Below are 72089 nucleotides of genomic sequence, written 5' to 3' on the forward strand. Positions count from 1 at the left end.
AAGAAATTATGGCGGATCGTCATTACAGCCTACGTTAATGTCCTCCATACTACAGTATCCCTGTTATCCCACGAAATTCCAGAGGATATGGAGTGGGTGGCTAATTTATGTTGCATTGGCTTATTTTTCTTTAAAGACGATAGATTAACTAGTGATTCATTTCTATTAGATCCGGTTGCCAACACTGAAGCAATTATTGTACAGTTGATTATGGTGAATTGCAAGAGAAAATATGTGAAAAATGCTCAATAGACTCTCCTCACTACCATCTCCTTAAGGGCTCATGGACAGCAATCATCTACAGAAATGTTTTTCATACCAACACGAGAAGCCAATTTCCTGTGTCACTTTCAATTGTATTGTCACAGAAGCCAGACATCATTGAGTAGAGACCATTAAGTAAATCTGTTCTTCCTGCTTTACATTGAAGCTGACAAAATGCACCTAATCTCTGGCTTAAGCTATTGAGCTTTGCAGGTGGTTAGGAATTGATCCACCCATTCATGTTATAGCAATTGACTATGAGCATCCGCCAGCTTGTTCATTGGAAAGGAATGTATCAGGTGTGGGCCGACACTGGTAAGGTTTACTTACTGAAAAACAAGTTTACATTGAAGGGAAATCTCTTCGCGATTTGGCATTTATTTATAGGATTTGATTTTTGAAGTGTCAATTGCATTCAGCTTCTCACAAGATAGTAAACTCAGTCAGCAATAAAATGGGATTTCTGCTTCTGCTCAAAATTTCATGTTTAAGGAACTAAACCGTTGAGGAAGAAACCAAAGTTTGTCCAAAATATTTGATTTACAAACAGAGATGTTGTCATTTTTCCTATTCAATTGCAATGGCTATTTACCGTATTTTTCAGACTATAAGATGCACCGGACTGTAAGACGCACCCAGGTTTTAGAGGTGGAAAATAGGGAAAAAATATTTGAAGCAAAAAATGTGATAGAATATTTACTAATATAAATAACATACTATTATATGTGGTGTTATTATATATAATAGTATGTTATTATGTTGGAAGCTACAGGTAGAAGATGGTCCTGTGGGACCAGTGAGGTGTCTGTGAAGTACTATATGAAGATGCTGGAGGGTGAGTATAAGAATGGGGGCACAGGGCTTATATTTAAAGCACCATTCCAACACTGAAAAATAACACTGGGGTGCTGCTTTAAGATCCCACGGGAGAACTATAACTCCCAGCATGTCCTGTGGATCCTATGGCATGCTGCAAGTTATAGTTCACCACAGGAGTGGCAGAGTTCTTTTTTATGTGTTGCAGTTACTAAACTTTTAATTATTACTTGTACAGGCTGTGCTCAAATCAGTGCAGGTCCTGCAGCCTGCCAGCCACGCTAGAAAACCAAACGTATCTCTCTCTACAGCTTACAGGACCTGTGGTGAAGTAATGAAGGTCTGGAGCATCACATGACCACACAGAGCCCTCCCTTTTCTTACCTCACCACAGGTCTGGAAGAGGAAGCTGCATTGCGTCTAGTGTGGTGTCTGCAGGACCTGTGATGACATAATGAAGAGGGAGGGCTCTGTGCTGTCATGTAATGCTCCAGCCCTCCCTCTTCATTACATCACCACAGGTCTCATAATGATGGGAGCACTCAGCATCAGCACAGCCCGCGATGTGCTGTCGGGTATGCGACTTCGGCGATCTCTCCTGTGGCACCCTACTCCTGCCACCACATCTTACATCCTTAAAAGGTTACTGAATTTGTGATCTTACTGAATACCACTGATGTTTTTTCAGTGATCTCGCATCATCTCACACTGTAACTGATGAAGGTCTGAAGCAAGACCGAAACGTTTTATTACTACAGTGAATCACATTAAATATGCTGTTTGATCACTTAAGTTGAGTGTTGGGTCTATTTAATATATACCTATGGTGTGGGATCCTACCTAAGCACCCTTACATAGTTGTGCATATGGTACCCTTTATTATGTCATCAACATGAAGCAGGGAAGGAAGACAGTACTGAAAGAACAGTGATGATCATCTGACCAGACCGCATTGTTTTGGGGTATAATAAAAGTTTTTTTTTAATCATGCAAAGGAGACTGGGGACTAGAGGTAAATAGAATGCTGTAAAAGAGGTATTAAAGATGGTGGCTGTACTTTATACTGGGAAAACCTATTTACAGGTTTCTTTTAAATTCTGAAAGGCAATTATTATTTTTGCTGTGACTTTAACAAAATAGTTGTTGAGGACAAAAGTTTTGAGACTCACACAAATTTTGTTTTGCACAAACTTTTCTGCTTCAGTGGTTTTTAGATCTTTCAGTCAGATCCGGGGGGGGGGGGGGGGGGACATATCATTGGTGCATCCTGGGCAGTCACATAGGAGCCCAAGGGTTCAGTGGGCCCATATTAACCTCCAAAGCAGGTGGTGGAATTGTCCATTATAATGATCTATTGGACTGCAAATTGCTCTTGCATAAGGACCATCTTCTGTCCGTGTTCTCCACTGGTCAGATGTTTCTAGATGTTACTAAAGTACAATGTTGATTCTTATTTTTCATGACTCATGCCTTTCACTCTGGCATGCTGAATATCAGTTTCTGGGTCAAATCCTGACAACCCTTTCTTGAATAACCAGTGCTTGGAGTTAATCACAATTTCTGTGTTTTTGTTTGTTCACTCTTTTTTTAGGAGAATAATAACTTTAGAGATTCCTGGTCATGGACCCAAAATTTAAATGTTTTGCTCACAAAGCTACTTAGTTATCACTTTTGCTTTGTGATGTGGTTTTCAACATGCTAGAAAAGGCGTTGTTCTTCACCAAATTGCTCTTGGATTGTTGGGCGAAGTTGCTCTTAGAGGATGTTTAGATACCATTGTTCATTCATGGCCGTGTAATTAGCCAAAATTGTGAGTGCATCATAGAGACCATGTCACAAGGCTAGAATGATAACAATGTGGCTCTGTGAGCAAAACATAAAATGTAGGGTCTATGGCCAGGAAACTCCCCAAATCAACAAAAAGTGGACAGACAAAAACACAGAAATTGTATAAAAAAAACCCTCCAAGTTGGTAAGAATGGATTGCCATCAGGATTTGGCCCAGAAGCTGATATCCAGCATGCCAGGGTGAATTGCAAAAGTCTTGAAAAACAAGGGTCAAAAGTGTAAATTTTTAGTCTTTGCATAAGCTTGATGTATTTATCCATAAAAGTGTAAAATCTTATGAAATGCCTATAACTGTACTTCAGTTCCCATAGAAATATCTGAATAAGATCTAAAATCACTGAAGCATCAAATTTTATAAAAATAAGCAAAATTTTTATCAGTCTCAAAACATGTGGACATAATTGTACTGGGAAAGCAGCCAGTCCATTTACATCTCCAACAGTGCCCTTTATGCAGCCTATTAAATTCAATGGTCAAACGGAGCGATTGATAGGTACTACAGGCCTTTAAAAGTAAATTCAAGTCTAGCAATCACTCTAAAGTTGGTTGCCGACTATTAAAACATAGTAATAGAAATAGGAAAAGCTCAGCCAATCTGACAAGTTAAAAGTAGTCAAAACCATGATCAGCATTTCAATGGTGACAAAATGATTAGTGGAAGCTCATTTCATACTTCATTTGCATTTTGTGTGGCATTATGTCAATGTTCTCATAGTTTTCAGTATTTTATTGTTTCAGTTTTATTTATACCTTGCAGCCAAGTACTTTCAGAGGTTACCTGGGTTTGTGATGAAAGTCTGCAGTCACCATGTGTCCCTGCAGAATTTAGAATCCTCACAGCATGCATATCGCTTGCCGTCGGGATTCTCTGATGCCAGCAGCGAGAGCAAACGGTCACTTGACCGCAAGTATGAGATTTGCATACATATGTTTATGTGCCGACTGGATGTGTGCGGCTTCACTTAATTCACTTGTACTGAGCGAGGCTGCACACATCTAGGCAGAATGTGGCCAGAAGTATCTAAATCACATACTGGTGGTCAAGTGACAGCCCTCTTTCACCACCGACATCGGAGAATCCTGACAGGATCCGGTGTGCATTCTTTGAGGACTCAGAAGTCTGTATTCACATAGAATGACTGCAGGCTATCATCACAAGCCTGGATGAACCCTTTGAAGGAAATGTAGGTTTCTCCTGGTTTATGAATGTACATCAGTGGTGGAGAATGTGGCAACTTTGTGTTCCTCATTGACACTTATAGTCAATCATGCTCTAGGGCAATGTTCTCCAACTCCAGTCCTCAAAAGCAACCAACAGGTCATGTTTTCAGGATTTTCCTAGTATTGCCTAGATGACAATTGCATCACATGGACAGGCAAGAATCTCATCACCCGGTGAAATACTAGGGAAATCCTGAAACATAATCTGTTGGGAGTTCTAGGAACCGGAGTTGGAGAACACTGCTCTAGAGTATCCCACAATCATTACTGCTTATTTCTCAACCTACCTTTCACAAAGGATGAAATATAAAAATAATTTTTAGATGCATCTGTTGATTGCAAGCATCTATGAAACTGTAATAACCTATATAAATGTAAATGTTCTTTCCTGAATTGGCATCTCAGTAAGATGTCTCAGTAGTAGAAACAGAAGAGATTACACATTTGACTCTACAGCAGGTGAAGAAGATAAATAGATTTACTTAGGGGATTCTATAAAGTGCATATATATCACTGTGGTACTCAAAAAAATGAGAGATTATTACAAATAGTTTGAAGGTGATTCAAGGCCATACACATAAACATAATCAACGGTTTATTGAAAATAAATCAAAATATCTGCAATATTAAAATATGTTAAGGCAATATTCAGTTTCTTTCTTTACAGTACAATATGTATACATTAATAAATAACAGAAATAAATATATTCCACCTTTTAAACCAATGGTAGACATGCCATAAGATTGATTGGGATTTACTTTAGAATGGTCTTAAAGTAGGGCAACTGATCTTTATAAATTTAGCATCCAGAATTTCACTTTTTTTTTAATTTGGGAAAGACATTGTCAAATTTGAAGAACGTCTGTTCACGTGTACGTTCCCTCTGACCATGCGCAGATCATCAATCGGAGGACAGATTCATGCTATTTTCAGCAATCAATGGAACAGTCCATGTGCAGTGCAGGTGAGATGGATCTGCTGGAGGGTGGATCTCTGCTGTGCTCAATAAAGCAGAGTCCTGATCATAGTACCCCTTTTCCATAATAGCAGGATATCATAAAAGGGCACGTTGGGGTTATCTAGACCAAAAAAGTGTTTTCATGGGCCACATGCCATTTGAAAGTTATTAAAAACACATTGGCAAGAGACAACATAGTGTTACTTTTCCAGTACATTGAAAATTAATGAACCAATAGTTTATAGTCTGAGAATATTAAAGGCAATATCATGAGGTTTTTTTTCATAAAATTATTTTCTTCATTTTTTAAAGTGTCCTTAAAAGGGTTACTATCACCTTGTAATAATATTTGGAATTGAGAGTCCTTGGGGTTGATATAGTTTCCTGCATCAGCCTTGTAAAACACTAATTACATCCAAATATAGAGTTAATCTGCAGGTAAATAGTGCTACAATGCTCTCCAAATGCCATACTGAAATGACAACTGTCAAGATAAAATTAAATTATTTCTTCCTGGGAGCCAACGGCTTTCAGGCATCTGTCAGTTAAAGATGCTTACATCCATCTCTATAGTGAGCGGTGCTGTGAGTGGTGACTGGAGCCATTCTATGCATGTCTCAATGACTGAAAACCGGCGGTTCCGGTAGGAAATAAGTTAATTTTCTTTTGGGAACTAAACTTACAGTAAGATAGCCATGAAGTATTGAAACAATATTTACCTGCAGATTAACCCCATATCTGCAAGTTAATAGCATTTTCTGAGGTGACAGGTTCCCTTTAAGTTTCATATTCAAGAAGAATTCATATAAAGTGGTGCACCATTTGTGCACCACTTTAAGACCCATATTATTTATTAAAAAATTTCTAAGGGCATATTACATTTTTCTATGAACCATTGGCAATTAGGGATAATGACAGCGATCCCTTAAAATATTAACTACTGAATGTCTTAGCAATGATATATACAAAAATCTACTGAAAAATAGCTAATAGTCAAGGATTTAGGAGAAGCCAGCCCTCACCTCTCGAAGATTACTAAACTTGTATTAGTGAACAAATCACAGCAGGATTTTTTTCTAAACTAAAATAAAAATCATGCTTAAAATCATCTGCACAGCGGGAAAAGACGTGTCTTGTTGCGGTATTCCTTGAAGGATCTTTATTACACCTGGATGACTTTTAACAATTTGGGTCTAACTCAGGGGTGTCCATACCCAATGGCCCCTAAACACATGTGGGGCAGTGGTTCAATATTTTCTTGAATTTGTACATCACAATCATTGGTAGAGCGTTAAAGAGTCAGGTGGGGGAGATGTATGAGTTGCAATTAAAGCACAACAGACCCTTATACTGTTCTCACCCGGGAGCCTTTAAATGTCTCTATCTGTATCTTTATGGAAAAAATAGGGATGGCTGGAATTGGGGGAGAATTTTTGATTCTATGTAAAAGAAGACATGAATTACATTTTCATACAGCAAAGATATCATTTAAGGTAAAATTTCTTTTTTATAAAGAGCGTCAGCTAGCCTATTTACACTTTTATTCATGGCGCAAATTGGACGCTTGTCTTTGGGCTATAGTACAAAGCATATACAAGCAGTTAGTTTCAAAGTCCTTTTCACTTCATGCAATCTCCAAAATGTACATCATTTCCTATAGTAGAACTTTGCAGTAGTCTCTCAACCCTTTTTCTTCTCTGCATAGTAGCCGTCCGTACAAGCGGGCTGCCATTATATACGTAACTGAATGCTCTGGAATATAATATGTAATATTAGAAATAACATACTGAGTATTTTCTCTTCTCTACTCCAGTCCAGTCATTCTTTTTAAGACTGCTAAATGGCCTGTTCAACTTAATCTGTAGATACTAGGTCAGCCTTAATCTTAAATTCCTTAAGTAACTCCTCAGACCGAATCTGTATGTGAGTTACAGATAAGACACATACAGGCACCTCATCCTTATAAAACATATAAATAGCATCAACCTTAGCACTGGGTGATTAATATGCATTTTCCAACTCGTGCTGGATTGTTTTGCTCCTCAGCCTTGCAAGTCGAGGCTTTTTGTTCTTTGCAGGCCTCAATATATCTTTTCCAAAATCTTTTAGTTCTGATTGATTGTGGAAGCGGGTATATCTCTTGCATCGGCATGAAGTCACCACTCGAATTTTGTATGTTCGCACTTCATTGTCAGGGCACATGAGTTGAATACGTTGAGAATGACTGTGAGCTGGAACACAGCGGTAATCCATTGAGCTCTGGCGCCACCATTTTCCTCGACCAATAGCATTTGGAAGGAGATGAGATGGCAAACATTGGCCAGAGCAAACCAGCTCTTTCACTGGTTTCAGGCTGCGACATGGACCATCTGTGATATGTTGAGCAGAACGTAGTTCTCTGCAGCTAAATTCTGAGGGATCTGAAGAAAAATTAGAAAGGTAAATATACTTAGTATGGATTGTTTAGTATGAGAATTTACATCAGTGACACATTAATCACCATTATACAAAGTGGTATTATTGGTGTATGGAATATAGCAAATATATTGTAGACTCCATACTATAGTATGATCTCAGACACTTGTAACCCAAAATGTCCTAAAATTGAGTTACTTTAATAAAACACTAATTGAATAAATAAAGCAAATATACACAGGGCAGTAACTTGAAGCTCCTGAGCCACAATGCAAAACAGGTTCTTCCAACTTCCATAAGTCATCTATATTACTTGTATCTTCTTATGGTACAGAAGGGCTTTGGACTTGATTGCAACTCGTATTTCTGCACAAGTGCAAAATACTGATGGAGCAACCACTCACAAACCCATCAATTGTGAGAGAGTTACTCCATCAAGTGAATGGTTGCTCCATCAGTATTTTGCACTTATGCTGCTCCCGCCTTTGTCATGGTGGTCTACTTCGTACTACTAGTGCATTGGTAATCTGACCTGGTGTTGGTAAGGCTGTATCTTTTTGATGTTTTTTGAGTTTTTGTCCTTCTGTGAGCAACTCTAATCTCTGCACCCCTTCTTAGCTTCATCTCCACTTTTACAAAATGTTGTCTATTTCAAAGAGATAGATCCAGAAGCTTCTATTGACTTTGAGCAGAAAGAGAGCAGCTCAGGTGGGCCTCACTTTTTTCTTTCTAATGATTCCCTTTACATAGGAACTCCAAGATTGACAAATTATGGGGTAACAAAAGGGCCAAAGTGCAAGTTACACTTCTCTAGAACAAAGTTGTCCACTTTGATGTTTGCCATGAAGCCTCCTTGTCTTTTTGTATAGAACTACTTTCTACTTCTCGTGCTTAGGGGCGGGACTGTAAGCAGAGTCTTTTCTTCTGGCTCTATCCTGCTCTATGCCAGAGAAACCAAGGAAAGACCTGACCAAAGGCCTGCCCCGAAGCACAAACATGTTCATCATAATAGTGACTGACTGTTTGTGCTTTGGGGTGGCCTGTGGGCAGGTCTTTCTTTTGTTTCTCTGGCTTAGAGAAGAAGGTAAGACTCTGCCTACAGTCCTGCCCAGAAGCTTGAGAATCCCATTAACTGGAAACTTTTAATTAGAATTAGACAAGAACCACAAGATGAATTTCTTCACCCCAGGTATCATTTTAATCAGTTTAACACTGTCAACTTGACAGTGTATGTAGGTTACTTAGCAAAATCCTGCTGACAGGTTAACTTTAAAAATTATAAAAACTAACTTGTGACCTCAATGTTACAAATTGGATAGAATTTAAGAGTTATTATAAAGCCAAAATAATACTAAGGTCATAACCATAGAATAATAATACATTTCTATCCAGACACGGTTGAAAGCCTCAAATCCCTTTCTTCCAACAAGAATATCAATGTGTTACTTTGGTAACTCCTGAAGGCTCAACATTTAGTTTGATCATAACATGGATGAACTATAGCAAAAGACTTCGGGCAAATGTAAAGTTCAATAATGTGTCTAAGAACTATCAAATGCAAAGGTCAGAAGGATCATTCATCTTAGAATAATTCAACATATAAGAAAAGAAAAACAATCAAATGTAAGTCACACAAACAATATCTGGCTTGACTGTAATTTACTTACATCAACATCCAGAGCTGATATGTTCTTAAGTGAAGTCAATGCTTAATTTCCTATTTTGCCAGTGGAGTTTGCATCTGGAAAAAGCTTCTACAGTTCAAGTGTACATGTTCCAAGAGTAAATCTTATTGAAAGATACTTTTACAATAATTTATGAACTTGAGCCAAATTGTAGCTTTTCGCGTTACTTCCAAATTAACATATCACTCCCTTATTTCAAAGTAGCTCAGTAGTGAGCCCTGCAGCTAGGACAACAAAACCATTGATTATAACATAAGAAGATTCTGGTCCACAGAAATTCTCAACTTTTTCATTGAAGCTTTGATTAGTATGAATGAGTGGAACTGAATGTTTCCAACTTCACAAGCAATATATCCCCTACTTCTTCAGAAATTTGAAGTATGCACAAAATGTGCATAGTGCTAACACCGTAGAAGTAAAAAAATGTAGGCATGAAAGTACTTAGCAGGTTAAGGAGTCTGGATGTCTAAATAATCATAACTTTGTAATTCACCCATATACAATTTGCCAGTTTTTTCATTATAAGACACTGAAGATCAAGAACAAATGCTAGTCACCACATAGGAGATATGTTTATCAATGATCTACAAAACAGATAGAGGGTCTAATAGCAAAGTTCAAAATGGGTTCTCTCCAATTTGGTTTTGCCACCAACTGAGAGAAAGGAATAGCATTTGTCTTCCCCATCTGAGACTCTTTGGCAGGTTCAGCCCCACCCCCATTCGTAGTAATGCAGTTGCTTTGAATAGGAGAATATCAGCATTTTTTTTTATTGTTGGAGTGTGCGGTCATTTGTATTCTTTTATACAACCATTAAAGACTATTAGAGAATGAAGGGCACCCACCGCATATGTCACAACTCCCCAGGAACATCTAAGAGGCTACCAGAAATAGGGGCAACTTCTTGGATGGGTTGGTGGAGCTCCCATGCATCGCCAAAGCCACCTGAAACTTCCTGGTAACTAGTGATGAGCGAATATACTCATTACTTGAGATTTCCTGAGCACGCTCGGGTGACCTCCGAGTATTTTTTGGTGCTCGGAGATTTAGTTTTCATCGCCACAGCTGTATGATTTACATCTGTTAGCCAGCATAAGTACATGTGGGGGTTGCCTGGTTGCTAGGGAATCCCCACATGTAATCAAGCTGGCTAAGAGATGTAAATCATTCAACTGAGGTGAGGAAAACTAAATCTCCGAGCACTAAAAAATAGTCAGAAATCTCAAGTAACGAGAATATTCGCTCATCACTACTGGTAACCTGAATTTTTAGAAGATTTCTAGTGCATGACATCAAGATGCTTCTTAATTAAACAAAGCTTTGGTGTGCATCATCCATTAAGAGTTTTGTATTCAGGCTTAGAGGGGCATGGTCTACAAAAAAGGGCATGACTATGGGTGAAAAGTTTCACCAAAGTCCATTGCGAGCTGTTGCCTTTTGGGTATACAGCTGGAAAAATCTGGAAGTATAATCTCAATTCGGTATCAGCATTGGGGGATGTGATGTCCTGGTGCCTAATAGTATCCTTGAAGTAAACTCAGTATGATACAAAATAAACATGAATTGTTTTATATACAAGAGCAATCCAGGGAAAATAATGAAGTTATACGCATACTACAGAGTGCATGACAGTGATTCATAGACCACAAAAGATAGAGTCCTGGTATCATCCTTCACCCCCAGGCCCCATTCGTTTTTCCTGGAGTGTTTCTTCTAACTATAATAATATACGAAAAAGAAGATTTCCTATACTAGTGATGATTCAGCCATTTACATTAACCTAAATAAAATCTGTTATTAAAAGTCACATCATCACTTTTTTCTTTTTCTGTACCATTGCACTCATCCCCAGCACCGCAGAGTAATTTTGTTCTATCTCTGACTGAGGAAAGGAGTTCTTATATATGAGCTCTGCACAGTTTGTCTCAGATTAAATAATAAAGGAAGTGTAGACATTTATTCGTTACCCTAGTTCCACTACAATCTAGTAAAAGATATATCCTCTGTAAAGGCATCCCTTATTTAGCCAATGTTAGACTAAAAAAAGCAGAAAAACAAATGCTGATACTGTACAGATCTGTAATACATTTCCAATAACATTTTAGTGCCTGGAGAAAATAGAATTTTATTCAATTTTTCGAGTCTGTTTTTCTCTGATCAACACATATATGAAAAGAAGCCAATTTTAATAAAGGAAGCTGGAAAAATGTATTTCATTTCTTAAAGTATATATTTTTCACCCTACGGACATCACATCTAATCCAAATGCTTCATCAGATTAATGGGTTTTCAAATTCAACTTATCAAGCTTTCTAGAATTCTGGAGTTACATGGTCTAATGCTTCAAAGCACATTTTAAATGTGCCTTGTGGCCATTAACACAGGCTTTACTTTATAAATGGTTTATTACGTGTCCTGGAGTAAACACTACCAAATGCTCCATCTAGATGTAGAACTGATGTTTACAAGAAATCAACCCTATGGATTCTACAATGGATTCCTGCAGAATGCTTGCTTATTATGATGAACTGCATTTTTATGCATGTATGGTATATGTAGCCATCACATGTAGTATTATGTAAATGTGCACATAAGGTGGAAGGGTTGAACTGAGAGGTCAGACAACTGGGCACTGCATAAGTGCCTAGAGCATTGGAAAAATGTTTAGAATTGAGAGTCCTCAGTGGTTGATACCTTTTAATGGCTAACTGAAAAGATGGTAACAAATTGCAAGCTTTCGAGACTACACAGGTCTCTTCATCAGGAATAGACTAAAAGAAATTCTGGAGAATCACATATTTATGCATAAGACACCAGAGGAAAAAAAAACAGAAAAAACATGGATAAGACAGGTGACATGAAGCAGAATTACTACGAGTGATAAACAGTTATGTCCATAAATATTGGACCAGTTCTTAGATAAGGAATGTTTTATTGTCCTCTGATTGGGGTCTGGTTCTGTTGTGATGACCCCACATGGTCTGAGGGGCAAACTCCTTAGTTCCTTAGTTGATGTAAAAAGACACATGGACATAACTGTTTATCACTCATGGTAATTCTGCTTCATGTCACCTGTCTTATCCATGTTTTTTTTTCTGTTTTTTTTTCTCTGATGTCTTATGCATAAATATGTGATTCTCCAGAATTTCTTTTAGTCCATGCCTGATGAAGAAACCTGTGTAGTCTCGAAAGCTTGCAATTTGTTACCATCTTTTCAGTTAGCCATTAAAAGGTATCAACCACTGAGGACTCTCAATTCTAAATATTTTTCTATCTACTGGCTAACACGGTACCAAGATATTTATCTTTCCTGTATCAAAATAGAGTATTGGAGTGTCCCGCAACCCTCCACCTAGAAACTTCATCACATATAGAACATCAAATCCCCTACTTTCCACACTAATTTAAATAAGAAAATTGTAGTTTCTTACAGCTATCACTAGACGACGCTCTTCGTGGACAGACTTATACATTTAGATAAAGGAAACCTGGGATTTTGTGGTGCAAACATGCTCATGTCAAAACTGAGCATTTCAGAGTGAGGAAGTAAATGACCTTATAAATTACACATCATAAACCCGAATCTCTCTTCCAGAACCAAGGGGCATTGCACAGATCATCTTTCCTTATTTTGCTCACTGTCAGATTTAATATTGATATAGCCCCCACCCCTCCATTTGTTATTACATCTGAATGTAGCAAAAAGTTATTATTAGGGTCAATTTACATAGTCTGACTATACAGGTGCTTCTCACAGAATTAGAATATCATCAAAAAGTTTATTTATTTCAGTTCTTCAATACAAAAAGTGAAGCTCACATATTATATTGAGTCATTACAAACACAGTGATCTATTTCAAGAGTTTATTCCTTGTAATGTTAATGATTATGGCTGAGGCTAGCTTCACACTAGCGTTCGGCAGGGCCTTCAGCCCCGCCTACATCTGCATGCATCCTGCGTACCCTATCTTTAACATTGGGTACGCAGGCCATACGTATGTACGTGGATGCCTCCGCATGCGTAGTTTTGAAGCTGCGCCGACTGCAATAAAATGCAACATGTTGCATTTGACGCAGGTCAGGGCAGCGTCAAGATGACGCTTGCGGAGGCATCCACGTACATCCGTATGGCCTGCGTACCCAATGTTAAAGATAGGGTACGCCGGACGCATGCAGACTTGGATTGACCTGAAGGAAGAGGTGCAGCAGTGGGCGGGCTTCACTTAGAAAGAAGGCTTTCATCTGCAGTCCTGCCGAACACTAGTGTGAAACTAGCATTACAGCCAATGAAAACCCAAAAGTCATTATCTCAGTAAATTAGAATAATTAACAAAAAAAGCCTGCAAAGGCTTCCTAAAAATTTAAAAAAGGTCCCTTAGTCTGTTTCAGTAGGCTCCACAATCATGGACAAGACTGCTGACTTGACAGATGTCCAGAAGGCAGTCATTGACACACTCCACAAGGAGGGTAAGCCACAAAAGATCATTGCTAAAGAATCTGGCTGTTCAGAGTGCTGTATCCAAGCATTTTAATGGAAAGTTGAGAGGAAAGAAAAAGGTGCACAAGCAGCCAGAATAACTGCAGCTTTGAAAGGATTGTTAAGAAAAGGCCATTCAAAAATTTTGGGGAGATTCACAAGGAGTTGAGTGCTGCTGGAGTCATTGCTTCAAGAGCCACCACACACCAACGCATCCAGGACATGGGCTATAAGTGCTGCATTCCTTGTGTTAAGCCACTCATGACGAATAGACAACGCCAGAAGCGTCTTACCTGGGCCAAGGAGAAAAAGAACTGGACTGTTGCTCAGTGGTCCAAGGTGTAGTTTTCAGATGAAAGTAAATTTTGCATTTCATTGAATCACAAGGCCTGGAGGAAGAGTGGAGAGGCACACAATCCAAACTACTTGAGGTTCAGTGTGAAGTTTACACAATCAGTGATATTTTGGAGAGTCATGTCATCTGCTGGTATAGGTCTACTGTGTTTTATCAAGGCCAAAGTCAGCGCAGCCATCTACCAGGAAATTTTAGAGCACTTCATGCTTCCCTCTGCCAACAAGCTTTTTGGGGGCTGCTGTGGAGCACACACTGACAGATATTACTATGGGTAAGTTGAGCGTCCTTTAAATGGGTCTTTTTCATTTTGTACCTTGTTGGATTGGATAGAGGATATGGAGTATTCTATGCCTATTATTTATATGGAGATTTAGGTACATCCACTTATATTCGGTCCTACTAAATGGGCTTTATATTTTGTATAGGTAATAGTGGATACGGACTATACCCTTGCTGGGCCGCTCACTGGCTCATTCTGTTACTGCAGTTGTGGTGCTTCCCCCCACATGAGTTGATGTCTGTGCTTTTCATGTCTGTTTTATACTGGTTATGACTATGTCTTTATTAATAAAATATTGATTTTGTTAAAATTGTTTTGGACATATACTCCTTTGGTTCTGTGTAGGATTTAAGGTTTTCTGGAGTGTCTAAGGAAACTTATATGGGTCTATCAATGTGGCAATTTGTCCTTTGGAGATATCTCTTTATGTACCAGTGGATTGTTTTTCTATAAGCTTTTTAGAGATGGAAATTTCATTCTCCAGCAGGACTTGGCACCTATCCATGCTGCCTAAAGTATCAATACCTGGTTTAAAAACAACAGTATCACTGTGCTTGATTAACCAGCAAACTCGCCTGACCTTAACCCCATAGATTCTCTATGGGGTATTGTCAAGAGGAAGATGAGAGACACCAGAGCCAACAATGCTGATGAGCTGAAGGCTGCTATCAAAGCAACCTGGGCTCCCGTAACACCAAAAAAGTGGCACAGGCTGATCACCTCCATGCCACGCCGCATTGATGCAGTTTTAAGGAGGTGGCGAGGACCCTAAATTGCCTTCTCTCTCCAGAATAATGAGCACATGTGTTACATGCGGCTTCCTAATGTTTTATAAATGTAATGTGCGGTTTTCTTGCATTGTGTCATGTGTGGTATTATTAAGGGATGTTCTCTTAATGTCTTTTTACTGTATATGTAAATGTATTCTTTAGCTTAGGGATAGAGTACTAAGGGTTAAACTGTTGGGAGGAGTTAAAAGGGGGACGGTACAAAGCCTCAAGGACTAAAGGTACCGTCACATTTAGCGACGCTGCAGCGATCTAGACAACGATGCCGATCGCTGCAGCGTCGCTGTTTCGTCGTTGTGTGGTTGCTGGAGAGCTGTCACACAGACAGCTCTCCAGCGACCAACGATGCCGGTCCCCGGGTAACCAGGGTAAACATCAGGTTACTAAGCGCAGGGCCGCGCTTAGTAACCCGATGTTTACCCTGGTTACCAGTGCTAATGTAAAAAAACCCAAACACTACATACTTACATTCCGGTGTCTGTCCCCCGGCACTGTGCTTTCCTGCACTGACTGTGAGCGCCGGCCGGAAAGCAGAGCGGTGACGTCACCGCTGTAATCTGCTTTACGGCTGGCCGGCTCTGACAGTGCAGGAAAGCACAGCGCCGGGGGACAGACACCGGAATGTAAGTATGTAGTGTTTGGGTTTTTTTACATTTACACTGGTAACCAGGGTAAACATCGGGTTACTAAGCGCGGCCCAGCGCTTAGTAACCCGATGTTTACCCTGGTTACCAGTGAAGACATCGCTGAATCGGCGTCACACACACCGATTCAGCGATGTCTGCGGGAGTCCAGCGACGAAATAAAGTTCTGGACTTTCTGCTCCGACCAACGATGACACAGCAGGATCCTGATCGCTGCTGCGTGTCAAACTCAACGATATCGCTATCCAGGACGCTGCAACGTCACAGATCGCTAGCGATATCGTTCAGTGTGAAGGTACCTTTAGGGGAGGCACTTCTGGCTCTTAGAGCAGAGCTCAGGCAGGTTGCCCAGGGCAGGACATGCACCATAGCAATGACAGAGGATTCCCCGGTTGGGGGATAGAAACTTCCCTAGCTTGACGGGCAGCGTGGATTGTGGATTGTGGCTGTGCGGGATCAACCCCAGGAGAAATAAGGGGTTCGGTACCAGGATGGGAGCTAGTGTTGTACAGCCTTCTGAAGTCGCAGGGACAGAGCAGGAAATGTTGTCTTGTTTGCACCGTATTCAGTAAAGTTTTGCCGTTATAATTGAACTTTGGCTTGTGAAAGAGAAGGATACAAACAGGTTATCAATGGAAATGGAAGAATTTTGTAAACCTTTGTAACTCTACAAATCGATCCCAATCCCCTATATTTGCTACAGAATATCTTTTACAGGTTGCCCACAATGTGTAATAATTAGTGATGAGCGAGTGTACTCATTGCTTGGGTTTTTTCGGGTAGTCTCCGAGTATTTTTTTAGTGCTCGGAGATTTTGTTTTCATCGCCTCAGCAGCATGATTTACAGCTATTAGCCAGCTTGATTACATGTGGGGATTACCTAGCAACCAGGCAACCCCCACATGTACTCAGCCTGGCTAATAGCTGTAAATCATTCAGCTGCCGTGATGAAAACTAAATCTCCGAACACTATCAAATACTCGGAGGTCACCCGAACAATGAGTACACTCGCTCATCACTAGTAATAATATATTGTCTAATCTTAAATATCAGACTTGGAATGGTTCCTTCAAAGGGAATGTGTCATTAGAAAATGACCAATTGAATACATTATTAAAAATCTATTTTTATGTTAAATGTATTCAACTATTATGTTATCTTTCATATGATGACTTCTTTTAAAAATAGCAATTGATCAATTTTCACACTGGCCATAGGAGCTAATTTTAGATTCATAGCTCTTGTTTTTTACAGAAGACTTTTCAACAGTCTCAGTATCACGACAGGCAGAAAAACAAGGACAGAGCTTGTATACAAAAGATAGGGTCTGAGTCTATTGCTGCTAATATGCATGTGGAACTCTAAAAAAACAGGACTCATGAGTCTAGAATTAGTCTCAGGCTTCTTTTACACTTGCCGTGTTTTTGCGGGCTGTTTTTTTCGGTCCCAATAGATTTCTATGGGGCCGAAAAAACGGGCCATAAAAAATCGTTGGAGTGCCGTATGCCATTTGGTCGTGAGGGCCGTATTTACAGCCGTGAAAAAATATCGAGCCTGCTCGATATTTTTCACAGCTTACGGACACGGCCCCCATTGAAATTAATGGGGCCGCAAAAAACAACAGAAGCTTGCCCAGTGTGTTGATTTTGTGGTACACTGTGAAGACCGTATTTGTGAAACACCCTATTTGTACTAGGACACACCCATGTACTTCCTGTTTATCACTTCGAAGGCCTGCACAGACACGAGATGGACCTATTCCAAACCAGAAAAATGGCGATCCGCAAAAACGGGCCTCAAAATACACGGCAAATGTAAAAGAATTCTTAGTAGCCAGTGTGAAAATGTCAAGATTGCTATTTTTAATCTTGATATGAATAACCAAAACTTTCCAAAAGAATGTAAAAATACATTTAGCATAAAAAATGTATTTAAACAGTAGGTTATTTTCTCATGACATTTCCTTAAACAATCAACGGTGAATAGAACATATGCAGTATGTAGATTTATGTATCACAAAAATTACTGAATTGAATGACTATTTTATGCTAAACACATTTTTCCCAGGGTAAATCCACTTTTAACAAGTGAACGCATTAGTGCACTCTGGCTCTTGAGAAGCAACGTAGGCTGCAAAGCATGCACGCCAATGTTGTACCCACAACCCCTGCCGCTTTGTCACAATGTTTGCCCTCTTTGAGGTCACCAGTTATGATAACCCCTGGGTTCCTTCTTCTCTTTGGTAGCTGTCAGTAGTTTGTCAATGTAAAATCTTCACAGCATGGCCCCTTTCTCTCATTGTACTTCTACATACCACCAATGGACATGAAAGAGCTGTTCCATTTAATTGGCAGCCTTTAAATGGATTGCCTTGGTTGAAATTAATTAAAAGCAGGATGCAAACTCTACTGCGCTATGTGAAAAATCCATTCAATCATTTCTTGTGTGGGTGTTGAAAGCATTCTTATGCTGAGAATGATATCAGTGCTAGTATAAAAGAACTTGTATTCTGCGCTCAAACACAGTAGAATACAACAAAGAGTTAACTCTGCATATTAGATTATGTGCATCCACATTCTGTCTACAGAGTCGAAAGTCAAATGCCACCATATCGCTCTCCTGACGTGTATACACCAATTTCTCTGACGTTCAGGATGACATTTCATTCATGAATCAACTGCAAATATTTATATTTTCTATTAGATTTATCCCAAAAAAGCACTGATGATGGATATAAATTGATAATTATGATATTAAGAAAGCACTATCATCAAATTTGTTATCCTCTTAATATGTTGCAGGCATCATATTATATAGCACTGTGTACTTACAATTGCTCATTTTGTCTTTCTAACCAGCTAATTATTCTCTTTTACATTAGGTCTATGACATCCCATGAATAAAAACTGACTAGCTGAATCCTTCTAAGCTCTATCTAGAAATAGGAGGTCAATTTTCACTGAATGAGTCATGCGTTGCTGCCAAAGTCCCTGGCAGGGATTAGAAGGGAGCGACTGGGTCAGGAGTGGAAAAGTGGGATGACTCATGCAGGAAAAACAGCCTTCCTGTTTCTACATAGAGCAGAGAAAAGGGAAGAATGAACTGGGTAGAAAAGCAAAATGAGCAATTGTAAGTACACAGTACTATATAATGTGATTACATGTGACTTTGCTGAGGATGGAGTCAGTTTGACTTTGAAATGCGATGACAATAAACCACCTTCATTTTATTGATCCTTCTTTAGAATTCAGCAGTGCAGATGTTATCCATTTCCCCTTTCTTCTCTTCTATATCATATGATGACTGAAATATATTAAGAGGATACAAACTTTGATGGGAGTGCTTCTTTAATTAATGGGTAACGTTTCTTCTTATGGAGAGTGACATACCAGCTGGCTTGTCAAGGTAAGGAGGCTTATTCGCCGTGCAATGCCATCCAGAGCCTCTCACTTAGCCAAATCAGTTCTCATGCTTCGCACTGACGAGGGCCAACAGCCCGAAATACCGTGTCTGCGAATTGAGATACTGATTTGGCTTTTATCCTAAGTCATATTGCACGACTCGTTAAAGGGTTGATTGTGACTTGTAGGATCGCTACTTCCAACAGGTGGCACTATAGAGTTAAGTCCTCTTTTTCTCAGAAGAGGCAATTTTCATCTTTAATTAACATAACTTGAAGTTCCAGGGCATCCTGGAATTGGAGGCAACCTTAAGTGGAGCCTTGATTTTGACATGATAGTCACAGTATTGGTTTGCTCTTAGAATAGCTAATTAATTTTCATCAAGCACAAGGGGCCTCATGGTACCACATAATCTTGCAGAGGTCTTTACCATTTTTCATAGGAGAAAAGGTCAGCATGACCTAAGGTAATTTTCCTTACTCCATCTTCAGGTACAATTGTTGCCCTGCTTATGGAGAATAACCCTCATTCAGTTTACAACTCAAGATGAATGTACTATGTGACATTACAATGATAAACTTTGCAAAATAACTACTGTAGTTGATGTAAAAGTGTGTACAAGCCTGTAGGTCATAGCCATTTAATTACACAGTAGTTGAAAATGAGGTGTATACAAGGGAGCACTGCCGCTTTGACAATGATAAGGATTATAGCGTGGTTCTTGAGAAAGTGCTTACAAAGTTTCCTACACAATAAGGTTCACATATCCTACTTTTGAGTTACCGACCTTCTGATTCAGAGGTCAACCATAGTAAAGAAGTCTTCTGTTGGTCATGGCTTGAAAAAACTCTGTGAATTGAAAATTTGTTGTAAATTTTTGAAACTCCAATGCTATGGACTTCTTCTAACCATAGAAAAGGAGCAAAATACCCATACTATGCTCACAAGAGTTTTGCCATTCCATACGCCTTATTGCTACCACATGATCAAAATGCTTTTAGGATCAAAACTATAAAAGGGGTTTATAATCTGGGTCCTTTGTTGATCTCTTTCTTTTACTTCTGAGAATAAGCGACTACTTCCTATCATATAATGGGGAAAAAAAAGCATTTACCGTATTTTTTGGACTATAAGATGCACCGGACTATAAGGCGCACCCAGGTTTTAGAGGTGGAAAATAGGGAAAAAAATATTTGAAGCAAAAAAATGTGGTAAAATATTTAATAACATACTATTATATGTGGTGTTATTATATATATAATAGTATGTTATTATGTTGGAAGCTGCGGGACCAGTGTGGTGTCTGTGAAGTACTATATGAAGATGCTGGAGGGTGAGTATAAGAATGGGGGCACAGGGCTTATATTGAAAGCACCACTCCAGCACTGCAAAATAACACTGGAGTGCTGCTTTAAAATCCCATGGGAGAACTATAACTCCCAGCATGTCTTGCAGATCCTACGACATGCTGGGAGTTATAGTTCACTAAAGGAGTGGCAGATTGCTTTATTGTGTTTTGGAAAGACGAACCTCTTAATTGTGGCAGCCAGCCACACTGTGGTGAGGTAAAAGCATCCCATGGCTGCAAACACAGAGCCCTCCCTCTTGTTGCCTTTCCACACAGGTAATGGAAGCCAGCAGATTCTAGTGTTGGAGTCTGAAGGACCTGTGATGATGTCAAGAAGAGGGAGGGCTCTGTGCTGCCATGTGATGCTCCAGCCCGCCCACTTCTGACATCATCACAGGTCCTCCTTGTGCACACTGCACAGCACTCAGCTCCAGCCCAGGAAGGTACCAGTGATCTCCTCTCCCCCGGACCCTGCTGCTGCCTCCTCCTCCCCCGGACACACGGATCTCCCCAGCTGCTGCAGGAATCAGCGCTGAGGAAACCATGTGTGTCCCTGCTTAAGTTGGAGTATTCATTTGCTGCTCCAGGCTCACCGCTCAGCTGATAGGTGGGCGGGGAGTAGCTAATGAATATTCACTGCACTTAATCATCAGGACCACATGGTTTCCCCAGCACTGATTCCCAGCAGTGGGGACATTTTTCTGCCTCCTGAAGTGGGATAACAGTGCGATCCCACTCACTGCTGCCCCCCTCCCCACATGCTACATCCCTACCATAAGACGCACCCACACTTTCCTCCCAAATTTGGAGGAAAAAAAGTGCATCTTATGGTCAGAAAAACACGGTAGTCAGCCACCAATTGTGCAAGTTCTCCCACTTAAAAAGATGAGAGAGGCCAGTAATTGACATCATAGGTAGACCACTACTATGAGAGTCAAAATGAGAAAACAAATCCAGAAAATCACCTTGTCTGATTCAGCATGATTTATTTTGCACATTATGTTGGAAAATAAGTATTTGGTCACCTAAAAACATGCAAGATTTCTGGCTCTCACAGACTTGTAACTCCACTCATTACCTGTAGCAATGGCACCTGTTTGCTGTTTGATCTTGTTATTAGTATAAAAGACACCTGTCCACAACCTCAAACAGTCACACTCCAAACTCCACTATTGTGAAGACCAAAGAGCTGCCGAAGAACACCAGAAACAAAATTGTAGCCCTGCACCAACTGGGAAGACTGATTCTGCAATATGCAAGCAGCTTGGTGTGATGAAATCAACTGTGGGAGCAATAATAAGAAAATGGAAGACATACAAGACCGCTGATAATCTCCCTCGATCTGGGGCTCCACACAAGATCTCACCCCTTGGGGTCAAAATGATCACAAGAACGGTGAGCAAAAATCCCAGAACCACACAGGGGGACCTAGTGAATGACCTGCATAGAGCTGAGACCACCATAGCAAAGGCTACCATCAGTAACACACTTCACCACCAGGGACTCAGATGCTGAAGTGCCAGACGTGTCCCCCTGCTTAAGCCAGTACATATACGGGTCCGTCTGAAGTTTGTTAGAGAGCATTTGAATTATCCAGAAGAGTATTGGGAGAATATCATATGGTTTGATGAAACCAAAGTAGAACTGTTTGGTAGAAACAAAACTCGTCGTGTTTGGAGGAGACAGAATGCTGAGTGGCATCCAAAGAATACCATACCTACTGTGAAGCATAGGGGTGGCAATATCATGCTTTGGGGCTGCTTCTCTGCAAAGGGACCACTGGAGACTGATCCGTGTACATGAAAGAATGAATGGGGCCATGTATCGTGAGATTATGAGTGCAAACCTCCTTCCATCAGCAAGGGCATTGAAGATGAAATGTGGATGGGTCTTTCAGCATGATAATGATCCCAAGCACACAGCAAGGGCAACGAAGGAGTGGCTTCATAAGAAGCATATGAAGGTCCTGGAGTGGCCTAGCCAGTCTCCAGATCTCATCCCCATAGAAAACCTTTGAAGGGAGTTGAAAGTCCGTGTTGCCCAGCAGCAGGCCCAAAACATCATTGCTCTAGAGGAGATCTGCATGGAGGAATGGGCCAACATACCACCAACAGTGTGTGCCAACCTTGTGAAGACTTACAGAAAACGTTTGACCTCTGTCATTGCCAACAAAGGATATATAACAAAATATTGAGATGAACTTTTGTTAATGACCAAATACTTAATTTCCAAAATAATTTGCAAAATAAATCTTGCCAAATCAGACAAGGTGATTTTCTGGATTTGGTTTCTCATTTTGACTCTCATAGTTGTGGTCAACCTATGATGTCAATTACAGGCCTCTCTCATCTTTTGAAGTGGGAGAACTTGCACAATTGGTGGCTGACTAAGTACTTTTTTTTCCCACTGTACATAGATTGTACGGAGAGCCTACACTCTAATGATGTCAGTTGAAGTCAGACCTGAGTTTTCTCTTATGTAATGTGCTAGGTTGCCTTTTTACAATGTAATACCTACACAATGTAATTTTTATGTGCCAATAAAACTAGCCACTGCTGGTCCTTGTCACTACTGGAGGAGAGTGGAGAGTAGACCCTAGAGATAAGTGTTAATGTTTAGGTACACAATAGACTCAAGTGATGAATGAGCTTCCATTATCTATATTATTACACAAAACTCTCACATCCTCAGACAATCCAAATAACCTATAGTCATTACTCTAACATGGTATTTATGAGGCATTTAAAGGGACATTAACCCCTTTGCTGCCAGGTGTGACATACATTAGGTATGATAACCTATGATCACAGACAAACAGTGGCATTCCGGGACATGACAAACATTTGCTTATTTACCATAGAATAATTGAAGGGATTAGATCATTTACATTTGTCACCTGGTGAAACACCTTTATTACCCAGCAAAGAGGTAGTCGTCTTACCAGCCATTGTGTAAACTTCTAAAAGATTATCTATCAGTCATATCTAGGTCAGAAGATGCTCTATGATAATTAGGCTTGGGATTTTCATGCCATCTCCTCTGTGAGAACATATAACCCAGGGGACACCTGCTACCTTCATACAGCAAGAGACATCCATCCTACAAGGTATAGTGATTATGTTTGAGACAATGAAGCCTACAAATAAAGTGAGGACTATAATTAATGATCAACCATTATGGAGGTCCTGATAAGGAGAAGTTTGATTGTCCTGGTCAGGCTGTCACTTTGGTTCCCCACACTCATACTCTGGCCCTAACAAATCTAATATTTATCACTGATGCAATAGATCTTGGATGGAGCACATTTTCTCTTAGCAAAAGTAGATGTATAGCAATATGGAAACTCAACATTGAAAAGTAAATAATGGAAGCAAATAAATATAAACCAAATAAATTTGCCCCTTTAAGACTATTATTAAAAATTCAAAAATTGTGTTTTTAAAGCAATATGTACAGAGGCAGATTCTCTGGACGATCTGTGTCCGGCCCATAGATCTTAAAATTAAGAAAATTGTGGATTTTTCTGAAATAAGACATTGGATCGCAGATATCAAGTATCGTTTTATTCAACTTTCTCTGATCTACTTGCCCGTATAGACTAGTGCTATGGATGCACTACTTAACAATCATAAAGATCGCAATCCTTCAGGCAGCTTGTCCTTGTTAACCAGTCTATGTCAGATTACTTGGATCTTTAGCAGAACTACCTCTGAATTAAATGCAGAGAGATTCCAAAAAAGCTTGGGAGAACATAATATGATGCTCTCTCAACCTTTTACTGCCACATGTAAACTGTGGTCACATTATATAATGACATGCTGTGGTGATTAGTTGACAGCTTGGAATGAGGCATTTTAGTGTCATTCCGTCAGATTCCACCTGCCAATGTTTATGAAGATTAATAGATCTCCTATATTAAGCTGGTCATGCAATAACCTCCAATGTACATTCATGCGATGATCAGGGCCATGCAGACCCTTCTATATGAAAACTGACAGAGAAAGCAAAGCACCTTACACTTTCAGGTAAGATGTTGAGTGGAAGATCCCTAATTTCTCACAGCCAAAATATGGCCACATTATTGAGTCAGAGCTTTGCCAACAAATTCTTCATCTTTAAAGGTACTACTGAACCAACATGATGATCCAAGACTGATGCAGTACAACCTCATGGAGAATACAGGTGTGTTGGTTATATAGGTTTTACCTGCAATGTTCATGGCCCGAGAGAACCAATGTTTTTCATAGAACCCTAAATCTGGTTCTATAGGACCTCATAAGTAACACAGCTAGAATACTGTTTGCCCCATAAACAATATATGTCACTGATTTAAAGAGCATGTGATAAATGTAGGACTGCTAGGGGTCTGACCATTGAAAACCAACCATTCCTCAGAAATAGGGGGTCCCAAGCTTTGTAGAGCAGTATGCATGTCTGACCTCTGACTCTATATTTTTATGGAGCTGACAGAGACATTGATCCCAATATATTGTGGTGTTGACATGCATAAAAATTCTATTTAATTTGGCACTTATGGAGTACATCTGTGGATATTCTGTAAAAATTATTAGCTCACACAATATTACATCATATAATATTCATTTTCCACATTGCACAATAATATTTTCAACAGATTCCTGGCCTTAATAAGGAAAATGGAAATGATAATTCTAGAATGACCATAATGAACGCTTGTTAAAGGGGAATTCTATCTCAGTGTTTCTCCTTGATAAATCATGTCCTACCTCCCATCTGAATTAGATCAGTGTGCGCCAAGTCTGTGATGACCCACTGCTCTGCATAGTAAAAGCAATGAACAACTGCTACATGAGTGCCCCCTACAGACAAGGTTTATAACTTGGGGTACAAGAGCCAAAGTTTTATAACCAGACTTGTAATATTACTTATTGTGACTACAAGTTATTCCGGCCCAAAGTTGTTACTAATTAATTTACTAGTAAATGACAACCTCTGGTACAACTCACAAACTCAGTTTTGCTATAATGAACAGTCTCAGCTCTGCTACATGTGTGCAGGAAGCAATATGTGAAAAGTTTGTAACTTGTGTAGTTACCTGTTGGGTCTGTGGATTGGTGCAGGTATCGCCCCCCGTGTTTAGCTTGGTTCAGAGTGTAATTGTCGCTGGTGATGGTGGCTTCTACGACTACCTCCGTATTTTCGATGTTGCCCGGAATGATCTCAGTGGCGTCGTTTTTGAGTGATGGCCATCCCAGCACAGGATCTAGGAAAGTGTGGATCAGCAGAAGGGCGCAGTGGACAGCCAAGGCAAAGTACATGGTGCTGCCTCTGATGCTTCTTCCAGCTCAGTCACAGCTTAAGATGTTACTCAGACACTCATTATTCTCCTTTTTTAAATCTTTTTCCTCAGCCGGCTCAGCCAATGACGAGAGGGATAGGAAGGACTTAATCCTGGCTTCATTCATGCTAAAGAAGTGTTTGACAAGGGAGGTGTGGTCTGCTTATCCGGCCACACTAACTACTTCATCCCTTTCTGTCCCCCCTCCCTTCTCACAGTTTAGGTAGCCAAAGTATCTGCTTTCATAGCAGCCTAGAACGTTGTCACATTCACAAATCCACTTGTGTGTAATCGATTGCATTGCAGAATGATCAAAAAGGTAATGGAGGGGAAAAGAGATTTGATATTCTGCCCCAAACTATTGATCAATCATAGAAGGCAAACTAATCGGAGAGATTGCAGCACAGGTGAACATTCGGCCAATTTATCCGCGCCATGTCGCAAACTTGGCCAGCTATAATATTTATTTCAGCTGTGCATTGTTATTCGGTTACTGTGGGCCACAATTAACACATGCCTTGGTACAAATCGAGATTGGACTAAATGAATTGGATAAAAGTCATTTTTAGCCAACCTTTAGCTGCAGTTACTTTAAGCTATTTTTTAACTATTAACTAAACAAAAAATGTTCTCCATCCAAGCCATGGCCATTGAGACTATACAAAATCAGTATAGAAGAAACCAATGAAAGAAAAACATGTATAAAATGATGATAAATATTGTGCACATGAAAAAGCAAACAAATTTGGCAAAAAATGTAGCACAATGAAAATAATCAATGTAGTACTATATGTGGTCAGTGCACAACAATATTATGATGCTACTATGTTCCAGTATTGTTTGGACATTGCATATTAATATTTAACACTTTTTGGTAATATTCTTTGCCTTGCTTCATTTTAGTTACCATTACTTCTCACCTTTCAAAAAATGTGTTCCTAAAAACTAAATATGATTCAATGTTTTAGGCAAAGATACAAGATAGATAGATAGATAGATAGATAGATAGATAGATAGATAGATAGATAGATAGATAATAGGTAGATAGATAAAAATATATGTGATAGATAGATAAAAATATAGGTAATAGACAGATAGATAGAAATATAGGTAATAGAGAGATAGATAAAAATATAGGTGATCAATAGATAGATAAATATATATGAGATAGATAGATAGATAGATAGATAGATAGATAGATAGATAGATAGATAGATACATGGATAATGGATAGATAGATAGATAGATAGATAGATAGATAGATAGATAGAAGATAGATAGATAGATAGATAGATAGATATGGGATAGATAGATAGATAGATAGATAGATAGATAGATAGATAGATAGATAGAATAGATAGATGATAGATAGATTTAAAGATAGATAGATAAAATATAGGTAATAGAGAGATAGATAGATAGATAGATAGATAGATAGATATGGGATAGATAGATAGATAGATAGATAGATGATAGATAGAGAGATTTAAAGATAGATAGATAGATAAAATATAGGTACCGTAATAGAGAGATAGATAGATAGATCTATAGATAGATAATAGATAGATAGATAGATAGATAGATAGATAGATACAAATATAGGTAATAGAGAGATAGATAGATAGATAATAGATAGATAGATAAGATCTGCAATAAGAGGACGTGATGATGATGAGACGGGTCTGCTTCTCCCTTTGAATCTATGGAGATGACAGAAAAGGTCATGTACAGTGCTCCACTGTTTTTGATGCCCCATAGACATTAAATGGGTCTACAGAGCACATGTGTTACCATTTCTCCATTGATGCTTTGACACTGCAGTCGCATGGTGATACTTCCACCCCATAGGGGAGCTCCGGTCATTCAGATATTTATCTCCTATCACGTTGATAGGTGATAAATCTCTTTTATGGGACAAGCACTTCAACTAGTGAATTACAAACTCAACCCTTCTGACAAACTTGCCTCTGCCACTCCTGTATCGGCTCACTGACAAATTGCTGCCTTTTCTTGGATGGAAAGTATGAAGGTGAACTCCCCTGAACACAGGATATAAACGTGTTTGCAGTTGCAGCCAAGAAGGGTAATCACTATATTTTACTTAGGAAGCAGTAGAGAGTCTACAAATAGTGATGAGAAATGGACATTTTTACCATATCCCACTTATATTTAGTGAAATGAAGGTAAATGTGTTTTTGATGAGAGAGCCTTTTCATGTCAGCATGTCGTTCTGTGGGCCACCTAGGAGCAAACTCTGCAGAATGAAAGGTTGTCAGAGTTGAACCGCTGAGCATTCAGCTTAAAATATATTATATCCTTGGTGCAAAAATAAACTTGTGTTGTGTCTATGTCTATAACATGCATGCAGTCATGCTCAAAGAATGACAATAAATGCTAGAGATAAATGCGCTTCCTCAATAGATGGGAAGTGTTGGCACAGGCATGCAGCACAAAGAGTCATGCTGGACGCGAAGGACACTTATGCACCCAACAATGTATAATAATTTAGGCCCTGTTATGCCAATTTACTATGGAGATTTATCAAAAGTGGCACAAAATATGTTGTACAGAGCAGCCAATCAGATGCTTACTTTATATTCAAACGGTCTATCAAAACCAAGAGCTGGAAACTGATTGGCTGATATTGGCAATTATTCCTCTTTTCCTTCACATCAATATTAGCGAATTTTCCTTATTTACGTACAGCATATGTACATATGGGGGTAGATTTAGTAATTTGTGTATGCCGGTTTCCCACCCTGGATTATGATATTCAGGCCAGGGCATATTTAGACTTGTGTTTAGCAGTGCATCAGCAGAACAAAAGGTATAAGTGGAAGGCATCAAAAGTAAAGTCACAAAGTGTTCTTTTTTGCATTACAAATCCATGAAAAGCACATACAATAGATGCGATTCACATGATAGACTGATGTACGTGTTTCTGGTGAAAAAATAATACCCTTAATCATAGTCTCACTAAGTCAGACATCAATGGTCAGCAATGGCACTAGCATCCATTCACTTCAGACCAGTACCCACTACTGAATTCTGGGTGTGGGGAGCCCTCTTTACACATGCTGCTTTACATGAACAGAACGGGCTCCCGGCTGATACATCTGTCATACGCTGCACTGCACTGTGGTTGTCCCATTCCATTCTAACATAGCCATCCAAACTGTCCCTCAAGGGCTGCTTAGTACATGTAGTTGCATCTTTTATAGATTTCCTAGAAGTATCAGGTCGATTTAAATATTGCCTTGGAAATTAGTAGAAATATCTGCCATATGCATTTACTGCAAGGGCAATCCTTCTTTCCCACCAAATCATCTGTTGAGGGATAGGCAGAAGGAGGCAGAAAGACCCCATTCTCTTATGATAGTGGGCTTGTCCTGCCTATATCACTCCACTGCAACCTTAACAACTAAGATGCACACAGAAAAAGTGAAGGCCTAAGATTACCCAAATAAACTGAGAAAGCCTCCTGAAACCCTCCATAAAGCAGGTGTGTGCTTGATCTTGAGATCTAACCTTGGAAATAAGTCACACATTAAGGGGGCAGGAAACCAGGGCAAAGTATGGGCACGGCTGATTCTCCCGCATGACTGCTCCAATGTGGGCGGCCATCTTTCAATTACTGGCCCACCAAAGTGATCAAATGAAGGGTCAAATATCTGATAAATAATCCACTTATGATAAACGATATACATTATATTTATTTTTATTTCAAATTGTCACTGCGGCAACAAATGACTTAATTTGTCTCAATTCACTGCCTATAAATTATTTACTGTACTTTATACACATTAAACCTTTATTAATTATAACTTATAAATAAAGTATAAAACAGACCACACAAAAAGGATGACCATGGTTCCTCTATATGAATCTTATTGCACTCAATATAATTAATTTTGCCATTGGCGAGGGCACTGCATGTTATTCACAGTTAGATACAGAACTTCTTGTATGAATATTAATCGTGGTTGCAATTCCCATAACAGAGGAAACCATGTGCCATTACAACACTAAAGAGCTCCATTCCTCCCATCCCCACACATGTGTAACTATATGTTTCGCCAGGTACTGGAATTCTCAAGGGGTTCACAGGGCAATGAGGGGATAATGAGCATATTTTATATTTGTGGGCCACAGAAATCCCAAGAGCATCCATTATACTATATATGATATTAATGTGCTGTAAAATGAACCCTTTGTAAAGAAATCCTCAGCAATAAATACAATATAGAATTGCGTATAAAATATTAATATAATCTGTATTCCTCTTATTTGGAAACCCAATGGCTGAATAGATGTGTGTAACCAGGTTTCCTTACATTGACATTGTACTCCTTCGTCTTTCCTCCATGGATCTGAGTCACCAGACTGCAGAAAGAGAACAGACAAGCTTAAGTAATTCAGGCCGCCTATCTAATCCAGGGAGTGCAGACAGTGGCTGGAGGAGAGGGATAAGCAGCAATGACCTGAATAATGACCTGAGAGGTGGCACCAAGGATTCTCATCACCTGATACAGATAAATGGGACCTACTGCCAAAAACGAAAACATTATATTATATACAGTTTTTTATTATATCAGTAGTGGAACATTAATGCTTGGCTTACCCATGTGCATAAATAAAAACACATGGCACAGAAAGGAGACCAAAATATTCAGAATTTTTTTTCTGAGCACTCTGCTTGGTAAATGTAATCAGCATATTACAAGTCCCATTGTGGAACTTACTGACTTTCTCTTTCCTCTTCATCCCCACCATCTATTGATATGAGCCACATTTATGTTCTTTATTTGGAAGTTTTAGAAGCAATGTTCTCACCACATTTAATTCGGGTGACCACTGAAATATTTCTACTTTGCCTCAACATTTCCTTTAGCTTAAAAATCCCTAGTGATGACACTTCCCTTTGAGAGCCTGTGTGTTGTGACTGTGACACAGCCCTGACACATGCAGCTGTGGAGCCGGACAGCTGATCAGCCGGAGAGCTCCATGTGTCCGGGTTCCCTCTGCAGCTTATTCAGCAAGTGCTATAGCTGGCCAAATAGGCAGGAACCTGATCAAATTCGCTCAACTCTACTAAGAATCAAAGAAGAAAAGACAGCGGTGGTCCCCGAGTTCTGCCAAGAATCGCTGACAAGGAATGGCGTTACTACAACCTTCTCTTAATACGACGCATTTTGAAGATGGATAGACTCCTTCTTCAGGTATAATGCATGGATTATACCTGAAGAAGGTGTCAATTCAACTCCGAAACTCATTGTATTAAGAATAGACTATATTAACACAATTCCTTGTCAGGGATTCTTGGCAACACCATGGGACTCTTTTCATCTTTGGTTCTTAGCACCTCGATTTCCAGGATAGAGGATTTTGTATATTATGCAAAGTTAATATTTTCTTAGAGGTGAGGGTAAATGATAGCTGCTTAATCCAGGTTATCTGATGACACTTTAGCAGTCAATATATAACAGGTGCATCCACCTGGGGCCTAATATAAAATGCAAGAACAAGAGAATATCAATCTGTATGGAGATAGTGTAAAAAGTAGCGGAGGCAATCTCATAAATCAGGTAAACACAGCTGATCTGCAATCCGGAATAAGTAAGAGTTTAAGTGTTGGGTAAACACCGAAAGAAAGTTCCTAATCTTGTCCAAATACATCACAATACAAACATTTGCTGGATTTTGCTAAAAAGGTTGGTAAGGAATTCTGTTTTTTAAGAGAATTCTTTTTAGTCATTTAGTATTTGTAGCCAGTTTTTGAGACAAATTCTTCAAATGACACATGCGGGTAAATGCATTTTCCACAAAATCAAATATGCTTTAATTTTTTGTCTTCACAATCGTATAAACTGACATACATTAGTCTTCATCTGTGCAAAAATAAAATTAGAGAGATTCTGTACTCCATACTGAAATTGGGTGAATTATGATGTGACGTTAAGGATAAGGAAAAACATTGTCGAACAAACAAAACCAGACAAAACAAGTTAAAGTTAACTATAAAATGGCAAAATGAAATAATGAATAAGTGGCAAACAGACTAATAATATAAAAAACATTTCTATGTGAGAAAAAAAGTGTAAAGGTAATGATGATTTAAGGCCTGTTAAGCACCTGTCTCATCTGGGCCAGGCTCCTCTCGGTCACCCTATGGCCATCGCCCTTTCCTGTGCTCCATGTCAGGTTTTACACGTTGCTTGGCATGTCTTACTGATGTCTTTTCCCTAGGCCTCTTGAAGCCCAATTTGACACACAACTGTGTCTTAGTAAGGAGACTTATGTGTTTAGTTGCTGTTTAGAGTACTCCACTATCCGTTCATATTATGTATTAATCGTGGCAAAACTCCGAGATTCCTGCACATCCTCAGACTGGACTGCCTCACTCTGGGATTCTGGGAGGCTTCTTATAGCCTCATTGTGGGGTCATTCCTCATCGCTTATACTTTGACCCTTGACTGAGTGTGTGACCCTGTTGTGCCTGTGCTTTGTAACTGTGCTACTTTATTCTTGTCTGGTTCTGATCTGGTTCTGTCCCTGTTAAGAGTTCTGCCTGTCTCTCCTGTACTGCGCTGCTATCTCCATGTATGACTCCTTGCCTACGTTCTGACTATTCTCTGCTCGCCCCTCCTGTACCGTGCCGCTCTCTCCATGTATGACCCCCATTTGTACGACCTGAGTTCCCCTCTCCTCTACTCCAGGGTCCCTGTAGCATCCTACACTCATCTTCAGTAGCAGGATGCTAAGCCCCGCCCCCATGTGGTCACATGATCGCAGATCCTTCTGCTTTCTGCTATCCTCAGCATCCCCTCTCGCCGCGTTGCTCAGGTACCGTCTGCCTGAGCTTTCCCCACGGCATCTGATCCCGGGCTTTCCCACAGTGTGGGTGAGTCACCCTGCTCAGCCGTGGCAGTTCGCCGGTGCTGACAGGATCCTGATACATTTTCATTGATAGAGTAGCTGTTATTTTTCTATAGATTAAATTGGATATCTAGTTTACAAAGCCTTTTTTAAAGGTACCTTATTAGTGATTTCTGATTAGTGATTAATAAGGAGTCTCTAATTCAGGACCTTTAAAGGACAATTGCCCAGGATGATAATCTGCAAAGAGGCTTTCACCAGACCACTTGTTCCTGATCATTGGCTCAGAGAAACTTGCCACCAATCAGATGATGAACTGACTGCTGTAAACATATACAAAGAAACTTCTTTAAGAAGACCACTCAAAATTGCATTGGTAAGTAATGTATGAAGATGCCCACATACATAATATATGGCGGAAAAAAATTCTCATGAACAATCTAGACTAGATGTGGTCATTTCATGAGAGGTTTCACTAGACACTCTATAATTTGGAACAATTTATTCTGTTCAAACCAGTTAATACTCTGACATTTTTGCTAGAAATAATGCGTTGAAGACTACCTTGCAGTGACTAATGTAAAGCTAGTTTATGGTCATCACACATTCCTCCATATCACCGGAGCCCCATTCTATTTAGATATTTTTCATGATTATCAAGCTCTGCTGTTCTCTGAATCTCAGGGTATGTGCACACGTCAGGATTTCTTGCAGAAATTTCCTGAAGAAAACCGGAAATTTTCTGCAAGAAATCCGCATTTTTTTTTTGCGTTTTTTTCCCGTTTTTTTCCCGTTTTTTTTTAGCATTTTGCAAGCAAAATTAGCTTGCAGAATGCTAAAGTTTTCCAAGCGATCTGTAGCTTCGCTTGGAAAACTGACTGACAGGTTGGTCACACTTGTCAAACATACTGTTTGACAAGTGTGACCAACTTTTTACCATAGATGCTGCTTATGCAGCATCAATAGTAAAAAGATATGTTAAAAATAATAAAAAATTTAAAAATGGTTATACTCACCCTCTGCAGACAGCCGATCTCCTCAGCGGCGTCCGTCCGTTCCTATAGATGGTGTGTGCAGGACCTTCCATGACGTCGCGGTCACGTGAGCGTGACGTCAGCGCGGTCATGTGACCGCGACGTCATCGCAGGTCCTTCACACACACCAGCTATAGGAACGGAAGCGGCAGCATGCACAGATGAGAGGCGGGAAGACTCCGGGGGCCATCGAAGGTGAGTATATGACTATTTTTTATTTTCATTCTTTTTTTTTTACTAATTATATGGTGCCCAGTCCGTGGAGGAGAGTCTCCTCTCCTCCACCCTGGGTACCAACCGCACATGATCCGCTTACTTCCCGCATAGTGGGCACAGCCCCGTGCGGGAAGTAAGCAGATCAATGCATTCCTAGGTGTGCGGAATCCCCGCAATTCCGCAAATTTAATGAACATGTTGCTTTTTTTTCCGCAATGCGATTTTTTCGTGGAAAAAAAATGCAACATTTGCACAAGAAATGCGGAATACACTGTAAATAATAGGAGGCATATGTAAGTGTTTTTATCACGTTTTTATAGCGAAAAAACGCGAAAAAAAACGCGAAAAATACTGAACGTGTGCACATGGCCTAAGGGTTTGGGTGTGTAATGATGATTATCAAATGTTATATTTGTTGGATGAGAACCGAAGAGCAAATTGAACATCTATGTCTGTTCTTAACAAAAGTGTGATTTTTTTGGTCTCTCAAAGCTAAGCTCTACTCCTGACAAATCTCTCATAGGATAATTAACTTGAGACTGCTCTTTAACACGATCTTAAGGCTACTTTCACACTAGCGTTTTTTGCAATCCGTCGCAATGCGTCGTTTGGCCGAAAAAACGCATCCTGCAAAAGTGCTTGCAGGATACGTTTTTTCCCCATAGACTAACCGTCTCGCCGTGTTGTGGTGGACCGTCGGCACAAAAAAACGCTACATGTAACGTTTTTTGCCGCCGACGGTCCGCTTTTTCTGACCGCGCATGCGCGGCCGGAACTCCGCCCCCACCTCCCCGCACTTCCCCGCACCTCACAATGGGGCAGCGGATGCGCTGGAAAAATGCATCCGCTGCCCCCGTTGTGCGGCGCAGAGAACGCTAGCATCGGTAACCTCGGCTCGACGCACTGCGACGGGCCGAGCCCGACGCTAGTGTGAAAGTAGCCTTAGATGTACTTAAAGAAAAGTTATGTTCGCAAAATCTATATAGACGGTCCAATAGTCTCTTTATCTCTGTATGTAATATAGGGTCATATACATTCCATGTACCATAATATTGTTTAATATACATATTAGAGATGAGCAGATCTCTTTGCACAGTCTCAGTCAAAGGTCCAAGTCAGTGCTCTCTGGCCATGGACAGAAGCTGCACAAATTTCCTGAACTTAGGGGTAGCTCGGTTTGGTGTTTTATTTGCTGGCCTGGTGTGATGTCATCTGTGTGCTGTGCAGTGCATAGGAGATGACACTAACACGCAGCGCAGCAAATCATAAGATGAACCTTAAATCAAATCTATTGGAATTCTTTGTACACACCTGTGACACCCAGTAACTCATATGGGCCTTTTTTTTTTTTTTTTTTTTAACCTTCCTTACACTATATATGCGGTCTTGATTCAGTACTCATTTGGACTGGGAGGAAGACACGTGGTGTCGAAACATGTCATCCATAAGGGATTGAATGTATGCAATACTGTTATTGAAGAACTCTGGAACTTTTTAATGGATAAATAAAAGGTATATTTTACTTTACCATTGGACTGATCGGTGGAGAAACAAAAAGTTTTTTCTTTACATGTGTGGATTTATCCCAATCCGTTTTCCGTGCGAACTGTAACCACAGGTTGGATGTATTCCTGTTTCTTCAAAGCGGTGAGCTGGCTTTGCCAAAAACTGTTATATATATATATATATATATATATATATATATATATATATATATATATATATATATATGTGTGTGTGTGTGTATGGGCCAATAGAAGGAGACTTGACATCTACTTGTCTATACTGTGCTATGCATTCACCAGTCAGGAGGTGAAGTTGAGGGAGAGTGATTCCGTGCCACTCAATCTTCTATTACACTCACCTTCAACACCAACAACAAAGTCCTGTATAGAAAGGTTCTTGGTAATGTGGACAGTACCAAGCGGAGGGGGAAGAAGGACACCATCTCATCCAAACTCATTCCACTGTACTAACCAGTTAACTGGCTCAACTGCTCCTAATTCACCAACCTGTAGCCTGCTGCTCCTGCTACATTTACCAAGCTGGGAAAGGGGGGCAGTGCTTACCGGATTCTTTGCTGACCGATACCTACTGCATTCAGTACCCACATCGAAAGGCTATACATGAAAACATAGCATGATGTGGGAGATGACAATCCCAAGAGGGTCCATGGTTATCAGCTCTTAGGCCAAGCGGTTACTTAGGGTGAGGGCTGAAGGATATTCATCTCTTGAATCAATGGCTCCTATGCTCAGCAGATCCTGCTTCATTTAGGTCATCCATTGGAGCGATAGGGGTAAAGGGTGAAGATGGCTGCATCATTCATTCGTACTGCACTTAGCAGTGTAGCAGAGAGCAGCTTCTGCTACAGTAAACTGCACTGTGACTGAGTAGGCCAGTGGAGGTTTGTCCTGGGGATTTTGTGTGTTCAAAATAGCTGATGCCTTTACATTACATCTATTATTCCTAATTCCACTAAGTGATTTTCAGAAGCATGGATATATACGTATGTAGATTAAAATCTTTGTCTTGGGACAAGAAATCTGCCATTAAATGGATGCATTTTCTATTACAGTTGCCATCCTAGGATTGGCTATCTACTAGCATATACATATGATTGAGAAGCTCTGGAGAGAGACAGAATTGCACGCAAAATAAGGTAATGCCATCTGGTAAAGGAAAAGTTAAAGCAATGGTCAGCGTTCGGCTGAAGGTCTTATGTGCAGGCAAAATACCTTTAAAAGTGTGGAAAGCAGCTACTGTTGCCCTGTGGCTAGAGGAGGATTCTTCCAGATCTATAATAAAGAAAATGGAAACTGGCAAGTTTAGGTGGGTGGGAATGATAAGCCTTGAATCCAAATCAATTTTTATTCATATCAACGTGTTTTTGCATCGGATCAGTGCCTGTCTCAAGATATAAAAATACTTAGTTCTTATAACTTGAGAAAGGCGCAAGTCGGGAAAGTCGGGAAAGTATTTTGTGTTAATTGGAATCCCAAAGTTCTTCATTCTGCAGCACAGCCCACCTGAACTTAACAGTTTCCATTTTTGAGATATATATGTATATATATACAGTGGGGCAAAAAAGAATTTAGTCATTCAGCAATAGTGCAAGTTTCACCACTTAAAAAGATGAGAGGCGTCTGTAATTTACATCATAGGTAGACCTCAACTATGGGAGACAAACTGAGAAAAAAAAATCCAGAAAATCACATTGTCTGTTTTTTTATCATTTTATTTGCATATTATGGTGGAAAATAAGTATTTGGTCAGAAACAAACAATCAAGATTTCTGGCTCTCACAGACCTGTAACTTCTTCTTTAAGAGTCTCCTCTTTCCTCCACTCATTACCTGTAGTAATGGCACCTGTTTAAACTTGTTATCAGTATAAAAAGACACCTGTGCACACCCTCAAACAGTCTGACTCCAAAGTCCACTATGGTGAAGACCAAAGAGCTGTCAAAGGACACCAGAAACAAAATTGTAGCCCTGCACCAGGCTGGGAAGACTGAATCTGCAATAGCCAACCAGCTTGGAGTGAAGAAATCAACAGTGGGAGCAATAATTAGAAAATGGAAGACATTCAAGACCACTGATAATCTCCCTCGATCTGGGGCTCCACGCAAAATCCCACCCCGTGGGGTCAGAATGATCACAAGAACGGTGAGCAAAAATCCCAGAACCACGCGGGGGGACCTAGTGAATGAACTACAGAGAGCTGGGACCAATGTAACAAGGCCTACCATAAGTAACACACTACGCCACCATGGACTCAGATCCTGCAGTGCCAGACGTGTCCCACTGCTTAAGCCAGTACATGTCCGGGCCCATCTGAAGTTTGCTAGAGAGCATTTGGATGATCCAGAGGAGTTTTGGAAGAATGTCCTATGGTCTGATGAAACCAAACTGGAACTGTTTGGTAGAAACACAACTTGTCGTGTTTGGAGGAAAAAGAGTACTGAGTTGCATCCATCAAACACCATACCTACTGTAAAGCATGGTGGTGGAAACATCATGCTTTGGGGCTGTTTCTCTGCAAAGGGGCCAGGACAACTGATCCGGGTACATGAAAGAATGAATGGGGCCATGTATCGTGAGATTTTGAGTGCAAACCTCCTTCCATCAGCAAGGGCATTGAAGATGAAACGTGGCAGGGTCTTTCAACATGACAATGATCCAAAGCACACCACCAGAGCAACGAAGGAGTGGCTTCGTAAGAAGCATTTCAAGGTCCTGGAGTGGCCTAGCCAGTCTCCAGATCTCAACCCTATAGAAAACCTTTGGAGGGAGTTGAAAGTCCGTGTTGCCAAGCGAAAAGCCAAAAACATCACTGTTCTAGAGGAGATCTGCATGGAGGAATGGGCCAACATACCAACAACAGTGTGTGGCAACCTTGTGAAGACTTACAGAAAACGTTTGACCTCTGTCATTGCCAACAAAGGATATATTACAAAGTATTGAGATGAAATTTTGTTTCTGACCAAATACTTATTTTCCACCATAATATGCAAATAAAATGATAAAAAAACAGACAATGTGATTTTCTGGATTTTTTTTTCTCAGTTTGTCTCCCATAGTTGAGGTCTACCTATGATGTAAATTACAGACGCCTCTCATCTTTTTAAGTGGTGGAAATTGCACTATTGCTGACTGACTAAATACTTTTTTGCCCCACTGTATATATATATATATATATATATATATATATATATATATATATATATATATATACTGTATATATATATATATATATATATATATATATATATATATATATATATATATATATATATATAGCCATATTAGGGAGGAATTATATTCCAGAAGCGATAAATCTAATGCAGGCTTCCATGGCTAGGCTTGGTACTAACCACTCCACTTAGCAGATTCTAGGAACTCCCTGAATTTCTATGGTTTACATCTATACTGTATGTGGTCCATACTGCAGGTGCATCCGAGTTCCATCTGTAAAGTAGTCACTTACCTGTGGAGTGTGCTGAGGTAAAATACTAGACAAGCTCTGTCTGACCCACAAAGTCAGGGACAATGACAGGCTTGGATTTAAAAACTTAATCGGGTTTGAGTTCAGGAGGTCAGTCAGATTAAAAGGGCAGATAGTGGTCAAGCATTCCATTCCTAGATTGAACCAGAGTGGATATGCAAATGATAATCAGTAGAATAGTCAATATGCAATTTGCCTCTTCAGAGAGGAAGAGGACTTGAACTCTATAGTGCCACCAGTTGGAAGCAGCAATCCTACAAGCAGGTATGGACTGGGGCTGAAATTCAGTCCTGGCATTTGAAATCACACAAGCCCATGTTGTCCCCGTCCCCATGAACCTGATGGGATATATTACTAATGTGACCCTGGATGGAGGAAAGGAAGATTTTCTACAAGACCAATATTTCTAGTTATTCCTGTGGCTGCTGGGGTAAATGACGTAGTCAGTGACTTTGTGCTCCGTCACAACTCTTAATAGTATGAGTGTCTTGAGAACACCGATTCTGTTAACATAGCAGACAAGGCAGCCCATGACCAGACAGGCCCTTCTGGCATTTGCCAGATGGCCAGTCCGGCCCTGCCTACCAGTCACTATTGATCCTGTAACGAGTCTTGCAATATGACATACAGTGCCTTGCGAAAGTATTCTGCTCCCTGGAACGTTTCAACCTTTTCCCACGTATCATGCTTCAAACATAAAGATACTAAATGTAAATTTTGGTGAAGAATCAACAACAAGTGGAACACAATTATGAAATTGAACAAAATTTATTGGTTATTTTTTTATTTTTGTGGAAATTCAAAAACTGAAAAGTGGGGCGTGCAATATTATTCTGCCTCTATACTTTCAGTGCAGCAAACTCACTCCAGAAGTTCATTGTGGATCTCTGAATGATCCAATGTTGTCCTAAATGCCTAATTATGATAAATATAATCCACCTATGTGTAATCAAGTCTCCGTATAAATGCACCTGTTCTGTGATAGTCTCAGGGTTCTGTTTGAAGCACAGAGAGCATCATGAAGACCAAGGAACACAACAGGCAGGTCCGTGATACTGTTGTGGAGAAGTTTAAAGCTGCATTTGGATACAAAATGATTTCCAAAACTTTAAACATCCCAAGGAGCACTGTGCAAGTGATCATATTGAAATGAAAGGAGTATCATACCACTGTAAATCTACCAAGACCCGGCCATCCCTCTAAACTTTCATCACTAACTAGAAGACTGATCAGAGATGCAGCCAAGAGGCCCATGATCACTCTGGATGAACTTTAGAGATCTACAGCTGAGGTGGGACAGTCTGTCCATAGAACAACAATCAGTTGTACACTGCACAAATATGGCCTTTATGGAAGAGTGGCAAGAAGAAAGCCATTTCTCAAAGATATCCATAAAAAGTATTGTTTAAAGTTTGCAATAAGCCACCTGGGAGACACACCAAACATGTGGAAGAAGGTGCTCTGGTCAGATGAAACCAAAATTGAACTTTTTGGCAACAATGCCAAACGATATGTTTGGCGTAAAGGCAACACAGCTCATCACCCTAAACACACCATCCCCACTGTCAAACAATGGGGTGGCAGCATCATGGTTTGGACCTGCTTTTCTTCAGCAGGGACAGGGAAGATGGTTAAAATTGATGGGAAGATGGATTGAGCCAAATACAGGACCATTCTTGAAGAAAACCTGTTGGAGTTTGCAAAAGACCTGAGACTGGGATGGAGATTTGTCTTTCAACAAGACAATGATCCCAAACATAAAGCAAAATCTACAATGGAATGGTTCACTAATAAATGTATCCAGGTGTTAGAATGGCCAAGTCAAAGTCCAGACCTCAATCCAATCGAGAATCTGTGGAAAGATCTGAAAACTGCTGTTCACAAGTGATCTCCATCAAACCTCACTGAGCTCGAGCTGTTTGCCAAGTAAGAATGGGCAAGAATTTCAGTCTCCCTATGTATAAAACTGATAGAGACATACCCCAAGCGACTTGCAGCTGTAATCGCAGCAAAAGGTGGTGCAATAAGTATTAAGTTAAAGGGGCCGAATAATATTGCACGCCCCACTTTTCAGTTTTTGAATTTCCACAAAAATTTAAAAAAAAACAATAAACTTCATTCAACTTCACAATTGTGTTCCACTGGTTGTTGATTCTTCACCAGAAATTTACATTAGGTATCTTTATGTTTGAAGTATGATATGTGGGAAAAGGTTGAAAAGTTCCAGGGAGCTGAATACTTTCGCAAGGCACTGTAGGATAAAAGCCAAATCAAAATTCAATTTGGAGACACAGTGTTTCGGAAAATTTGCATATTAAATTTCTCAGAGGAGAATTGCATTGCAAATAAGTCTCCTTCCACTGGTATGCCACGGCCAGTATATCACTCTCCACAAGGAGAAACGTTAACCTCTAGAATGGTCAAGAAATTAGACTGGTCAGAGGGCAGAGAAATTAACACAGAAGTGTATCATGGCAGTATTCAAAGGTGTTCAAAGGCTGTCACAGATAAAAGGATTAAGGGCAGTTAAACATAGAGATGGGAGCGTAAAGCTGGAGTCACACTAAACGACTTACCAACGATCACGACCAGCGATACGACCTGGCCGTGATTGTTGGTAAGTCGTTGTGTGGTTGCTGGGGAGCTGTCACACAGACAGCTCTCTCCAGCGACCAACGATCAGGGGAACGACTTCGGCATCGTTGAAACTGTCTTCAACGATGCTGAAGTCCCCCTGCAGCACCCGGGTAACCAGGGTAAACATCGGGTTACTAAGTGCAGGGCCGCGCTTAATAACCCAATATTTACCCTGGTTACCATTGTAAAAGTAAAAAAAAAAACCATTACATACTCACATTCTGATGTCTGTCACGTCCCCCGCCGGCGTCCACAGGGTTAAAACTGCTTTCGGCAAGAGCGCTGCTAATGCACGCACTGCTGCCGAGAGCTTCCCTGCACTGACTGTGTCAGCGCCGGCAGTAACAGCGGTGACGCTCTGCTTTACGGCCGGCGCTGACACAGTTAGTGCAGGGAAGCTCTCGGCAGCCGTGCGTGCATTAGCAGCGCTCTTGCCGAAAGCAGTTTTAACCCTGTGGACGCCGGCGGGGGACGTGACAGACATCATAATGTTAGTATGTACTGGTTTTTTTTAACTTTTACAATGGTAACCAGGGTAAATATCGGGTTACTAAGTGCGGCCCTGCGCTTAGTAACCTGATATTTACCCTGGTTACAAGTGAACAAATCGCTGGATCGGCGTCACACATGCCGATCCAGCGATGACAGTGGGTGATCAGCGACCAAAAAATGGTCCTGATCATTCCCCAACGACCAACGATCTCCCAGCAGGGGCCTGATCGTTGGTCGCTGTCACACATAACGAGATCGTTAGCGGGATCGTTGCTACGTCACCAAAAGCGTGACGTTACAACGATATCGTTAACGATATTGTTATGTATGACTCAGCCTTTAATTGGCTGACAAACCCAACCATTTATTTGGCTGATGACTAGCTCCTTTGATTGGCTGGTTAGACCACCTAATTGGTCATGATAACTTGCACCAAAACCAAAGTTTTGACTGATGACATCAGAATTACAAAAGAAGTAGGTGAATCTGTATTATGGCATTTTGATTTCTTAATCATTTGTGCTGTATTACAGTAATGTCCATGCAACCTATGGTTAAATCCACGCATGTTCACACATTTTGTGCAAAAACACCTCTGAACCGTGATAAAATAAATATAAGGTTTCAGCTAAATAAGTACAAGCACTTTACTATACTAAAACATAAGAATTAGTTCATAAATGCAAAACGTTATACATTTACAAAATAGACAATTGTAACTAATGAACAGTATATTAATAAAATAAAATTAAAGAATATGTTTTCCTACACACAAAATTAAAACAATATAAACTAAAGGAGCATAAAAGTCAGTAAGTTCAGTATACGGAGCCAAGATGTCTGTCTATAATGCTGGCACAGGACCATATTACTGAAAAGCACAAAAACAAGAACAACAATTATAGTGCCAAGATAATAAACAAAGACACCCCACATTGGTAGAGTGGCATGTGTAGCAAAACACTATTAATAACAATAACCATACGGGCTGTAAGCAGTAGACATTGTACACCGCCCTATAACTTTATTTTAGAATCCAATCATGGAGTTCTGGTTTGGCTGGAAGCCTGGCTAAAAAAAGAGATATTTTCTACATGCTAGGCTGAAACTCATACAAGCTGTAGCCCTTAACATGATTTCTGTAGGCGAAGAAAAAAAAAGAACTATAAATGTTTACAATCCTCTAATAGAAATGACCGAAGTGACACATGTATTAAATTAAATAGTCATTGACCCTGAATAATGTCAGGATACTGAGTAAATACTAATACTGCTACATCTGAATATGCAGGATAATAAGACTATATGAGATTAAATGTAAGTCAGAATGAAATATAAACCCATTGACAGTCACAAAAATACCCTAATGCACAGATTGCCAAGGAAATGGAAGTAATCTGCGCTTACTGGAAAGATGACATCCACAATCAGATATAGTATGATGGTTTATTGTCAACGCGTTTCAGAGTCGCACCAATTCCTTCAGGAGTAAGACTTATACATACATATAGTATTATGTATGAGTGTCCTGAGGAAGGGGTCAGTGTGCCTCTTAAACGCGTTGACAATAAACCATCATACTATATCTGATTGTGGATGTCATCTTTCCAGTAAGCGCAGATCACTTCCATTTCCCTGGAAATCTCAATCCTGACACTTTTTTTATTGGAGCGGCAGCAACTGGTTTTCTCAATGTTTGTAGCTTACACAACCTTGTAAGGTTTACTTTATCTTGTTTCAATTATATTAGGATATGACACTCTTGTACTTTATCTAATGCGCAGGGAATGAACATATGACCATTTCAACCTCTCTGGTAAAGAGTGCCAACCAGACAACATGCCCTAATAAATACTAAAAGAAATCAAACCAGCTCTCAAGATAAAGGTACTCACTGATTCTCAAAGTATCCGCCATATTGGCTAACACTGCAGAAAATGTAAATCCAAGGTACTCATGAATTGTGTCCCCTCCAAGCAACCTTGCTTTCCAGAGCCAGATCCATATTGGAGAGCTCTGAGCAATTAGATGAAAAAAGATGTACCAGTTTACAAAAAAGGCAGCACTCCAAGCATATTGAAACACAAATGGATATTCATTTAGCCCATTGATGGGATATTTATTTAGTACATCAATTGGAAGCAGTGGGATAAGTAAATATCCGCTTTTGTTTTACTGGACTTCCTGCCTTGGAGTGCTGCTTTCTTCTCTTCTTATATTGAAATATATTATAGGCATTTTGGAGAGGCCATAAGGACTTGTGTTGCCTTGACATTTTTTGCTTTTTAAAAAAAAAAAAAAAAAAAGATAAATAGCTACAAACAAAATCTATGAATATATGAAATTTGAACTGCACTACTGCTATATAGAATATACTTGTAAAAATAAAGGTACTAAGGCAGATAGGATCCAGGGCTAATTAAAAACAGCCTCAGGCTGATTGGCTCTCACTAATTGACCAATTTATGCATTAAGTACCTTCATTTTATAACTATATTCCACATAGCACTAATGCAGTCCACATTTCATATATTCATTGTTTGCATACATCTTACCGCTTACAGAGGCTGCTGTATTCTTTTGTTTGTATATTATGCAGTCATAGCAGCTTGCACCTGTTCACACTTGGATTATTCTGTTCAGAGGTGCTGGTCAGTAAGTTGATTGTTTTTTTGTAGATAGAGAGACAAACAGATAAACAGACAGGTTAGAAACACTATGGGATGGAACGTAGAGAAATTGGTGCAGAGGCTCCAGTCACACCTTGGTTCTTGTGTACAGTAGGGCCCAGGTATCCGCTTGCACATAGGAATATGCTAGTGGATGGATGGGTGGATGTGGATGGATGGACGGATGGAAGAACGGATGGAAGAAAGGACAGGCAGGCAGCTTGGTGGTTCAGTGTTTACCAATATTGTGTTGCTCTGGGATCCTAAATTCAAATTTCAACAAGGACAACAACTGCAAAGAGTCTGTATGTTCTCCCCATGTTTGCGTGGGTTTCCTTTCACACTCACAAGGCATACTGAAGGAGAATTTAGATTTAGATAAGCAAATAAAATAAATAAATAAATAAATAGATATGAGAGAGCGATATAAGAATATCACTATAAAGGTTGCTGGGAAACTAGTCCTGATACCTGGAGAAGGACAATGGACCGTTTGCTACTTAGGAAGCTACACGGCCAGCCATGCTGTTGAGTTAGCATTGGGTCCCGGCAGCGCTGTGTTATGCTACAAATGAAGTGCAATAAAACCTTCCACATCCATAAGTTATTTCTAAATTTTTTCTTTATATTGGACACTATATGTTTCTTCGACCTTGTAGTCCTCTCAACACAATATGCGGCAATTGAAAATATATCACTGAAAAATCTAGTCTAAATCTGGGGCAGTCTTTTCAGAAAGGTTGTCTTTCTATGAGGTTTTTCACTGTACCAAATGATGTAACCACACTGTGAAAGTCATAATGGAAGTTTAGGTACATCCCTATGGTGTATGTCATCTGTACTGTGGTGATAGAGAAAATATGAATAGCTGTAAGTCCGTAGTCAATTAATCAAATAAAGCACTTAGTTGGGGTTACAAACTAGGAGAACTGGACACCCTAATTGATGTGATTATTCACTGCAGAGCTATGTATCACATGCCGTCTGTACACAACACCCACCATGTCTACCATAGATATTTAAGGAATGTTCCAATTTGAAATGGTTATAATATTAATAGAAAAGAATACAAAATGTATTTTCACATGTGTCCGGATTTTCCACATCACTAAGATCACAGCATGTTGTTATCTGGGTGCAAGCATTATACAGACATTACAAACCGACTGGTACTAGTAGTAAGTCTTCAGCCAGCCGCCTACCAACTAAATACAGTACCCTGTCTATGGGAAACGCCATTGAAAGGATATATAAATAGTGGATGATTTTTTTAGCCATTTAGAAATAGCTATTCTATTTTTAGGTGAAGAAAAAATAACCCGCAGGACTATAATAAACCACAATCACAACCATGTGAATGCTAGTGATGCCACATAATCATGTTTTAGGTATTAGTTGTGAAAATGTTACTAAAATATCCAATGATATCTTAGTGCAGAACATAAACATATTCTAAATCATCTCCATCAAAATTGCTTGAATTTTTCAGATTTCTGGATAAGTGTGTCGGATATGACATTTTTGGTCGAGTCATGACTCCCCAAAAGCAGTCCAACCTGTTAGGCATGTTTGTCAGTATATCTCAAAATTGATCTAATGTCTGAAACATAAACTTTGGTTTGTGTCTTGCAGTAAAGCATGAATGTTCCTTTTTAAACAGCAATAACCATTAGGTAAACTTGGCTGCACAGAGAATTGTCACGAGAGTAAGTTAAGTCTCATATCAATGCTGCTGGAGCCATTGGGTTAAAAATAACCGAGATTTCTGGTCTCTGTAATCTCACTCATCCTTTTGGAAACATGAAGTGAGTCAGTCAACACATATAAAACTTGTAAATAACAGGTTTAACCTAAAATTTAGGACTATTATATGGCAAATCCATGTTGAGGAGGTTGTTTGGCAGTGCACGGAGGTACTGATGGCATTATTTTTTCCTACATCAATGTATAAAACAAAGAATAAATGTTAAAGCACCACTCCAGTGCTTTTTTTTATTTCAGTGCTGAAGTGGTGCTGTTAATGTAAGTTCCCTGACCCTAGTTTTATACTCACCAGTTGCCGACTTCAGCTTATTCCGGTGCCGCTACAGTCCCATACCGCCATCTTGTAACTGCAGATTCTGACTGATGGGAAGTATGAGGTAACGGTCACAAGATATCAAAGTTAGTCTATGGGTGCAGTCAGACGGCTGTATCACACGGATGATGAATGCATCGCAATGCTCGGACAGGCCAGGGGATCTCTATGTGTGACAGCTTTAAGTATTTCTATGCAGCTATCACAGTTGGGTCAGGAGAGCTGCCGGCTAGTATGTGCACTGCAGTGCGATTGTGGGCCATGTTAGATGGTGATCTGACTGCACCCTATCAGAACCACATTCAGGCTCTCAAAGACTTACATTGAGTTGTGACTTCTGCATCAACGAGCAAACACTGGAGCAATCTGGCTGGAGACAGACTAGAGCAATGCCGAAAAAAGATGAAGATGGCGGCTGTTAAGTATAAGACCAGAGGCAGGGAACCTAGATTGGTGGCACCACTCCATTGATGAAATAAAAAATAAAAAAACGCTAGAATGGTGCTTTAAGTGTGGCATAGGATATCAGAGTGCTAATGATTTTGCTAAAAGTTGAAATCTGCAACAGGCTATGAGTCCAGACACAATCCAGCAATGAGCACAGCAAAGCCCAACTTGATGAACAGGCTGATGCCAGGAATCTTCCAGAAGTGCTAGACTTCGGAAATAAAATAAGAATATTAGTATATAAAAGAAAAGAGTACAGCCAGCAGCTCAGAGTCTAAACTTACATTGGTTCAACTAAATAATGAATATATCCTAATCCAACTGACATCAGTGAGTGAGGATATAAAAGAGAGCTATGTTGCAGTCATATTGCTAGGCGGTTTAGTTGACACATATCCACTGATTAATGCATTAGAGACAAGGCCTGAGAAAGACCCGACACTAGAATTTGTAAAGACTAGACATGAAGATGAATGCCAAAGAAGACTGAAACTTGTACAGGGCTCCAAAGAAAGCGTCAGTGGAATTGCTCAGGAAAGGCACAGATACAAGGTCACGCAAGAAAAAAACTGCAGCATATTTTGGATGCCACAAAAAGGGGCAATTAAGGAAAAACAGAACAATATGGAAAGCAAAACCTCAGAAATAATTTCCAAAAAAGACTAAATAAAAGGTCAACGCTACAGTCTTGGATCCATGTGCAGATAATTGGAAAGGAACTTTTAAATTGACAATTAAATCAGACATTACAAGCTTGGTGCATCGAGTCCGGAGCAAAAAGTCACATGACAAGTGATAGAAGCTTTGACATAAAAACAAGAAATCAATCTATTTTACTGATGAAAGCAATATAAACACTGAAGGTACTAAATATTGAATTCTCATATGCTCCAGTAAATATGGAGATAATTTAGCCATATCAGTAAAAAACAATTTTTGTGTTCAGAGTCTAGAAAAAGAACTGTTACTGTAACAGATAAAGGACTCATAGTACAGAGACAAGTGCGCTATCCTGGATGGAAAATTGGTGACAGACATTGCCAAAGCGGATAAGCATTTAAATCTTCTGAACACAACAACTAAAGGAACAGTAGAAACGTTGCACACAAAGACTGTAACAATGCATAGCATATTTTTCTAAGTCACTGACATCTAGAAAGCATTAAAACCAACGATCAGCGCAAATAGGGTCTTATCCGATGTATATTACAAGTATGTCATCAGATTATACTAACCTGATTTGATCCTTTGAATAAAGCAAGAAATATAACATGGGAGATATCAGCTGCAGCAGATCCACAGGTCAGCAAGTGACCATATCAGAACCAGAGTATAGTGGAATGTGGATATTATCCTCGTAGAATAAACCACCATCGTTTATTTCATCATATTTGGATTAATGCTTTATTCAGCAGCGTGGATAATATCCACATTCCACTATACTCTAGAAAGCATTGAAGGTTATTCCCAAAATCAAAATGTCATAATAATGTACACATATATTTATTCATTTGTGCCAACATAACCCACTTTTAAATCTGCCACAGTTTGCACATATCACCAACTAAAGATGAACCTCTGTGCCCTATTTATTCTTTAGTTGGCATTGGAACCATCCTGTAGTTCCAGGGGCCATATCAGATGCTGCACAGTGCAGTCTCTCTCAGCTGGCATCCTGACAGCATAGCTGTGCTGCGTCTGGACAATAGCTTCTACTGTGAGGGATAATGTCACAGAAAGAGCAGAGCCTCCTTCAGTACAGTGCAGAGCTCATACCAGAAAGCAGCAGTGTGCCTGGGTGCTGGTAACAAAGAAGCTATGTATTTCAGGATGGGCTGTATATAAAGGAGACAGAAAGGAAAGATAGACTGCAGAATGGACAGTATACAGGGAGATAAGAGGAGAGATATACTGCAAGAGAGGGCTCTAAAAAAGGGGCTGAGAGGAAATACTGCAGGATGGGGTTCTGTTTAGAGGGGCTGAGAGAATATATTGCAAGATGGGACTCTATACAGGGGCTGAGATTAGTTGAGCTGTGTTTTGGCCTGCTGATGAGAGTTTAGTGATGTGAAACTGTAAATGCCGCTCTTTAATTAATATTACAGAGTATTATCTTCTGCCATATTAAGTTGCAGCATCAGAAAACTGACCTGTCAGCAGCAGGAAACAAATACAGTTCTGTACTGTTGTTGTAGAGGATATCAGGAAAGTTGAGCTCTGCTACAACCAGCTATTGATGTAAAACTGCACTGCAGCTATATACTTAGATAAGCGTAATGGTAGTTTAGAGGTGGAGCTGGTCAGAAGCACACATGAGGGGGTAGGGTGCTGCAGCACCTGGGAGAAGCAAGAGAATCTGGAAAGTTAAGTTTTAGCAGATAAGAATAGAATTTTCCATTTTGCTATGTGGAGTTGAATGTATCAAATGGCAGACAGAGATTAATAAAAAAAATGGGAAGGTACCGGAAGGAAACTAAGTTTGACTTAGTCTGTATATTAAAAAAAATTATCTGTTTAATGTGTTTTGTGAAAAATAATTTGATTATGTTTAATAATCCTTTAATAAACGACACAAATACAAACAGAACCTGACAAAGGATCTGAAATATGTGATGACATTACAAAATTAATGACAGGTAAAACTGACTGTGATCAGACTTCTTCTGAGCAAATGTCTAAATTCAGTGCAAGCCCAAACACTACAAGTGAGAAGACACATCAAACCAGAGAAAGGTAAAGATGGCAAGGCAGTGTATGCGAACCCATGTCTTGGGAAAACAAATCTCAGCTCTGAGAAAAAGTCAATAATAATATTAATAATAATTTTTATTTATATAGCGCCAACATATTCCGCAGCACTTGACAATTAAGCGGGGACATGTACAGACAATAAATTCAATCCAAGTTAAGACAATTTAAACAGTGACATTAGGAGTGAGGTCCCTGCTCGCAAGCTTACAGTCTACAAGGAAATGGGGGGACATAATAGGTAAAAAGTGCTTGTTATTTCAGGTCTGGCAATTATAATAAATAGGGATTTTCTTATAGCTGCATGATCCGGTCATCAGCCCGTGTGTTTAAGTGCAATAGTCAAGTATCAAGTGCATGGAGGGTGTGGAGACAGATGAATAGTAGGGTGCAGATTCAGAATAATATTTGGAAGGAGGAAACAGGGTGTTAGGAGTCGAGTTCCCGCCGCTGCACAGGGGAAATCTCGAGCCATGTCTGCATCGGCCGCATTGGAGCCTGCTCAGCGGAGACATCGGTCCCAGCGTCTCACTGAATCTGATACTGTGCAAAGGGTTACTGCTGCCTCTCCAGGCTCTGCTATTGTACCCTGCACTGATCTGCGGTGAGCAGGCTTTTCTGGGACTAAGTGCTGCTTTGCACACACTGAGCATGCCCAGGGCAAGATCTCTCAGTGGAGATCTAGGGTCACATGCTCAGGTACTGCAGCAACTTCCATTGGTCCATCTTGGAAGGTCCTGTAGGTGCTAGGACTAAGTCCTGCTTTGCACACACTGAGCATGCCCAGGGCAAGATCTCTCAGTGGAGGTCTAGGGTCACATGCTCAGGTACTGCAGCAATTTCCATTGGTCCTTCTTGGAAGGTCCTGTAGGTGCTGCGACTATAAAGGGTTCTCATGACCGCACAGCCATGCGCTAGTATCAAATATGTACGAGCTCAGCGCCAGTGTGGTCGTGTGTGTGGTCAGGGACCTGGCTGAAATAAGCCCCTAGAATGCTGGCACCTCCGGCGAGGAGCTTTTGTGTGTATACAGTCAGGGACCCGGCTGAAATAAGCCCCTAGAATGCTGGCACCTCCGGCGAGGAGTTTCTCATGAGTGAATTCAGGGCTGGCTAATAGCCATTAGAATTCCGGCTCCACCGGAGAGGAACAGTGGACTGCATGACCACTGTCGGCTCTACTCAGTAGCTGTGTTCCCTGTGAGCTAAACAGGGCACAGCGTTCTCTTTACTACGGGCTCTGTGAAGTAACAGAGTTCGTTTATTCTAATTTACTTCACCACCTTACTTAGCAGCAGGTTCTTTCCTGCACGGTGGATCCCGGGTTGCGAACGCACCTATCTCATTAATAAATATATTCGGTGCATTCCGCCAACCCTAACATTATACTAGCGCCAGGATCTGGCTAATGGCGGATGAACAGCGATTGCAGGGGTACATTCAGCTGCTGGAGGGCCGGTTGGCGTCTCTTGAGCGTGCAACCTCGGCGGTGGAAGTTACCGCAATAGCTGTTCAGGCTGCTAGCGTGGCTGCAGCAGCTTTACCCACTGCCACCTCTGTTCCAACTTTATCTCACCTCCCATTGCCTGAGAAATACTCTGGGGACAGTAAGTCCTGTAGGGGTTTCGTGAGCCAGTGTGGTATACACCTCAAGCTCCTGGCTGCACGTTTTCCCACAGAGCGGGCAAAGGTGGGATTTATAATCTCTCTCCTGTCGGACAGAGCTTTGGAGTGGGCTACGCCGCTGTGGGAGTGCAATGATCATGTGGTGCGGAGTGTTCCTCAGTTTCTGGACACTCTGAAACAGGTCTTTGTGGGACCTCAAGTCACTCATGATACAGCGTTCCAGCTGCTGGCTTTGACTCAGGGTTCAACCATGGTCAGCCATTTTGCCATCCACTTCCGGACATTAGCGTCTGAGTTGGAATGGTCAGATAAAACCCTCATTCCTGTATTTTGGAGGGGGCTGGCTGACCATGTGAAGGACGCTTTGGCCACTAGGGAGATTCCCGCCACACTGGAGGAGCTCATAGCTGTATCAACTCGCATAGACCTTCGCTTTCACGAGCGAAGGTTGGAGCGAGCCCAGTGTAGGCAGAGGTTTCGGCTGGCTCCCACCTTCGCCAGACCTTTGGAATCTCCAGTCCAGGCGTCCGAGTCACATGAGGCCATAGAGGTGACACGAGCGGGATCCAAGTCCCAGTCCGCTCGTGCACATAAGGTCTGTCATGTTTGCCGGCAGTCAGGACATCTTGCCTCCAAGTGTCCTTAGTAGTGTTGAGCATTCCGATACCGCAAGTATCGGGTATCGGCCGATATTTGCTGTATCGGAATTCCGATACCGAGATCCGATACTTTTGTGGTATCGGGTATCGGTATCGAAACAACATTAATGTGTAAAATAAAGAATTAAAATAAAAAATATTGCTATACTCACCTCTCCGACGCAGCCTGCACCTTACCGAGGGAACCGGCAGCGTTGTTTGCTTAAAATTCGCGCTTTAACTTCCTTACTTGAAGTCCCGGCTTGTGATTGGTCGCGCGCCGCCCATGTGACCGCGACGCGACCAATCACAGCAAGCCGTGACGTAATTTTAGGTCCTTCAGGATTTTAAAATTACGTTCCGGCGTTGTGATTGGTTGCGTCGCGGTCACATGGGCGACGCGACCAATCACAAGCCGTGACGTCACGGGAGGCAGGAGACGCGCGCATTTTAAAATGCGCGCGTGTCCTGCCTCCCGTGACGTCACGGCTTGTGATTGGTCGCGTCGCCCATGTGACTGCGACGCGACCAATCACAGCAAGCCGTGACGTAATTTTTGGTCCTTCAGGATTTTAAAATTACGTTCCGGTGTTGTGATTGGTTGCGTCGCGGTCACATGGGCGACGCGACCAATCACAAGCCGTGACGTCACGGGAGGCAGGACACGCGCGCATTTTAAAATAATACTAATCCAGAATAGCACTTGGGTGCACGAGGAGGAAACTATAAACAAATGCTGGCACAGCGTTAAGCAAGCTGGATTGTCAGGTTGAATACGGTCGCACCAAATGGCCTGAACGAGTCGCTTAGTTTTGCTTCATTTCTTTAATAAATCTATTCTGGATTAGTATTATTTTACTATATAGTCTGCATTTCTGATAGCCCATTTTCCTGTATCCCTCCTCTGTCTTATGGACAGAATAGTTGATTATAACTATCCCCCATCCAAGGGGAACTGGTTGCCATTGGCCGGTTCTTGGTTTTATTGTTTGTAGGTATTTGTGTTATGTTTTCACTGTGATGTCCTAATTTTGGTTTTTTCTTCACAGTTGTAATTTTGTCTTGTATTGTATTGCCGAGATGTCCCTTTGTCTTTTGCCATTTGGAGGATCTGACGTGAGGTTTACAAGAAGTGACTGAACATCAGCCCTACTGTCATTATGGAAGATGTGGCATCTATTAATGATATACAAAATATTATTACTATTTCTTTTTCCATGTGACATAATATGGACTTTTCTAATTATTATCTTGGCTGCAGGTTACTTATCTGTTTTTTATATAGTGGGGCGTGTTTGCCCCTTTTGATTTATGTAATGCTGTGGTCAGGCGTCCAGATCCCTTCCCTTTGCCCCTTTTTTCTAGTGGGATATGGTATCTTCATGCTTTCATTTCATTAGTGGCAGTGCGCATGCGCGGACCTGGGCTGCCGACTCCTGCTCCCGGGCGGCGTCCTTATAGCCTCCCACGTGTGACCGGGGGTCTTCCCCGCTCGCGCGTTGTGACGCTGGACGCCGCTTTCTGGTGTAGGACCTGCGGCCCGATCTGCGCATGCGCCAAGCATGCCGCATGCTATTGGCCGATTCCTAGCATGTGACACATCACATGTTCTAGGTCCAGCCCTTTTTAAAGTCCTTCTCGCCAACTTCTATTATCCCCTTGATAAAGCGGTAATATGGACTAAGCAAAACGTACGTCGGGGGTCGTCTTATCTTGGTTCTGGTCTGGTGTGCGGTGTAGCCCATTTCATCTGCGGTAAGCCCCATTACTTATCATCAGTGACGGTTTGTCACTTCATATACATATTATTAGGGTGGTTACCTGCAACGTGGTGTATCTTCAGTCTGTTACTTCAGACTGTTTGGGACTTTTTGTGCTCCCGCACACCGGGTGGATACTGGTTTCCCGTTTTTCCATCCTTTCTTGCACTTTGTATTGTGTATCTTGTTTACATATTACTATTTTATATGTGCCTTACTGTTTATATATTTATACCTTATATTTGTAATAAAATTTATACACCCATTATACTCCTAGTTCTCTTGTTTCCATCCACTCTTATGGTAGAGCTATGCGTGGACTCTGGGGCGGAGGGTAATTTTATGTCATTCGCTTTCGCCCAGCGTCACGCAATACCCCTGGTGATGCTCGCCAAACCTGTAACCGTTCGAGTGGTAAATCGGTCGACACTACCCTCACAGATTACCCACCAAACCATTCCTTTCACTCTATCTGTGTCTCCATCACATCAGGAGATTATCTCTCTATTAGTCATTCCTGAGGGAATTGATGAGGTCCTGTTGGGGATACCATGGCTACGTTACCATTCTCCTCATATAGAGTGGTCATCAGGGAGAATTTTGGGATGGAGTAAATCCTGTGAGGGTAGATGTCAGAGGGAGTGCGTTCAGGTTGCTACAACAGAGGTACCCGCAGATCTTTCCTCTCTCCCCAAACACTATTGGCCCTATGCGGACGTGTTCTCCAAAAGGGCTGCGGAGACCCTTCCGCCTCACCGCCCCTATGACTGTCCTATTGACCTCTTGCCTGGTGCTGAGCCTCCCCGGGGTCGAGTCTATCGGTTATCTCTCCTGGAGATGGAGGCAATGTCTCAGTACATCCAAGAGAATCTGGCAAGAGGATTCATTAGGAAGTCAGTGTCACCTGCAGGGGCTGGGTTCTTCTTCGTGCAGAAGAAGAGTGGAGACTTACATCCATGCATAGACTACAGGGGTCTTAACACCATCACTGTTAAGAACAAGTACCCATTACCCCTGATATCTGAGCATTTCGATAGGCTACTGGGAGCAAGGGTATTTACAAAATTAGGTCTGTGGGGTGCTTACAACCTGATTCACATCCGTGAGGGGGACGAATGGAAGACGACTTTTAACACCAGGGAAGGGCACTATGAATATCTGGTGATGCCCTTTGGGCTCTGTAATGCCCCAGCCGTTTTCCAAGACTTTGTGAACGACATCTTCCGGGATATGCTCACCACCTCGGTCGTAATGTATCTGGATGATATTTTCATCTACTCTCCAGATATTGACTCCCATCGGAGAGATGTTCGCAAAGTCTTTGACCTCTTATGGGCAAACTCCCTCTACGCCAAGTTGGAGAAGTGTGTGTTTGAGCAGGAGTCCTTGCCTTTCCTTGGTTATATCATCTCTGCCCAGGGTTTGGCTATGGATCCTGCCAAGCTACAGGCTGTGATGGACTGGCAGGAACCCCATTCACTTAAAGCGGTGCAGCGCTTTATGGGTTCATTAATTACTATCGTCAGTTCATCCCACACTTCTCAACTTTGGTAGCTCCCTTGGTTGCCCTCACCAAGAAGGGAGCAAATCCCAAGTTGTGGTCAGAGGATGTCTCCAAGGCCTTCCTCTCGGTTAAGTCACACTTCGCTAGCGCTCCCATTCTACATTGCCCAGATGTAGATAAGCCATTTATCATGGAGGTGGATGCCTCATCCGTTGGTGCTGGAGCAGTCCTTTTCCAAAAGGATGCTCAAGGTTGGAAGCATCCTTGCTTCTTCTTCCCCAAGACCTTCACACCGGCGGAGAGGAATTATTCCATCGGGGACAGGGAGTTGCTAGCCATGAAGTTAGCTTTCTCAGAGTGGAGACACCTCTTGGAGGGAGCTCGCTTTCCCTTCCAGGTTTTTACTGACCACAAGAACTTGGTATATCTACAGACGGCCCAGAGGCTGAATTCTCGCCAGGCTAGATGGTCCCTGTTCTTCTCCCGGTTTCATTTTACTCTTCATTTTCTCTCCGGGGAGAAGAACATTTGCGCCGACGCTCTCTCGCGCTCCGTAGTGTCTTCTGAGGAGGAGGAGGAGGAGCCTTGGCTTATTGTCCCTTCTGAGAGCCTGAGAACTGTAGCTCCGGTTTCTCTAGAGTCTGTGCCCCCGGGCAAGACTTTCGTGCCAGCGAATTTGTGACCGGAGGTTCTTGCTTGGGCTCTCTCGTCCAGAGTGGGTGGGCATTTTGGGACCAAAAGGACAACTGAGCTTTTGGCAAGAACGTACTGGTGGCCGCATTTGGCCTGTGATGTCGGGGACTATATTCGGGCGTGCGTTTCCTGTGCCCAGAATCGGTCTCCTCGGCAACGGCCTGCTGGGTTGCTTTACCCCCTACCGGTGGCAGACAGGCCCTGGGAAATGGTCGGGATGGACTTCGTGGTGGGCTTACCCAAGTCTCGTAGCTGCACTGTTATCTGGGTTGTCACCGATCATTTCTCTAAAATGGTGCACTTGGTGCCGCTTCCACGGTTACCTTCTGCACGGGCCTTGGCGGCGTTGTTCATAAAACATATTTTCCGTTTACATGGAATGCCTGATAAAATTGTCAGCGACCGGGGTCCCCAGTTCGCGTCTCGGTTTTGGAGAGAGCTCTGTCGTTTACTCAGCATAGAATTAAATCTCTCCTCTGCATACCATCCCGAGATGAATGGGTTGGTAGAGAGGACCAACCAGACTCTGGTGACATACTTGCGGCATTTTGTCTCTGCTAGGCAGGATGACTGGGCATCTTTGCTACCTTGGGCGGAATTTGCCTTGAACAACGCCGTAGCCGATTCCACTGGGCAGACTCCTTTTCTCCTTAATTACGGCCAGCATTCGCGTGTCCCTGTGCCCATGCCTGTGTCTTCCACCGATTCTAGGGTGGCAGACTGGGCGGTGGAGGCACATGACATTTGGGACCGCACACAGGATGCCATCCAGGCCTCCAAGGAGAGAATGAGGGTTTCTGCTGATACACACCGGCGCCCCGCTCCGACCTTTGATCCTGATGACTTAGTGTGGCTCTCCACCCGTAACATCAGGCTGCAAGTTGAGTCCACTAAGTTTGCGCCTCGCTACATTGGCCCGTTCAAAGTTCTGGAACAGGTCAACCCTGTGGATTACCATTTGGCTATTCCTCCACGCCTGGGTATCACCGACACTTTTCACGTTTCCCTCTTAAAGCCCGTTCATATGTCCCGGTTTTCTGAGTCATCTGCCGGGACATCGGGTTCATCCAGGGATGAGTTTGAGGTGAATGCTATCGTGGGGTGCAAGGTGGTACGTGGCAAGAAATTTTATCTGGTGGACTGGAAGGGTCACGGTCCAGAAGATAAAACCTGGGAACCTGTGGAGCACATTTGGGCTCCTCTGCTCATTGCAGCTTTTGAGCGTAGTGAGGCTCAAGGAGGGGGGTAATGTTAGGAGTCGAGTTCCCGCCGCTGCACAGGGGGAATCTCGAGCCATGTCTGCTGCGGTCTCCCAATCTGCATCTGCCGCAGTGCAGCCTGCTCAGTGGAGACGTCGGTACCAGCGTCTCACTGAATCTAATACTGTGCAAAGGGTTACTGCTGCCTCTCCAGGCTTTACTATTGTACCCTGCACTGTTCTGCGGCGAGCAGGCTTTTCTGGGACTAAGTCCTGCTTTGCACATACTGAGCATGCCCAGTGCAAGATCTCTCAGTGGAGATCTAGGGTCACATGCTCAGGTATCCCAAAAATAAGAAGAAGAATGCGGCACTCACCCCAATGAACTGCTGAATTAATGTCCTTTATTCGTCATAAAATGATGTAGTTACCATTTGGAGAGGCGGCTGGGATCGGGAAAAGGTGCGGGGAGTGAGGAGGAGGACGACGGCCGTTTCGCGCCGATGCGCTTCCACGGGTCCAGGTGCACAAATTAAAAACATCATATCCTTTATAGGAAACTATGTGACGTGACACAAACAGGTGTGAAATTTAAAAACACAAATAGTTATGTGCAAAAACAATATTAATAAGCACAATTAAATAATGGCATTATAAGTCATATATTTCAAGAGACATCGTTCAATAATTTTATAAGAATATAGTCATGTCTAATTTGTCATTGAGACCAATGGGTCCCTGCACATTGGTTTCCATTATCCATCTTGCCTCCCGTTGCAGCAAAATTTTACTGCGGTCACCACCCTGTACTGGGCATTTTACAGCCTCCAAACCTGCAATCCGTAATACATTCGGGTTTGCATTATGGTGGTCTCGTATATGTTTAATAAACCGGGGGCACCCTTTACCAGATAGCACTGAATTATAGTGCTCCTTTAATCTGGTAACCATCGGACGTATGGTTTTGCCGATGTAAAAAAATAGTCATGGGCAGAGAATTAAGTAGACCACATATTGGGTTTTGCATGTAATTAAATGCCGAACAGTATGGCAAACTGAACCTATGTGGATAGGGTTTTCAAAAAATCTCAAATGGCAAAATTTACAATTTCCACATTTGTGGTTGCCCGTTGGTTGAACTCGTGCAAGCCAATTGTTTACCGTTGGTGGGAGTCTATTTTTAACTAGTAAATCACCCAAATTTCTCGTACGTTTATAGCCAAATCTTGGCCGATTTGTTGCCAATGTTGCCAGTTCTCTGTCGTTTTGCAATATGTGCCAGTTTTTATTAATGGCAGCATAAACTTCTTTGTCCATTGGACTGTGTGTGAAAGTAAAAGTGAACCATTTTTGTTCACACTCATTACGGGGGGTCCGCACAGTACGTTTATGAGTTTTTAACAATTCTTTTTGTGTGAGTTGCTCTACTCTACATTCGGCCGCTGCTAAAATTTTTGGTGGATAATTTCTATTTATAAAATCAGTTTTTAATTCTGCAATTTGTTGTTTGAAAATTGCCTCATTATTATTAATTTTTCTGTATCGCACCATTTGGCTGTAAGGTAGGCTATTTTTAGTATGATGTGGGTGGGCGCTATTAAAGTGCAATAAGCAAAAAGACGGATGGGTGACTGATTCCGACTCCAGTGGGGTGGAAGAAGCAGTAAATGACACTACTCCCACAATTACATCTGCAAGGGAAAATATCCCTTTAGAAAAAAGACCCAACGGGGCGGCCGAAAAAGGCATGCAGAAAAAACGCAAGCAAGTCTCGTGGAGAAAGTGACAAATAATGAACTCCAAATAATGAATGTATCCAATAAGGTCTTATCCCCCGAACAAAAGAGGGTTTTGTCCCTGGGTTTAAACTTCTGTGTTCCGGATGAATTCAATCTAACTAACTTTAAGATTGACCTTTTTAAAGCTACAAGAAAACTACATTTGCATAAACATTTTTTATCTACAAAGAATCAGAGGAATAAGCCCTATGTCACTTCGACAGAAAATCCCGTTACCATTGGCAGTCTGGGGTTTATTGCGTTTCCTCCAGTTGATCCTCATGATATTGAGGACGCATGGTTATTAGCCAATCTTTGTGAACCATCGCAGGGAATTAATGTTCCCATAGAAATCGGTAATACCGACATGAATGTTGAGCCCTTTAAGGGTGGCATAAGTTCCACCTTTATGCCCCCTATTTCTCCGGGCAATGTAATTGACTTATTCCAGGACTTGGTAATAAAAGATGTTGAGGCTATTTTATACCGCAGACCCAAAAAGAATTTATCTAATAAGGAAGAAATAGCAATACGGGAAATGCAACAGTGGGAGGACGTAATCATAAGGAAAGCGGACAAGGGGGGTAATTTGGTTATTCTTGATAAAAGCTACTATGTCAATGAAGCTATGTCTCAACTAAATGATAAAAATACTTACACTCCTTTGGATCATAATCCAACGGAGAAGTATAAAGAGAAATTGAGATGTTTATTGAACAAATATGTGTCAAAGGGTACTTTATTAAAAAATAAAGCTGAAAAACTGCTCCCTAGTCATCCAAACATACCCCATTGGTATAGTTTGCCAAAAGTGCACAAAAATGCTACTCACCCCCCGGACGTCCTATAATATCCGGCATTGGTTCGTTAACAGAACCTTTATCCAAATTTCTGGACTGGTTACTGAAACCGCTGTTGCATAAAATCCCCTCATTCGTAAAGGATTCGGGAGACTTCCTTGTTGCTTTGCAATCAATTGACTGGCAACCTACATATGCACTTACTTCAATTGATGTTGTCAGCCTTTATACAAGGATACCGCAGGACAAAGGCATTGAAGCTATTGAAACCGTTCTTTCAAATACCAACAAGGACCAAGACTTCATTGCGTTTGTTGTTGAAAGTTTCCATTTTATTTTGTCACACAATGCGTTTAAGTTCGGGGATAAGTGGTTCCTTCAGCGCACTGGAACCGCGATGGGTACGCCCATCGCTTGCGTTTTTGCAAATTTATTTTTGGCGGTGTTTGAGGAGAAATACATCACCTCCATCACGAATCCTTTTCTGAAATTTATCCGTTTATATTTGAGATTTGCAGACGACATTTTTATTGTCTGGGACGGTTCCCAAAATGATTTTGATTCATTCGTTGCTCATCTCAATGTAGTGAATAACGAGACTATGCATTTTACAGCTTGTTTTGGGGGTAACACAATCGAATATTTAGATGTGAAGCTTGATATAACGGAGGGAACACTGAGTACGAAAGTACATAAAAAGTCCACCGCAACAAATAGCTTATTGCACTTTAATAGCGCCCACCCACATCATACTAAAAATAGCCTACCTTACAGCCAAATGGTGCGATACAGAAAAATTAATAATAATGAGGCAATTTTCAAACAACAAATTGCAGAATTAAAAACTGATTTTATAAATAGAAATGATCCACCAAAATTTTTTTTAGCAGCGGCCGAATGTAGAGTAGAGCAACTCACACAAAAAGAATTGTTAAAAACTCATAAACGTACTGTGCGGACCCCCCGTAATGAGTGTGAACAAAAAAGGTTCACTTTTACTTTCACACACAGTCCAATGGACAAAGAAGTTTATGCTGCCATTAATAAAAACTGGCACATATTGCAAAACGACAGAGAACTGGCAACATTGGCAACAAATCGGCCAAGATTTGGCTATAAACGTACGAGAAATTTCGGTGATTTACTTGTTAAAAATAGACTCCCACCAACGGTAAACAATTGGCTTGCACGAGTTCAACCAACGGGCAACCACAAATGTGGAAATTGTAAATTTTGCCATTTGAGATTTTTAGAAAACCCTATCCACATAGGTTCAGTTTGCCATACTGTTCGGCATTTAATTACATGCAAAACCCAATATGTGGTCTACTTAATTCTCTGCCCATGCCTATTTTTTTACATCGGCAAAACCATACGTCCGATGGTTACCAGATTCAAGGAGCACTATAATTCAGTGCTATCTGGTAAAGGGTGCCCCCGGTTTATTAAACATATACGAGACCACCATAATGCAAACCCGAATGTATTACGGTTTGCAGGTTTGGAGGCTGTAAAATGCCCAGTACAGGGTGGTGACCGCAATAAAATTTTGCTGCAACGGGAGGCAAGATGGATAATGGAAACCAATGCGCAGGGACCCATTGGTCTCAATGACAAATTAGACATGACTATATTCTTATAAAATTATTGAACGATGTCTCTTGAAATATATGACTTATAATGCCATTATTTAATTGTGCTTATTAATATTGTTTTTGCACATAACTATTTGTGTTTTTAAATTTCACACCTGTTTGTGTCACGTCACATAGTTTCCTATAAAGGATATGACGTTTTTAATTTGTGCACCTGGACCCGTGGAAGCGCATCGGCGCGAAACGGCCGTCGTCCTCCTCCTCACTCCCCGCACCTTTTCCCGATCCCAGCCGCCTCTCCAAATGGTAACTACATCATTTTATGACGAATAAAGGACATTAATTCAGCAGTTCATTGGGGTGAGTGCCGCATTCTTCTTCTTATTTTTGGGATATTATTCATTTGCTTTTGTTGAGCACCCCCGTACTTTACTGCTACTATACGTGCTGCATGAGCCCTAAACAGGATCCAGCGTTTTTCTTGAATGAATTTATGCAAAATAGCCTAGTGCCGTCCATATACCCATCACATGCTCAGGTACTGCAGCAACTTCCATTGGTCCATCTTGGAAGGTCCTGTAGGTGCTAGGACTAAGTCCTGCTTTGCACACACTGAGCATGCCCAGGGCAAGATCTCTCAGTGGAGGTCTAGGGTCACGTGCTCAGGTACTGCAGCAATTTCCATTGGTCCTTCTTGGAAGGTCCTGTAGGTGCTGCGACTATAAAGGGTTCTCATGACCGCACGGCCATGCGCTAGTATCAAATATGTACGAGCTCAGCGCCAGTGTGGTCATGTGTGTGGTCAGGGACCCGGCTGAAATAAGCCCCTAGAATGCTGGCACCTCCGGCGAGGAGTTTTAGTGTGTATGCAGTCAGGGACCCGGCTGAAATAAGCCCCTAGAAAGCTGGCACCTCCGGCGAGGAGTTTCTCATGAGTGAATTCAGGACTGGCTTATAGGGCAAAGTTAGTTTACTGAGTAGTTGATGTGGTAGGCTTGTTTGAAGAGATGGGTTTTTAAAGCGCCGCTTGAATAGGTCGGGGCTAGGTATCAGTCTGATCATCTGGAGAAGTGCATTCCAGAGAGCTGGCGCAGCACGAGAGAAGTCTTGGAGACGGAGGTGCGAGGTTCGGATTATGGGGGATGTTAGTCTTAGGTCATTTGTAGAACGGAGGGCACGTGTAGGGCGATAGACAGAGATGAGAGAGGAGATATAAGGCAGTGCAGAACTGTGGAGAGCTTTGTGGGTGAGAGAGATGAGCTTGTACTGGACCCTGTAGAGAATGGGTAGCCAGTGTAATGACTGGCACAAGATGGGGGCATCAGTGAAGTGGCTGTCAATAAATGGATAAAAGCTGAAGAATATGAAAGGAAATCGATGCATGACAACAAAGATGGAAGCTACTTGCATAATTGAAAAGTGTTAACCCAAGAACAAGAATATTGATATGAAGTTCCATTTTATAAGGGATTTTCAAAAACAAGAACTTCTGGACTTACAACACTGCCCAACTGAAGACATGACTGCTGATGTTTTTGCAAAGCCATTGACTTAAGAGAGTGCAGCTCTAGGCTGAAGAAGTGGCTGGGTCTAATGAATTAAGCTTTAGCTATTGAGAAGGGCTATTGGATTATACAACAGCTGCTGGCTTGTGCTATAAGCACTGTATTCAGGATATAGTAGATGGACCTGTGCTATCTGTTGCTGCTTATTGATTTGTTGAAAGGTATGTAGATCTTCTTTCCATTGTATTGCATGACCTCTCTGGTTTGTGCACAGCAATTAATGATTGCATGAACTCCGCTATTGCTGTAAACATTAAAAACGTAAGGTATTTAGTTTACATTTTTTAATCAAAAAGTGCAAAAGCCATCCAATTACCTCAAGTTGTACCTAAATATGTTAAGTCCCTATCACTAATATCCTACTTCTCCATGTGCCAAACCAGGCCTCATCTGAACTGGGATTGCAAGGCTTTTGCATTTATGTTTGTACATTGGCCACATAGAATATTTTTGAACCTGTACAGTAATTTAATGCTAAACGTGTGCAGGCCCTACGTTTTTCTTTTTCTTTACTTATTTGTAGTTTTCTATTGTAATCATTCATGTATGATTTTAAAGATATTGATTGGTGTACAGTATGTCCCAAGTAAAACATATCAAGAATTGAACACCAAAGAAGAGAAATCAAAATCACGTGGACCTATTGGTGTACAGTATTCAGCTGGCTGAGAAGGTCATGCACCAATTGTAAATTTAGACCCGCAAACATTGATTGAATTTATGTCAACAAGTCAGTATACATAAAGGTCACCATCTGACATAATTTAGTTGAAATGCGAATTTTGAAAAAACTCATTGTAATCAATAGGTTGTTCACTAAAGACAAGCGGATCACTCCGCGTAACCCCTGTACACGATTCAAGTCAATTGTCTCTGGCTCTGGACAGGTACTTTACAAATTTCCTTAACCTCTGAGATCACAGGCTCAGCTTATGATTAGCTGAGCTGTCGAGATGTCACTTCTGCGCCACACTTCTCACAAATGAAATGACAAGAATATCTAATGCCACGCCTGGGAATGTGGAAGATCATATAATTTGTGCAAGGCCAGAGAACACAGACCTGGACCATGGACTAAGGTTGTGCGGAGTGATTTACTCATCTCTAGTATTCACCTCATTAAGATAACCATTAGCATACCACAATCAGGTTTCCCAAAAGGTACACCTGGGAGTAAAAACTGCACATTGGCTCCTATGCAACTTTATAATGGATTGTCTGGTTATGTTCTAGAACCTAAATGTAGAATCTTTAAGATGGCTTTACACCTTAGACAGAATGCTTAGTTGACCCACAGCTATTAATCAATCTCTTCATACACATGAGGTCTCAAAGGAGGAAAGAAGTCACTACCGGATACCTCTTGCAGTGGTAGACCAGATATATTGAAATCCAGTATGACTGATCGTTTTTTCTCCATGACATCTGCTTTCTTTGCCGCATAGATGAGATAATTCCATGAACATTAGATGGTTGGTCTATAAGAGGTTCAATTCCGTGAGGGTAAAATTTGATCGTGAATTCAGTATCACACTCAAGGAAGATGCAGGGACAAGAGTTCAGAAAGTTTGAGCTAAAACAATAGGGCTTGGTGGCAGGTAATTAAAGTGACTGCAGCGTCTGGTTGAATGGAGGAAGGAGACCTCCTTTGTCATCCTACACTGTGCCTCTCATGATAGGAGTACTGATCGTAAAGTGCCAAAAATAGGGCCGAACAGTCTGCCTCAGTTTTACAATACCTAACAAAATGCATAATTACACTGATTTTTATCTAAATAATCCGTGAGTACATCATGCCTGCAGTTTGGAACCTCAGGCCTCAAATTGCACAAACTAGAGCAGTGCACCCGGGGAACATGGATAGGTAAACAGTGTTTATCTATTTATTGTTAGGTACTTGTGGGGAATAAACTGAGGAGGCCATCATACTGAGTGAAGGGTTGTGTAAATTTTGAAGGCTATAATACTAAGTGAGGTACTGTGGGGGCTATCACACTGAGTGTTAGACTGTGGGAGTCATCATACTGAATGGAGGACTGTGGGGGCCATCATACTGAGTAGACATCATCCTATTGGACAACTTTGAGAAAGAAATAATATTGAGTGGGTCCCACCTTACTAAGTGATGGACCATTAAACTAAGTAGGTGTTTTGAGTGCATCATACCAAGAGGCCATCATACTGTTGGGGAGGGGGCTGTGGAGCTATCATACAGCATGGGGGCCATCTTACTAAAAGCTATGGGGCATGATACTTGGAAGGAACTATGAAACTGTGTGTGGCGGATCTTTGAGGACATTATAATGAGGGACAAATGCCTTTAGGCACCTACTGTAGAGGTATTATATTATGTTCTGGACACTCTAGGCTCATACTGTATATCTGGAGGGGAGCAACATTTTTGGGGGGGAATCACTGTGAGGATATCATACTCTATGTGTGTGAATTTCTGTTGCACCCCCTCCAATTCCCCACCCCACCCCCCAAAAAAATCTACATTTTTTAATAAATTATGTACATGGTGTATACAGTTACATTAAAAGAAAATGTAAGTTATGGTAATTGAAAAACATGGTATCTTAAGATAGTGTGGAGTTTCCATGTAGTGGTTACATAATCCTTAGTGGATATGGTAGTGGGACCAATAGACACAATATTTGTTGAGTAGCTCATTTTACATGTGTCTGTGTATAGCTCTACATGCATTTTCAGGCTGCAGTAAGAGACCACTGCAAAATTTTCAGTTTGTCTGATTTTTCTCTTTATAGATATATTTTTGAGTAAAAGGTAAATTGCTCTTTTATTCTATAAACTACTGACAACATGTCTTCAAATTTCCAAGCACTAAATTTTGTATTAATTTTCAGAAAATGAGAAATGGTCAAAATAACAAAAAAAAATGCTTGCTTGCAGACCACAAATAATGCTAAGAAAACAAGTTAATAATCATTTAGAAACAACAATACTAATGTTTTAACTCAGGAAGAGTTCAGAAATCAATAATTTGTGGAATAACCATGATTTTTAATCACAGCTTTCATGCGTCTTGGCATGCATTCCACCAGTCTTTCACACTGTTTTTCGGTGACCTTATGCCACTCCTGGTACAAAAATTTAAGCAGTTCTTTATTTGATGGCTTTTGACTATCCATCTTCCTCTTGATTACATTCCAGAGGTTTTCAATGGGGTTCAGGTCTGGAGATTGGGCTTGCCATGACAGGGATTTGATGTGGTTGTCCTTCATCCACACATTGATTGACCTAGCTGTGTGGCATGGCACATTGTCCTGCTGGAAAAACCAGTCCTCAGAGTTGAAGGAATGTTTTTCCAGGATGCGGCTTGATTCATACATTCTTTGCAAAGATTAGTATGCCCAATTCCAGCCTTGCAGAAGCATCCCCAGATCATCACCGATCGTCCACCAAATTTCACAGTGGGTGCAAGACACTGTGGCTTGTACGCCTCTCCAGGTCTCCATCTAACATTAGATGACCAGGTGTTTGGCAAAGCTGAAAATTAGACTCATCAGAGAAGATTACCTTGATGACTTGAGCCCTGTCTCTAGGATCCTGTTAAAATTGTTCTCGCCATGCACTTCACACCAGCTGCCATTCGCCATTCCTTTTGTAAGTCACTTGATGTCATCCTGCAGTTGCTGACATTACAATAAGATGACGATCATTCCTGTCAGTGGAGAGTCATTTTTGCTCTCTGCGGGTCTGTAGCTTTGTTGTCCCCAATGTCTGCTGCTTGACCTTGTTGTAATGGACTGCAGTCTTAGAAATTTTAAGGATGGAGGCAACATGACGCTCACTGTATCCCTCTGCTAGTAAAGCCAGAATTGAGCCCTTCTTTTCCTCACTCAATACTTTTCTTTTCAACTCCTTTGGCATGGTTAAAAGTTATTTTTTCATTCATATTACTTTTGGGATATTACTAGCACTTGTTTTGCCATCCAGCTTGTCCTATTGCAAGAGGATTGTGAACACCACAGTAGGGTTTTTTTTATATTTTCCTTCATTAAATAAGATTTGGTTCAGGTGATCACCTAATCAGAAGCACATTAAAAAGAATGTGGTGTACTCTGGTTGGTATTCAACTGACACTGGAATGGAATGGCTGTCAGACATGTAGAGAAGCTGATTTTTATAAAACTGCGCAGTGGTCTCTTAATTTTTGCCAGAGCTGTATGTACCATTAGTACCTCATTTCTGATTTTAATTATTAGTCCATCTGCAGTTAATAAAGGACTTAAGAAATAAAGATTTCCTGTGTTGCTTTAGCGTTCCTGGCAAACTACGAAATTATTCTTTGTAATAAAGCACTTTGCAATCACAAACAGACCCATGTTCCACTAGATCTAATAGATACTAAGTGCCGTCTCTCTCTTGGGCTCACCTTTACATGCGTCTTAATGGAAAAAATAGTAAATACAAAGAGGAATTTTAAAAGAATTTATAGAAATTGTATGTGCAGTAGTTTACAATATTCTGTTAGGCTGCACAGTGGAGCACCAAATTATAGTAATGATAATAATAAAGGTAATACTTTGATTTATATATCGTCAACATATTCTGTAGCTCTGAGGGCACATTTACAGAAAATATCACACACTACAGAGTAGTACAATATTCACCAATGCAAACATGAGCAGTGAGGGGCCTGCCCACAAAAGCTTACAATCTGCAAGGAGGTAGGAGAGACACGATAGGTAAAAAATGCTTACATTGTATGGTTTAGCCATCTTTATAAGAAATAATAGCATTCATTTAAAGCTGCATAAACCAGTCGGCTACTGAGTGCAAGTAGTGTATGGGAAATAAATTATAAAAAGGGCCAGATACTGAGAAATAGCATAGGAAATAGAAATTGACAAAGGTTATGATGGTATGATAGGTCTGTGTCAAAAAATGTGTTTTTAGGACATCTTTAAAACTGTGGACATTGGAAGTAAACCTGTTTGTCTGGGATAGTGCATTCAAGAGAACTGTTGAAGCATGAGAAAAGTTTTGAGACGTGAGTGGGTATTTCAGAATATGTAGGATATTTTAGTCCCCCATAAGCATTTGACTAATGTTGGCCAGACCTGTTGATATTCAATGATCAAGAGTCTAATGTGTATGGCAGCCTCCCACGTTCCACAACAGATGATGTCAGGGAAGATAAGAAGACGACATGTCCGAATTCGGACTGCGAATTCTTTCATTATCTAAACAATAAAATGCTGCCACAAGAGACTAGCTTTAGCTTTTTTACAGAGAACATAGGAGCTCTTGGCAGGATGAACTCTCCTGTATACAGAAAAGTTGGGCAAGATAACTGTTGGACAAATGATTAGCTGAGCCATTGGTTAACTGACATCTATGGGGGCTTTAGATCATTAGGGGAATGAAGAGCATGAGTAGGTTGATGGACAATGTAGGACATTTCAGCTCTGTGGAAAGCTTTGTGGGTGAATGTGATAAATTTATGTTGCAGTATGTAACAGATGGGCAACTAGTGCAATGACTGGTACAGGGTTGAGATATCAGTGTTGTTGCTGGACAGCATTTGTGGGCCTGCCTGCTGAATTCAGGATAGATTGGAAAGGGAACAGCGACAGTAGGATTTTTTGCAGTGTTAAAAGAAAATCTGTCAATAGGATCAACCCTCCTAAGTCATATATTTGGGATTGCAGGTCATATAAAGTTAAATAATAATAATAATGTTTATTTTTATATAGCGCTAACATATTCTGCAGCACTTTACAGACCTTATCATCGCTGTCTCCGATGGGGCTCACAATCTAAATTCCCTATTATTATTATCATTATTATTTATTTATATAGCACCATTAATTCCATGGTGCTGTACATGAGAAAAGGGTTATGTGTAGAGTTATAGATATCATTTATAGTAAACAAATTTACAATGACAGACTGGTACAGAGGGGAGAGAACCCTGTCATTGCGGACTTAACATTCAATGGGATGATGGGGAAGAGACAGAAGGTCGGGGGTGCAGCAGCTCGGGTGGTGGTGAGGCGGCAGATCAGTATGTCTTTCGAGTGTGGGAGGAAACCTGAGTACCGGGAGGAAACCCACGCAAACACTTGGAGAACATACAAACTCCTTTCAGATGTTGTCCTTGGTGGGATTTGAACCCAGGACTTCAGCACTACAAGGCTCCAGTGCTAACCACTGAGCCACCGTTCTGTAAAATGATACCTGGAAATCTGTAATCCGATGTCTTATTCCAGAGATATCCATATTTTTCTTATATGTAAATGTCCTCTTAAGATCTTTGGGCCTGACACTGATAATCTCCCTCCAAAGGTTATTTTAAATTAAACAAAGCTTTACCAGTATGAAACATGTAATGACCACTGTCTGCTCTCCTGATCTCACTGCAAAGCTGTGTGTGATTATGCTTGACACATTACAGCTTTAAATACATCTGCAGAAGCTTCAGCTTCCCTCTCACAGGCCGCCAGTGTTGCAATACAGCAGAGCTGTGACACCTGCAGCAAATGTGTTTATAAACAGACTAAGTTCAGCTCTACTGTTTTGGGTTAGTTACATGTGTAATCCAAAGGACAGCCAGCATGTCACTGTATCAGTAAAATTCCAAGCATTTATTAGGTAAAATTAAAAACATCTTCATGGCTCTGTGCATACCGCATTAAACATACAGCAAAATGGCAATGACAAACACACCAAGGCAATGCATTTCTCACCTTCTGCAGTCCTTAAAGGGGTATTCCCATCTCCAAGATGCTATCCCAATATGTGGTAAATGTAATAATAATAATAATATTAACAAATACCTCCAATTAGAAATGTGGTATAGTTTTTCTGATTCACTATGTCTCTTTCCTCATGTGCAGGTGGAACGCCCGCCAGAGGCGTGGGGTACTCGGTAGTGGGTCCGGTCGTTACTAAAGGGGTGGTCATGGTGGCGGCCACCTGGTCCATGGCCCTGGGCGCCCAAATAAAAGGGGAAGGTATTTAAAGGGATTTGTAAAGTAATAAAAGTTTGTGACGCCACCTCTGGTCATCGGTCAGGGGTGACCGATGCTGCTTAAAGGGGTCCTCTGGGGGTAATGGTACTGCAGCAAAGATGGTATCACTTCCCACAGGTGAATCTGGGTCCCCAGGGCTCCCGGTGTGTTTCTAAAGGATGGTGTGCTGCCGGAAATAAACGGAGGACACAGGGTTGTAGTCTCTTTATCTGGTTTACTGATATAGACAGTCTCAGTCCAGGGTACCAGCAACAGGTGTTGGTGTGGTCCGGCCGGCCTGGAGACAATGATGAATCCCTCTCCCAGGTGAGGTTTGTAAGCCTTCCTTCTAGCGCTCTTTTGTGAGGTCCTTGCTGCCTGTGGCTCGCTTACAAGGTCCTCTCTCTCCTGTCCTGGGACAGTACTCTGTTTACAGCTGCACCTTCGGGTGTGGGTTCAGACAGACAACTTACAATCTTCTGTCCTTCCGGTTCTGCTATGGGACATGGAGTGCGACACAGCCTCGGGCTCCCGGTACCTGGTTTCTGCGCTTCAGCTCAGAGGGTGCCCAATCACAGTTCCCCTCCGAGCTCCTGACTTCTCTTTTGCTTCTTAGCTTCTCCCCTCCAACACTTGCTATCACTGCAACCCTTCTGGTTCTCTTCCGTCCTGGAGCTGCAGCACACACGTGGCTGCACGGCCCCACTCTCTTCACACTCCTTTCTCCTCCAAATCCCAACTCCAGCTACCTAACTCCTCCTCCAGACCAGAATATATATATCTTGGGGAAGCTCCCCTGAATCCGGGCTCAGAGCTCCCCCTTCTGGCCTGGATTCAGAATGTGTTGCATGTAGATATATTACCTGTTACAGGGAATCCTCCTTGCCTCCAGGCATGGCATCACTCTCCCCGAAAGGAAGGCAACATTACCGGTTACCTGGGATGTTACACAGGCATTGCAGGACCTTAGGTATCCATGGTTGTTATTATATCAGTGGTTGTAACCACCTACTACATATCAGGATAGGAGCTTGGAGATGATAATACCCCGTTAACTTAACTTTGGTTCTGCAAAACTTTCCAAAGTGTCTTGCATGACCTTTTCTAAAAGTTAGCAAGTATGGTTTACAGCTGCAGAAATCTGTTTTGGGCCCTTGCTGACAAACATTTCTAAAAGTACACGCAAGCCTTATCCTGTTCCTTGTTCCCTTCTCCCTTTGTCCTGTCTTGTGTATGCTACAGTTGGAATAAAGCCGGAATCACAGTAGCGTATTGCATAGGATGTAATATGCTAATGACCTCGGCTCCTGCTCTGCTGCAAGCGTGACCGAGTGTCAGTGCTCTGTGCGCCGATCCTCTCACATCAGAGAATAACAGCACAAATGCGGAGGAGATGGAGAAAGTAATTTCTCCATCATGTCCATTGCCGGGTTCCGCAGGAATCGGACTGCACTCACGTGATATCTGAGTGAAGCGAGGTTTCAAACACACTCATTGACTTACACGGCTGTGTGCGATCTGATTGTTGGCTGCAATCGCAGCATGCCACATAGTTTAACATTGGGCCGAGTGCAATTCAATTTATGTTGGATTACACTCATCTGATTACATCACAAGTGTGATCGAGCCCTAAGAAGCACAAGAATGGCTAACATAGCTCTGTATTGTGAGGTCCCCACCAAGACAACTAATTATACCCTACCCTATTCTGCTGTTCTCACTATGAGGTTAACATTATGAAAGTGGCAGATTTGGAGTTAATTGGCTTTTCCCATATGGGATACTTATGGCATACCCACATGTTCATTAGGTTCAGGTCACATTTAACTCATCACAAAAAGAAAGGAAGTGTGGCTCTCTCCTTACTGAAAATTGCTTGGTATCTACAATTCCAGCCGTGTGCAACTAGACACCAATGTCCATATAATGTGGT

The 72089-nt window shown here is 41.2% G+C and overlaps 1 protein-coding gene across 1 annotated transcript; it reads right to left on the bottom strand.

Annotated features, from left to right (window-relative positions):
* Window positions 1-4727: 4727 nt before the first annotated feature.
* On the bottom strand, window positions 4728-25930 carry SOST (sclerostin). The gene is made up of 2 exons (XM_077257660.1): window positions 25576-25930; window positions 4728-7528 (listed from the first exon to the last, which is right to left on the bottom strand). Exons 1-2 carry the CDS (start codon window positions 25796-25798, stop codon window positions 7110-7112), a joined length of 642 nt encoding a protein of 213 aa, XP_077113775.1. The 5' UTR covers window positions 25799-25930; the 3' UTR covers window positions 4728-7109.
* Between the last annotated feature and the right edge of the window lie 46159 nt (window positions 25931-72089).

Source organism: Ranitomeya variabilis, chromosome 4, assembly GCF_051348905.1.
Source record: "Ranitomeya variabilis isolate aRanVar5 chromosome 4, aRanVar5.hap1, whole genome shotgun sequence".
In the NCBI taxonomy this organism is placed as follows: domain Eukaryota; kingdom Metazoa; phylum Chordata; class Amphibia; order Anura; family Dendrobatidae; genus Ranitomeya; species Ranitomeya variabilis.

What these genes read in the sequence shown, in the direction of transcription:
- SOST (XM_077257660.1), bottom strand. Translation starts at nt 25,798, where the DNA reads ATGTACTTTGCCTTGGCTGTCCACTGCGCCCTTCTGCTGATCCACACT. An exon ending in CCAATCCACAGACCCAACAG is followed by an intron (nt 7,529 to 25,575) that starts GTAACTACACAA and finishes ATTTTTCTTCAG; the next exon opens with ATCCCTCAGAATTTAGCTGC.